This window comes from Delphinapterus leucas, chromosome 5 (assembly GCF_059928025.1).
Source record: "Delphinapterus leucas isolate spDelLeu-1000000601 "Yukka" chromosome 5, BTC_Dleu_Yukka2, whole genome shotgun sequence".
Classification (NCBI taxonomy): domain Eukaryota; kingdom Metazoa; phylum Chordata; class Mammalia; order Artiodactyla; family Monodontidae; genus Delphinapterus; species Delphinapterus leucas.
Genome location: NC_143133.1, coordinates 19,890,082 through 19,962,170, shown reverse-complemented (window position 1 = coordinate 19,962,170; position 72,089 = coordinate 19,890,082). Strand labels below are relative to the sequence as shown.

The window sequence follows — 72,089 nt, the reverse complement described above, 5'->3', positions numbered from 1 at the left end:
TATGGGAAAACGTGTAAAAGAAGAAGCAAGGCAAACGAATTTGTGCAGGCCACGAGGCTAAGACCCAGAGAGAAAGCAGATGAGACTAAAAATGAATCCTGCAGCAGGAAAAACAGTTTAGTATGAATGGCAGCCATGAACCACCACTGGCCCCTACTCTGGTTTCCGCATCACCACGTCCCTATGGGTTCTGACTACTCCTTATCTTCCATTCCCTTTATATTAGGAAGTACAGGAAACGTTCAGAGGAATTTCATCCACCCGGGAACATTTTAGAGTTGACAGATTTCTTTTTTACCCTACATGCAAGGTTGGAACTAAATATCTTCCTTATCCACTGCTTCTGGATAAAGTGGCTTTTGAAAGTTATTTATATTGTCATTTCCACTTGTGCTTTCACTCACACACACAATAAAAATGAAACTGATTGGGGCTTCCCTGGTGGCGCAGTGGTTGAGAGTCCGCCTGCCGATGCAGGGGACACGGGTTCGTGCCCCGGTCCGGGAAGATCCCACATGCCGCGGAGCGGCTGGGCCCGTGAGCCATGGCCGCTGGGCCTGCGCATCCGGAGCCTGTGCTCTGCAACGGGAAAGGCCACAACAGTGAGAGGCCCGCGTACCGCAAAACAATAAATAAATATAAAAATGAAACTGAGAATGATTGATGCTCCTCTTTTAATTGATGAATGTCACCAATTTTTGTGTCCTTTGGAGAAGTTTTTTCATATTCATTTTCTTTGCCTAACTTAGTTTTTCCCCTCTTCCATCCAATCTTTTATTTCTTTCCCTTGCATTATCTGAAACTTCTATAGAGCCCTAAAAGGACAAGGGCTGCTCCCTGGTCCTCACCGTTACCCATGAGCCAACGCAAGCGGCAGTTCCCAACATTATCAAAATGGAAGCACCTCATTCCATTTAACTAAACATCAGCACAACCATCAGGGATTCTTTTCCGAGGACAGTCCAAAGGCAAGCAAGTTGCAGTTGAACAAACAACTTCACCTAGAGAGGAAATGGCATCCATAACGACTGATGTTGAACCAAAAAATATGTTAGGAGAGATGGTGCTAGAGGGCTTGCTGAGTAATGCAGACATCACCACGTGGTCATTCAATAAGTAATTACAAAACACTGACTGTGTACCAGGCCCTGGGCTAGGAAATTAGAGCTCAAGGGAAATAACACACAGTCCCCAGACTGGAGGAGGTCAGAGTCTAGGTGGTGGGAGGCCAAAATCCAGGTGAAAAATAAATGGAAATGTAAAGTCTTCCTTTCCTCCCTCTGCTTCTTGAGTTTGCAGAGACAAATGTCCCTAGGATTGCCCTGGGAGCCTTCAAAAAGGGATCAAAACTCACTCAACAAAAAAAAGTTTCCTGGAGTCCAGTTTCCTGCATGTTTCATGTCAGGCTCAATCTAACCCAAGCAAATATCATGTTTGGGTAGGGCATATTGGCACAACAGAGAGCCATCTGGTAATGGTTTGTTCATCTAGAAAATATATATTATGCACCTACTATGTACTAGACACAGTGCTAGGTGCTGGGTGAAGGATACAAAGATGAATTAATCAGGGCTTCATTCCTCAAGCCACTTAACAACTGATCAAGAAGTAACAGATGGCCATCCAAGGCCCCGTGTTTGTTACTTTGCACATAAATTTATTCATTTGTGCCAAAACACCTATTTCACTCATACTGTGCACATCGTGTATGTGAAACTAAATGATGCCCAGGCTTCTCCTTGAAGAGCTCAAAGAAATATGATAAGCGGTCCGTGGGATGTATACAAAAGGCACTCAGACATGGGGAAGGAGGATAGACATTAGGGTTGAGGTTTGAAGGATGAGTAAAAATTAACCAGGAAGAGAATGCGAAAAGGACATTCAAGAGAGAAGAAGCAACATGTGTAAAGATATGGAGCTGTGAGAGAGTAGGGTGAATTCCATAAGGGGGAACATCTTCAGTTCTCTGAAGAAGAGGCAGGAAATGATGCTGCAAAGGTGTCTGGGACTACATAACCAACTCTGCCCTACACCAAAGAATGGGATCAAAGTCACCAAGGATCCTCTTTGGTACTCTTCTGTAAACGTTAATCTCACTAAAGTGAGACTAGAGCCCATGCCTTGATTGAAAGTGTTGGTATATGGAAGTATTGGTTAGGCATGGCATGTAAGCACAGCTGTAGGAATGGAAACACATCGTCATTTGCTGCAGACATTAAGGACTTCTATGAGGGTAAGAGAGTTTCTGGAAAGCGGGCAGTGATTAGTCAATAAGAGACGTGCTCCGGAGCCTCTGCCTGGTCTTTAGGCTGTGACCTGTCTTCGAGGACCGCGAATTCAGTCGTCTCAGTTCTTCCAACCATCTGACAGTGAAACAGCTGTTTAGATTAAGGAGCCTAGTGATAACCTGCCGAGTGCCTCATGGCTCACGACCTGGCCACGTGCCGCAGCACCTGTCATGACAGGTTTCGAGACAAGAAGGGCTAGAGTGTGTGGGAGGCAGGCAGTGAGGGGATGTGCCAGTGGACAAGTGAACGTCACAGACTTCATCAGGGAAGGAAGGAAGAGGTCTAGCTGCTGAAACCAGAGAGGTCTAGACAGATCCCCAGCAGCCTGCCTTAGGAACTGGGAGCATTTTTGTTGCTTGTGTGATGCAGAGGCTGGGGAGAACCGAGGTTGTACGGGGACTCGGGGACTCATAAGAAAGGAAAAGGGAGAGAAGTAGACCAAGGCTCAGTTTCTGAATAAGAGAGAGGAGATGGTTCACAGGCAACATAGTGAGACTCAGGTCACGGAAGGACTGGGCAGGACTTCAATGAGACTGGCTTATTGTCAAAAATAATAAAACCGAAAAGGACATGCAGAACTACAGAGCTGAGGGACAACAGTGATCCCAGGTTCCGGGGTCAAGGGACCTTGGCTTCAGGAGCCAGTGAGCTAAGGAGCTGGAGCTAAGGGACCCACAAGAGCTGTACCTCATAGAAGGCTAAAAAGTAAGAGGAACTGCACTGTCTGATTCAGACATAGCTTTAGGTTGTTTGCGTTTCCAGTTCCCCCATCAGTGCCACTTTCCGTAGAGCTGCTTTTTTCTTGGAGGTGAAAGTGTGAATACATTGTTGTTTCTTCCTCCCACCTTCAACTTTAGCCAAGTTTGCAAATAGCTAGATCTAAAAACATGCTCCATACTGGTGCACTGTGTGTGTGTGTATGTGTGTGTATGTGTGTGTGTGTGTGTGTGTGTGTGTGCGTGCGCATGCAAACTCATGTGCACGTGTGCCTATCTGGAACTAGGTCTAGGTCGCTACAATATCCCAAGGCAATGTGAGCATAAAAATTGCTACCATTTATCGAGCACTTACTATGGGCACAGTGAGGAACTCTTGAATCTCTAATCCCTATAATGCCAGAGGATAGGATTTCATTTATTCCTTTACAAGGCTAATGCTGAGCCTCTCCAGTGCTCCCCAGAACACAGCTTACAACAGAAAATAATATAACACATGAATATAATATCAACACCCCTTCCTGCAAAAGGCAAGGTCTAGAAAAGTAATGTCTACACTTAGACAACTAGCCGGACCATTCTACCTGAAATGGCTAAGTCAGCCAATCGACTGATCTGACTGATTTTGTCCAGTGAACTGACTGACTGACTGGCTTGGTGGAATAACACAGTTACTTCAGCATCATGTTGCCACAGCTTTGCAATGTGTCTCTGCTGATGAAATGAAGTGAAAGGCGATGAAATTACTACAGATATTTCCCATTTCAAAGATGCTAGCCTGGATTGTTAAAACCTCAAGAACTTTTGCCATAAGCCACACTGTATGACGTAGAATGAAAAAGGGACCCCATGGACAGATCCCTAGACTGGGTTTGCTTCTGTGCCTGGTGTTGCTTTTTTTTGGTTTTGGTTTTGCATGTTTTTGTCCCTGGGTTTGCTTTTGTCCACCTAAATCTCAACTCTGGCTACTCGTTAGAATCATCTACAAAACTTTTAGAACCATTCATGGAGGAAGGTCCCAAAGACACTGATTAAACTTGGTCTGGATGGGAACCTGGACAAGGGTATCTATTTTAAAAACTTCCCAGGTGATGATAGCAAATAGCCATGATTGAGAATCCTGGCTTTTAGTGATATGGTCCCTCTGGGCTTCAGTTTCCTGTTTATTTAACAAGAATTTTGGACCAGGTGATACCTAGAGCCCTGTACAATTCTAAGATTCCTTGCTAATTTTGATCCCATCCCCAGATGACAGGCAGCTCTGAAAAGACCACTTTCTCTTTGGATAATTCAATTCCCGAATGCTGCCAAGACGGTTGACCTACCACGGTGGGCTGGCATGTAGGTTAATGAGATCGTATTTGCAAAGTGTTTAGAGCTCTGGGGAAGGAATCTCTAATACATGCAGCTAAAGAATGATTACAGCAACATTAATGCATTTTTTTTTTTTTAGGAAGAGTAAACCATAGTTCATAAACTCGCATATGCCATAAGTAGACTATCTTGCCTGGATGGAGAGTGGCAGCATGGAAAGTAGATAAAAGAAGGTCTGCTCTTGTTAAGACTAGATGCCAGGTCAAGGCTTCATGAGACATGTCTATGCAATCACAATTGATACGGACTAGACTTTAATCTATGCAAAGTCCTCTGGTCCCCAAGCACACCTCCGGTAGACTTGTGACCCACGTCTTTGTGGATCTACTTCCATGTAATAGGGACAGATGATTAATCTCTGGGCCTTTTCCAAGAATAAATAATCATCAGTGGGACTCTATTTCTAAGATGTTACTTCCTGTGCTGTTTTTGACACATTAAAATTAGAAGAGATGAAATAACCTTCTTTAAGAACTGATTCATTTGACCTGCCCATGCATAGGCTATAGCAACAGAAACAGATTGCAAAGACTCTAGAGACCGAGAGAGGCAAATCTGTGTCTGGCTCTACCTCTTATAAACTCCATGACTTCTGGAAAGTCTCTTACTTTCTTCTACCTTATTTTCTTCTAGATAACAGATGAAAAGCACCTAGCAAAATGCCTAGCATAGTTCAATAAATATTTAGTTTCCAATCTCTGTATCATACATGGGGAACCACTGGTAGATAGTATCAGGGATTTACAAGTAACAGTCACTCTGCCCAGATGGCACTGAAGGCCTCTGGTAAGCCAGATCTTTTGTTTTTCATGGCCCATCTGCAATCTCATTCATTCATCCACTGACTTACATTCAACCAGTTTCTACGTTCTGTCTAATATAGACCCAGAGACAGACTTTGTCATTAATGATCAATTAATAACTGAAATTCTAGGGAACTTGAAACACTCCATTTTAGAGTTCTTTCCAAACAACTGGGATGCACCAAGTGATCTGAAAATTTATATTACTGTTTTATTTATGAATCAATAATTCTGATCATAACATGAACTGATGAAATAAAAATTAACTTGGAATCTTGAAGAAGCCTGGATTCATGTATAGGTTTAAGCATTTCAACAAAAACACCAATAGGTTTTCTTTGGAACTTGGAAAACTTATTCTAAAATTCCTCTGTTACAACAAATAGTTTAAAATGGTTTTCAGCTTTTTTGAAAAAGAAAATTACAAAGTGTGATGCTGAGAACAAAAAGAGACCAGCGGAACTGAATGGAGACTCAGGAACAGGCCCAGGTCTATGCAAGAATTTAATACATGATAAAAAGAGTATCTCAGTTTAGTTGGGAGGGCAGGATTAGTCAATAAATATTGCTGGGGCCATTGGTTAACTATTTGGGAAAAAGTTCATTTGGCATCTCAATCCAAATCATTCACCACATTAAAAGGTAGATAGAATGAAATATGTTAAAAAAAAATCCATAACACAACTCAATGGAAATACAAAGTAGTATCTCATGCATGTCTAGAAAAGACTTTCTAAGTTTAAAAGCGATTTAAAAATTAAAAGAAAAAGGAAGAAAATTTGACAACATGAAATTTTAAAACTGCATAAAAAGTATGTAAAAGGCTTTTGAACTGGGAAAATTTACAACAAACAATGGTTACTCCTGATATCATCCAAATAATTTAGAAAAACACTGAGACTATTAGGTTAAAAGTCTGTGGACATGAACAAAAAATACACACACACTTAGGGGCAGGACAGGACTAAAGATGCAGACATAGAGAATGGACTTGAGGACACAGGGAGGGGGAAGGATAAGCTGGGACAAGTGAGAGAATGGCATAGACTTACATATACGACCAAATGTAAAATAGATAGCTAGTGGGAAGCAGCCGCATAGCACAGGGAGATCAGCTCGGTGCTTTGTGACCGCCTAGAGGGGTGAGATAGGGAGGGTGGGAGGGAGACGCAAGAGGGAGGGGATATGGGGATATATGCATACATATAGCTGATTCACTTTGCTATACAGCAGAAACTAACACACCATTGTAAAGCAATTATACTCCAATAAAAATGTTTAAAAAAAATGTTAGCCAACCAGATTAGGTAATAGAATCAGCAGTAATAGCAGCTACAGCCATAAAAGTGTCAGATAATTTAAACTGAGGACAAGGCAGAATCTGGATATTCATTAACACAGGGGATTATTTTAAAGAGACCATTTGCCAGAAAATGACAAAATCCTTGGGAATATCAGAGGTTGGCAAAAGAGCCTTGCTACCATGTGAAGTTCTAGGACCGAGTCCATGGACTCTCCTGAACAGTGGTTTACAAGCCACTTAATATTGGTTTGTAGATTTCAAAAAGCCTAAAAATCCCTACTTACTGGGTATACAAAACCCTTGTCCTAACTTGACCAAATGTTCTCAGAGAACCTATCTGTATTACAATGAACTGGAAGCAGGAAGAGAAAGAGACATTGAGCCACAACTGAAACCTAAACCACAACTGAATAATGCTCCCTAAATAATAGAAATTGCACATGCTGGTGTTGCCTGATTTAACATGATACTGTAGGAGGACAAGTCGAGTTAACTGTAACTTATATGAAGCCCAGAAATAAGTCAGTACCCATATAGTCCAGTTCTTGCATGAAATCACATTCAGAGAAGCACAGTTCAGAAACCAAAAGCGTATTAAAAGGAATTCACATCTTTACATGCATCTCTCTAAGAACGTAGAGTGAGGTTGAATTTATAACTCACAATAATACTTCTCAAATGCCCATTCCCTCCCCTCCCCAAGTCTTTCTCATTCCACAAATGCTCCACAACCTCTCATAGCCAAACTCCATCACATTCTCTAATCTCTGCCCCTGTGCCTCTTTAAAAATCTCTGCTACTTTCCTTGGTCCTTTCAGATACTCCAATCCTTTTCCCCCCAATTTTCATGATTCTGTTTCACAAGTCCAGAGTCTGGATGGTACAGACTAAACTCTTCAGGAGAGATGGCAGGAAAAGGTAAGGAGGAATGCGGGCTAGAAGCACAAATTAATAAATCATCTACCTATCACGCATTCAACTTTCAGTTATAATTTTAAAGATGAGTCAGAAACTGACAGACCAAATTTGACGTTAATTGCTACCCATGTATTTAGGTACATTTTAGTGCAATTTTGATAGAAGTAGCATTCATGTCTCGTCTTTGTGCTCCAGCAGCCATAGCATCTAGAAGGCCTGACATACAGGAGCTATAAAATAGAGACACATTGGCTGATAAGACAATTAGAGCAGTTTGGAGGCTAGCAAAGAAATTTCCTCAAATAGCACAGCTTTGGGCTTGTGACCTTGTCTGTTAGTTAATTCCATGAAGAGTGTCAGCTCCTGCCTTTCCTAGACCCTTACAGATGATGTCTCTAAATGCTCCTACTCATAAACACAAGAAAAGAATGTCTAAATCCTCAGCCCATCAGTGACGGAAAGGCTCCCCTACCCGCCATCATGTTGGCTTGGTCTGTGCACTTAACATCATGCATGCTTTGGGTCTCTTGCTTTAATAATGCTGATTAAGATGAAGTAAATATAGGAAAACTTCGTTCTTGGGTTTCAAACAACATTATTCCATTAGCCTGACTTCTCAGAAGCAACTTTTATGTTGTGTTATTCTATTTGTTCTAAAAGATCAAAAACGAAGTTCAGCAATACATTAGATTAGCGTGTTTCTTGCCTGACCTAAGTCAGCATATGCCCAACTCTAATTCAGTTCATTTTGAATGATTACCCTTGGAAAATCTAAAAGATTTAAAAGAAAGACCTTAGAACAACGATATCAATTAAAATTCTCTTTTGCTTGGAAACCAGGTGATAATGAGTAGCATGTATCTCCAAGGGTACGACAATGGGAAGATGCATGTACAAAGAATAACACATGGTTTATGAGTAATGTAAATTCACAAGAACTGTTCAATTAAGGTTTCTGAATTTTTTAAGAATTCTACTCAGTGTTAAAATCAGTGAATACAGTATTGGTTTTTATATACTGATGGATCCTTGTTAGGAGACAAAAATCACATAAATTATTTTAGCAGAGAGAATTTAGTATAAAGAATTAAACTCTGGGCTTTCTACTGAGTTATTTGTAGTGAGGTGGATGGACCTAGAGTCTGTCATATAGAGTGAAGTAAGTCAGAAAGAGAAAAACAAATACAGTATGCTAACACATATATATGGAATCAAAAAAAAAAAAAAAGGTTCTGAAGAACCTAGGGGCAGGGCAGGAATAAAGACACAGATGTAGAGAATGGACTTGAGGACACGGGGAGGGGGAAGGGTAAGCTGGGACGAAGTGAGAGAGTAGCATTGACATATACACTACCAAACGTAAAATAGATAGCTAGTGGGGAGCAGCTGCATTGCACAAGGAGATCAGCTCAGTGCTTTGTGACCACCTAAAGGGGTGGGATAGGGAGGGTGGGAGGGAGACACAAGAGGGAGGAGATATGGGGATATATGTATATGTATAGCTGATACACTTTGTTATACAGCAGAAACTAACACAACATTGTAAAGCAGTTACACTCCAATAAAGATGTCTAAAAAAAGAGAATTAAACTAAGTAAAAGAATGAAAAACTAAGAATTCAAAAAAAATTAAAGAACAATAAAGTGTCATGAAACTAACAACCATAGGAAGCAGCTACCACCTCTAGGGTTAGGACAACAAAGGGAAGACACTGGAACTATTAAAATTAGAACTTTGAACAAGGAGCCCCATGGAGCTGATATTCAGATCTCTGAAGAAAAGATGTTCTTCAGCTGTGGCAGGTGTCTCTGAGTTTGGAGGAGGGACCCCACGGGGCAGCGATTCAGACTTCTCAGAGGGGATGCTTAATGACAGCTGCTGGTGTCCCAGAGGGACACAATGAAACTTAATTCTGCAAAGGTTAGAAAATCTGCAAACTGACTTCAATTGCTTCTATGCGAATTAAGTGCCACTGTCGGAGAGTGATACTGATGAGAAACCAAGCTGACCAGAAGAATGGGAAGAACCTCCTTTCTTCTTTCTCCTCCAGATTTGTAGTTCTCGCTGATGCCCCCTTTGTCAGAGTCTGACAGTAAGCTAACTGACAAGAAAATCTTACTTGCAGAATCCAGCCCTAACATCACAAAGCAGAGTATAAAGGGTGGCTTTGGACCTGAGACACAATCTCAGGCTCAATCTCACAAGCTGCAAAACTGATGCAATCTACCCCTTTGGTACTCAGCATCCATTCACACTTATTCTACATATATTTGAACTTTCATACAGCAACAAAAAGAACTCCGTATTTGCACCTAACATAATGGAACTATCCTTTAGACAAGTGAAGGCATTCTCATTCTCTCCCCAAAATGTGGAGATGCAAAGTCCCAACTATCATTGTATCCCTCTTTGAGCTATGTTAATTACACCTCAGATTCAGTCACAGCCATATGTAAATGTTCGGTTATCTAAAGGTGATGTTGTAAAGTTTACCTCCAACACAACTTGCATAAGTTTCTAAAGAAAAGGAAAATGTGTATGTACACACACACAGCGACAAGAAAGAAGATCTATAAATAGCTGCTGCAGGCCTCATTTCAGCCTTTGTTGATATTTATAACCCCTTTCTTCTTCATCCCATTCATGTTTTCTTTGTCCTCAGTCAGGGCCTCAGGTGGTCAGGCTTCTCTACCCTACATGCAGACCAAAACTTTATTTCTGAAGGCTCTAAATCTCTAGTTGTCCTATCTTTTTTTAGTTTCTGTAGTTTCCTATTAACTTTTGCTCTTGAACAGGAAGTACCAAGACATCTCCAAAAAATGTCCTGGGTTCCAAACATATTCCCCTGATGTAGTTTGAATGTTCATGTCCCTCCAAAATTCATACGTTGAAAACCTAATGCGCATGGTAATGGTATTGGGAAGTGGGGCCTTTGAAAGGTGATTAGGTCATGAGGATGGAGCCCTCACAAATGGGATTAGTGCCTTTATAAAAGAGACCCCAGAGAGATCTTTTGTCCTTCTACCATGTGAGACTACATACAACAAGAAGTCTGAAGCCCTGAAGAGGGCCCTCACCTGACCATGTCTGAGACCATCCTTGTCTGATCTCAGACTTTCAGCATCCAGAACTGTGAGAAATAAATTTCTGTTCTTTTTAAACTAACCAGTATATGGTATTTTGTTACCAAAAAGACTAAGACATCCTCATTGCCACTATTGTATAGCAGGAATCCAGTTCCCCACTGGAAATCAGAATCAAGCAGTAGAAAAACCTCCTTTTTGACCTGTTAGTTCAATGACATGAGGACTCAAGTGGCCAAGTGGCAGTCTCAACACTTAGTTCAATAGAACCACTGTGGTGTTCCCCTTGGGAACCAAGACCACCAAACCATCTGTAAACCAGGCCTACCCAAGGTTTGTTCCTTCTCAGTCATAAGTTCATAAGGAATTCTCCATGAAGCCATAGGTATGGAAGAAAGAAAAAGAAAATACACCAGCAGTTAGTGGTGAAGGAGCCTGAGGTACCTGCTCATGCAACTCCCTTGTTGTGTTGTTTAGCACAAGCTCAGCTGAATTTCTTATTTGCCATTTTCCATTTGATAATTGGTTGCTATTGCTCATACCTAAATTTAGGGCTCAGTGGCTCAGAGAACACCTGATTTATGACACAAATCTTAGGTCACCTAGTCACTTAATGTCTAATGATTAAACATTCAGTCTCTCCTGAGGCCTAGTGGCAAATCTGGAGCTATTTCTCAAAAGAAGAGCTATCTGTAAAAGAAAGCATGGGTTTGCTCAAAAGCTCTAGATTATCTGCCCTATAATTCTCCTATTAGTGCTTGTCAAAGCCCTCATAGTGCATCACTAGATTCCTCAGGCTTTTCAAGTACCATCAGATCATAAACCCTAAGTGAAAAAGAAGCTTTCGTTGCAACTTGGACTTGCTACACAGCCTTCTCTTGCTGTTCTCATTCAAAAGTGGCAGCCTACAGGTTACTCAGTAGGAGGTATCAAACACTCAGATATGATACACGTTGCCTCCAAAATCCAAAAAGGCCTACCTAGCATTGTGCCTCTTTTTGTTATTTGGTAGTGCAAGGTGCAGCAACTTGTCTTTCACACTTGTGGTGGTACCTCAGAAATTTCGCTGAGTTGGTTTGGCGGGTCTCTAAATTTCCATGGGTTTATAACCCATTCTTTGTTTCTCATATGTCTTACTAAGGCATCTAAATAACTTGCTATTTCCTGTTCATCAGAGACAATAAGCATATCATCATTGATGCATCACTTCTACCATCAGTGGGGAAATGTGATGTTGTTTAAAATGTCAAGGTATTCTCTGTGGGAGATACTATGACAGAAAACAAGAAAATTAATGTAGTGCTGAGGAAGAACCACAAAAGTTTATTATAGGTCCTACCATGCAAAACAAACTACTTTTGTGGTTCTTGCAAATTAATATGGAGGGGGAAAAAGCATTTTCCAGGTCAATAGCTGCACACCAGATGCCAGGTTGTGATTTGCTTTACTACCTGCTTCAGTAAAGGTGCTACATATTGAGCAGCAGCTGCAATTAAACTCAACACCTGATTAAATGTACACTATTCCACGGTCATTCTCCAAGATCCATCCTACTTCTACAGAGTCCAAACAAGCAAATTAAATAGAGATGCAACTCATATCATTATACCTGCATCTTCCAAGTCTTTGATAGTGGCAACAATCCCTGCAATTTCTCCAGAGATGCAGTATTGCTTTTGTTTACCATCCTGGCAGGAAGGGGAAGTTCTAGGGGCATCCACGTGGTCCTTCGTATCTAATGTCTTTATTTCATAAGTCAGGGAAGCTGTGTGATGATCCTTCCAACTGACAAGTATGTCTATTCAAATTAAGCAGTCAGTAACTTAGGAAATAACAGGAGTCTGCAGATCTATTGAGCCCACAGTGATTCAAATTTAGGCCAAAAACTCCCTATGTATCACTTGACCACCATACACGCTACTTTGACTAGTGGACAACAGTGGCATTTTGGTTCCCCTGGATTTAGCATCAATTCAGAGCCTTGTAGTAATCCTTCAAAAGTCTGGGTATTTCCTTTTTCCCAGTGTTTATTCACTCTAGTAAAATGCTACAGTTCCCTTTGGAGAAAGATTTTCAGTACATGAAAAATTTTCTGACATGATCTTATACTTCAGAAAAATAAGGGTTTTTCGTGAAAGCATTTATGGTAGAGCAAAAAGATGATGAAATATTTGTTTCCATCCATTCAGTCAAAAAATATTAAGTGGGGCTTCCTTGGTGGCGCAGTGGTTGAGAATCTGCCTGCTAATGCAGGGGACACGGGTTCAAGCCCTGGTCTGGGAAGATCCCACATGCCTCAGAGCAGCTAGGCCCGTGAGCTACAACTACTGAGCCTGCGCGTCTGGAGCCTGTGCTCCGCAACAACAGAGGCCGCCATAGTGAGAGGCCCACGCACCGCGATGAAGAGTGGCCCCCACTCGCCGCAACTAGAGAAAGCCCTCGCACAGAAACGAAGACCCAGCAGAGCCAAAAATAAATAAATAAACAAATGTGGGGTTTAAAAAAAAAAAAAATTAAGTGTACCAGAACTTGTTAAAGCTGACAGATATAAAGAAGTAACCTTAAGGATCTTACAATTTAGTAAACAGAAAAAGGAAATAATCTTATATTTCATATAACTTCAGATTGTGACAAATTCAACAAAAGGAATAAACAAGGTGATACGATAGAGATATCGGATGGAGATTTGGGGGGTAACACATCAGAAAAAGTGGTTGACAAAGGCTACTCTAAAAATGTGAAACTGAGGTTACAACCTGAAGAAAACAATGAAACCAGCCATGACAAGCTGGTAGGATAACTTCCCAGGCAGAAAGAACAAGTCTGGAGGAGAGCCTGAGGCGGTATGAGCCAAAGGAAGAGTGGTACGAGACGAGCTTGGAGAGACAAGTTGAGGCCAACACGCAGGTCTTTATAAGTAAGGAATTTGTACAGTAAGTTCTGCTATACTACAACATACACATTTCTGAAAACTACAGAGCTATGCAAAATCCTACAGTAAAAACACAGGGCTCATGGGAAAACAAAGGGCTAAAGGTAAAAGACTCAAAAAATTTGCGACACTTTAAAAAATGACAGAAACCTAACATAGCAGCATATTTTTTAACAATTAAGTACATAGATACTACAAAAACCATGGCACTTTACCTTTGAAAAGACCTGAAGTTTGCTGGTGGAAGCGGGAGTCTGAAGGGTTGCAGCTCCGAGTTCTTCTGGAGTGGTGGAAAGAGGGTTATCTGAAACCCAGGAAGAGCTGTAACACCTGCTGTGCACAGGTGTGGCTCACAACCCTCAGAGAACTGCGGTAGCTGCTGGGTGTTTGAGGTGCGGGCACGTGTGCCTCATTCACCAGGGGCAGTTCCTGCATTTACCTGGTGTTTTTCACACATAAGCAAATGTGAAACTCGCATTATGCTTAAAATTGTTCCTTACACATAGCAGTAACTTCTTCAAAAAAGCATTACAGTAGAACTGACTGTATTTTATTTTAATGGTAGGGGAAGCCACTGGGAGGTTTTTAAATAGCGAAGTGGCATGATGGGATTGTGTTTTAAAAGCTTACCCTGGCTGATCTGTTGCAAATGGATACAGATGGGGTAGGAATGTTGTTTACTGGGTTGGGTAAGAGAGAGGGGTAGGTTGGAGGGAAGTGGTCTAGTGGGAATGACAAGTAGGCAGGTGGATCTATGCTTTCAATCTCAGTGGGAAGGTCAGAGCTAGCAATACAACCAGCACCTGGAGAGTATTTATGTAATGAGACTACATGAGATAAGCTAGGAGGGTGGAGGCCTGGGGCCTTTCTCATCACTGCAAGGATGAATTAGAGACCCTATGCATGTCCACTTTTCTTGTTCTGATTGGGTGTCTAAAGGTTTCTATATATGGTCACAGCACCATGACAAAAAAAAAAAGAGAAAGAAAAGAAAGAAAGAGAGATGGAGGGAGGAAAGGGGAGAGGAGAGGGGAGGGGAGAGAAGGGAAGGGGAAGAGGGAAGAGGGGAGGGGAGGGGAGGAGAGGGGAGGGGAGGGGAGGGGAGGGGAGGGGAGGAGACACCATAAGATCCAGGACTCTGATCTATAATGCACTTATGGAAACCAAGCTGCTGCAAAGGCATAACTACATTACAGTTGGCCCTTGAACAACACAAGTTTAAACTGTGCAGGTCCACTTCCATGCAGATTTTTTTAAGAGTAAATACTACAGTACTTCATGACTGGTTGGTTGAAGCTGCCCACAAGGCTCCTGAGGAGCCAATTATAAAGTATCTGCAGATTTTCGATTTTGCAGAGGGTCGGCGCCCCATCCGGTGCTGTTCAAGGGTCGACTGTATTTGGCAAGAATCCATGCATCTACTACACCTTCCGTCCTTTATACATAATTCTTTAACCCATTATTCACTCTGGGATATTTTGTGGGGTTTTTGGTAGCAAGAGAAGTAAGCACTATTGTAGACTAAATAGGTATATATTTTGCATGTGTGTGTGAACACAGGTGAATTCTTTTTGCTTGAAACTTTTGCTCATACATTTATCTACTCCTAAAGTGATAACTTTTAAGTGTTTAAAGCTTCTAAAAGAATGAAGAGCCAGTCCCCTCAAGGAATAAGTTGTTAAAATGGACCACTGTCCTCCTCTAGATAAGAGCTTAAAATATAAATATAGTAATTTCATAAATGGCATCAGAAAATCTACTTTGTCACTGATGCTGTTGCATTCAATTGGCCACTGTTTTTGACAACAATTACAACCACCAGCCAGATAGGCCTCCTAACCAGGTCATGTGCTAGTACAACCTCTGCTCTATCTCTAATCCTCTACCTATTACTAGTTTCATCTCAACCAAACTTGCTCTTCTTCCATTCCTGACTCTGGTACTTAAAAATTTTTTTTAATCTGTTTATTATATTTAATAACTCTTTATCTTAGAATAATTCTAGAGTTACCAAAAAACTGCTAAGATAGTACAGTGTTCTCATATATCCTGCACACAGTTTCCCCTTTAATTAATATCTTCTATTGGTTTGGTACATGGCACAATTAATGAACCAATATCGATATATTATTATTATTTTTGTGTGTGTGTGTGGTACGCGGGCCTCTCACTGTTGTGGCCTCTCCCGTTGCGGAGCACAGGCTTCGGATGCACAGGCCCAGCGGCCATGGCTCACGGGCCCAGCCACTCCGCGGCATGTGGGATCTTCCCGGACCGGGGCACGAACCCGTGTCCCCTGCATCAGCAGGCGGACTCTCAACCACTGTGCCACCAGGGAAGCCCCTCGATATATTATTAAACAGTGTCAATTGTTTATTCAGATCTCCTTAGTATTTACCTACTAACTTGTATCTGTTCCAGGATTCCACCAGGATACTACAGCACCTTTAGTTGCCTTGTCTCCCCAGGGTCCTCTTGACTGTGATAGTTTCTCAAACTTTCTTGACAAATGTGAGGAGTGTTGGTCAGGTATTTTATAGGATACCCATCCACTGCAATCTATCTGATGTTCTTTCTCATGACTGGAGTTACAGATTTTGAGGAGTAAGACCATAGATATAAAATGTCATTTTCATCACATAAAGTTCCTAGAAGAAAACAGAAAAAAAGCTCCTTGACATGGGTCTTGGCAATGATCTTTTTGGACACAACACCTAAAGCACAAGCCACAAAATCGAAAATAAACAAGTGGGACTACATCAAACTAAAAGTCTCCTGCATAAGGAAATAATCAACAAAATGAAAAGACAACCTGCAGAATGGGAAAAAAGATTTGCAAACCATATATCTGAAAAGGGGTTAATAACCAAAACATATAGAGAACTCATACAACTCAACAGCACGAAATAATCATCATCACCATCCAGTTAAAACGGGGCAAAGGACCCGAATAGACATTTCTCCAAAGAAGATATACAAAAGGCCAACAGGTACATGGGAATGTGCTCAACATCACTAATCATTAAGGAAATGCAAATCAAAACCACAATAAGATATCACTTCATGCCTGTTAGAATGGTTATCATCAAAAAGACAAGCGATAGCGAATGCTGGCAAGGATGTGGAAAAAAGGGAACACTTGTGCAGTGTTGGTAGGAATGTAAATTGGTATAGCCACTATGGAAAACTTCCAGTATGGAAGTTCCTCAAAAAATTAAAAATAGAGCTACTATATGATCCAGCAATTCAACTTCTGGGAATATCTTTAAAGGAAACAATAGCACTAACTCAAAAAGATATCTGCACAACCATGTACATAGCAACATTATTTACAATAGCCAAGACATGGAAACAACCTAAGTTTCCATCAATGGATGGGTGGATATAGAAATTGTGGTATATATGATATTATTCAGCAATAAAAAAGAAGGAAATCCTGCCATTTGCAACAGCATGGATGGACTCTGAGTGCATAATGCTAAGTGAAATAAGTCAGACAAGGAAAGACCAATACTGTATGATCTCACTTATATGTGGAATCTTAAAAAAAATAAGAAAACTCATGGAAGAAAAACAGATTTGTGGTTACCAGAGCAGAGGTGGAGGTGGGGAAGGAAAAATTGGATGAAGGTGGCCAATAGGTACAAACTTTTAGTTAAAGGAAAATGACTGCTAGGGATGTAATGTACAACATCATGGCCACAGCTAACCCTGCTGTACGGTATATATGAAAGCTGTTAAGAAAATAAATCCTAAGAGTTCTCATCACAAGGGAAAAAACATTTTTTTCATTTTCTCTTTTTTTGTATCTATATGAGATAGTGGATGTTAACTAAACTTATCGTGGTAGTCATTTCACAATATACCTAAGTCAAATCATTATGCTATACACCTTAAACTTACACAGTGCTGTATGTCCATTATATCTCAATAAAACTTGGGGGAAAAATAATACAGTCTCTCTGTTGTACTACCTGTTTGTCTCTTACCAAACGCTTTGTAAACATGCTCATCCTCCTGGGGTGAACTTAGTCCCAGCTCCTATGTCAGAGTCCGTGTACTGCACAGCTGCACACTGTAGCCCACCTCCAGCATTGGAGGTCTGGATCCAGGTTCTGGGTCCTTGAGTCAGCTCACTTCTGCATCATTTACTGGATCTTGTCTGGTAAAATTCTAAGATGTAATACTGTTCACTACTGTTTTTATAGTCTTAACTTACTGCCTCAAAAACATAATGTTCTATTATGTTCATCAGATATGTATCCCCAACTGTAGCTGTTTCTTCCCGTCTTGAACAAGATTTATATCCATACACTTAGTTCAGTCAGTACAGCCCTCTATTCAGTTTCTGTGCTTCCTTTTCTTTCTTTCTTATATGACTTATATGCTGAAATCTGGTAGCTGGTCTAAATATTGCAAACCCTATAACCTTTGACCAAACAAACTCTAACAACTAAGGAGTAACCAGACTCAAAACCAAGGTCGGAGATTCAGTTAACTGATGTTATGTAAGAAAAGATTATATAGTTGTCTGGGAGAAGTCCTTCCACATTGTCTCACTTCCCAAGTTATGTATCAGCCTTGTGTATAGATGATTATTCTGTCATTTTTTCTTACACCACTTGATAAATAGCTTTCAATCTTCAGTACATAGTGAGTGATGACATCTTGACATAAAATCATCAATCAGATTTTTTCTGTATTCTGACAAATATATTCCATCACCTTAAAAGCCTATGTTATTATCAAGGAAATAAAAATGAGAGGCAAATGTATGTAGAGAATATGTCTTTCAGCATTCTTAATGAAATATTGGAAACAATTTAATTGTCCTATATAGTTAAATTATGATATAGTCATATGATGGAATTACCATGCAGTTGTTGAAGAAAACATATAGTCAAAGTATATGTATTGACTGCAAGGAACTTGAAAGGTGAAAAAAAAATAGTTATGAAACATTTTGGTAAAACTACGATTCCCATTTTGGTAAAAAAATGCTTCTGCACTCATAAAAAATTCAAGAAAGACATTCTCTTTGAACACAACACAAAATATTAATTGCAGTTACCACTGAGATTACTAATGACTTTTATATCTTCTGTCATATCCATATTTTCTAATATCTCTACTATGAACATGTTTAATCATGTAACAATATTTTTAACTCTTCTCTGAACTGGTGAACCATCAAATGATAGTGTTTTCACATCATCTGTGGACTGTAATAGTTTGTATTTTTAATTCTAGTCCCATCCTTACTTATAATTTAGTTGCATTGACTTCAAAATTAAGGACTCACATATTTAGGGAAAAAAGAGACAGGTTAAATATATACCATATTTTGTAAAACTATTCACATTGGAAAATATGGTAAATGGCTATTTCAGAAGGAGAGTGTTGTACACTAAAATGTTAAGAGTGGTTTGTTCTGGTTGTTATTATTTTGAGGGACTTTTTTCTTTGCTTCCTTTCTTTCCTTATTTTTCAAAATATGCTACCCTTAAAAGGTTTTTAAAAGCAGAAGACAAATGAAATGTTATTGGTATTATAATGTGCCATTATTCCATGGAATTCTAAAATTGCTAGCATAAACAGAGTAGCCTGGGACAAGGAGCTTCCCAGCCTGCCCTTTTCCTGCAGGGTTCTCAGTTACACGCCATTAACTGACTCACAGTAAAAGACTTGATAGTAAAGGCAACTCAACTGTAAACCACTTGGTGGCTGTGGGGACCACATCTTAGACAATTGGGGACCACTGAGGGCTCTGCATAGAGTAAGGGCACAGTATTTTTGTTGAAAGAAATAATAAAGACCTCAATGGCCTTACTCAGAAGTTTCAGGAGATTGACATTCACCTGGACCCACCCTTATCAAAAATCACTTATGTATTCATTCTTTCCCCCCTAGTCTTCAACCCACCTCAATTAACTAGGACAGGCATCCAGTCCCCTGTAAGTTGCCCAGTTCCTACCCCTACCTCCACTCTGCCAATGTCTCGTATATCCAAAGCTTCTCTATTCCGCCCAAGACTGACTATCAGAGAAGGCTCAGCCCTCTATCTCCAATAGATGATTGGAGGGGCCTGTCTCACTCACAGGGACTCCTCAAGCTTTTCCAAACGATAAACCTCTTCTCAAGTTCCAGAGTGTAACCTCAACAACCTATAGATATAAATAATTGCATAAGTACCGTGATGTCCTGTTCTGCTTCCTACCACACATAATTTTAGGATCAGGCTATTGTAAAACATACGCATCTTCTAGAGAGACTAATAACATGGCACCCCTATAAAACTATATTTCACAAATACTTATTCAGCACGTTTTAGTGGTAGCAGGATTAATGCCAGCAAGGAATAATTTTTGTGAAGCTGCCATTTGATTTCTTAATTTCTTCTTGAGGCAACTGCCTATGTCAATAGGAATAAGACTTAGCAGTATTCTGAAAATAATACCCATATTTTTTTTTTATAAAGTGATGAACATTTTGGCATCTTCTATAAGAAGTCAGACTTCAGGACCTCCATGAGAAAGGTACAGCTGGCATAAAGAAATAAGATCCTGAAATAAAATGGCAAGACAGGAAAGAAACCAGATAAGAGGGTTGCAGAGAAAGTAAATATTCAGTAACACTTATAATTAACTTCGGGAGAAGAAAAGATCAGAATTCACATTATAAAAACTTGAGACCATGAGGGAAAGGACAAATTTGAGACATGGTCTCAAAGCATAGAGAAAAATGATAAAGAAATGAAAACCAAGGAAAGGAGAGAAGAGAGATCTAACCGGAGAATTATATTTTTCTCTCAGGAAGCAACTAAAACAATTGGAAAAAATCAAACCTATAATTAAGCGATCCTCTAAATTTTAAAAAGAGTCTTGGGGTCTCAGATTAAAACAGTTCACCTCATTCCAGGGAAAGCCAACTAAAAGAAATTCATCATTAGACACAGCCTGGTAAAATTTTAAAATTAAAACAAGAAAGAAAAAAAAATCTTATAAACTTCTGGTCTGATGGAGGTAAAGGGAGAAGGAAAAGTAACACAGATTGGTCTCATTTTTAAAAATTTCTTCTACAGTGCTAAATGAAAAAAAGAAACATCTATAGCTTTTGAACAAGAACAAATTTTACAACCAACCAAGTTGCTTTTCATGCAGAAGACAACAAAATGACATTCACAGATATGCACAGATATTAAAAATATTTCACAAACATCCTTGCTCAAAAAACTCATAGAATATATACTGGCCAAGAATAAGTCAAAATAATAAACACTAATATCAAGAAATCATATATAGTAAGATTGATAAGTCCTCTCTGGAATTAAATTCCAAATTCAGGAATTTAGTTGGATTATCTGTACTCAGAAGGGTTCTGCCCTCTAGGGGTAAAGCTTGATGAGTCTCTCTCTGAGTTCATTCATTTATTAAACAAATAATCTGTAAGCACATCCTTTGTGCCAGACACTGTGCTGGGCTCTAAGAATATAGCAGTAAATCAGATAGTTGTAATCACTTCCTTCAAAAAACCTGCAGTCTAGTGCTTCACTTCTGTTCCATTCTCAGTAGAAAAGATCATTCTTGGGTCACATTCTTCCTACTACATTAAGCAAGAATCTCTTCTCATGTCTGCTGTCCACTTAAAATAAAAGTAGGTGTTATCATGTTCCAGCAATGTTAGGATAGTTAAGTTATTTTATACTTGGGACACTGCCAGAAGAATTCTTCTACGAAAGATCTTTGGTTTCCCCTCCGCAGAAGCAGAACTGCGCAGAGCAAAATAACAGTCATTTTCATTGCCAGGAAACGCAAATAATGATTTCTCCCTCTTTGAGGATCATATTTAATGAACAGAGTCATTTGAACTTTTTAACTGGAAAAAAATGCAGATACTGTTTGTCACAAAACACATTTTCATATTGCTTTACATCCAAGAGTCAGGCTGGTTTTTGTGTTGACTATACCTTAAAATTAACTCTTATAGCAAGTAAGTACATGAAAATGTTCATGGAGTTTATAGAGGGCCTTAACTGACCTGGGTTTCATTACCCTCTCCTTTAGCAACCTTTCCCCCTATCAAACAAGAACTTAGTCCCAAAGCCTGGAATATTTTAATTCAGTGTTCTTTTTCTCTCCCGAGGTTACATTGCAGGTGGTACAGATCTAAACAAATGAAAAACAAACACCAGAAGAGTACACAGCAGAGCATTCCAATACTTACACAAAATTAATAATGCAGAAAGACAAAGGTTATTTTCAAAAATCTAATTCAATTTCACAAATCCCTCTTCTTTTTAGAATAATTAGACTGCTCAAATATTTTTGTGCCAAAAATTCAGGTCTATAAATGATGTCTAACATACCCAATGTGAAATATTCTGCTACCATTAAATAATATTTAATTAAATACTGATATTAATATTAAATATTATATTTACACAGAACCTGAAACAATATGAAACTTCAGGAAACTGATTGTGAGGAGAACTGTAATAATCAGGTTTTGATCAGAGAAGCAGATCCACTGAGGAACATACGTAATAGGTATTTATTTGGGGGATTTATTCCTACACAATTGTGGGATCTGATTAAATAGTCTATGTGAGTCTGTGTTTCTGTGTCTTGTGCCTGAAGTCCACAGAGCCGACAGTTAGGAAGGGAGGATGGAAACAGAGTGGAAGAAGCAAGGACAAACCAGAACCTGCTGTCAGAGTCTAGGAGTTTAACCTACTAACAAGCTCCTAAGTTAGCCTTTTACTATTTACTCACAGTACAACAAGCAGCATGACCATGAGGTTTCTCTGGGTTCCCCTTGTCCCCCAAGTCCCGTGGGGGCCATGCAGAGGGTCCCAGATGAATGCTGCACATATAGTGAATTGGCATCCCAGCTGAGACACTCTGAGTTTGGAAAATTCACCAAAATAAGTAAGTAGTAAGCAAACATGTTCTTATCTGTAAGTAAGATATTATCTCACCCTCAAGGTGGGCTTGCTGTAAACACAGCCCTGAGAAATGTCCAAGTAGGAGGAGACTTGCTCTCTTGACTCTCCCAACAAGAACGTCAGTGGACACTCCTAGCCCACGGTGGATTGCCTCCCTCGCTCCTGGGAGGCTGAGCTTGAACCCATATGGATGAGCTGGAGCCTGCCTCTGTCTCTCACCACCTCCAAGTCTCCAACTTTGATGATGGGTGTGTCCTGCAAGAGACCCGGTGCCCTTCACCTTAAAGCTAAACACACACCTAAGCCCAGGAGTTGGGGGTAGGGGGCGCCTGAAGGAGGATGAGGCAGGAGCTGCAGTCGATACAAGCCCAGCTGCTGTCCCATGCCAACCAGACGAGCCAGTGGATAAACGACAGCACTCACGATCTGTAACAGCGCCTCACTAAGCTTTAGAGAATAAAAAGCAAGCTGACTGCTGTTCCACTTCTGCCTTCTGAATCCTGTGCAAAATCTCTCTCATGACCTAGGCTAACCCAGAACCATACCAGAAAGGGAATTCTGGAAAACACAATTTCAGCTTAGCTAAGTTAACCTAACACAATCCACCCCAGGCCATGGACGTATGTCCTGCCCGTTACTTTCCTTCCAAAGCTATTAAGCCTCATTGTACATCTTTGGGCAACAAGACTCCTATCACTCTCGTTTCATGAAGGATTGGCTGAGAACCAAAGGGACAATGGAAACCACTAGTCATGTTATTGCAGGGGTTCCCAAGACCACCCCCAGGCTCAATCTTTCTCTAGGAGAACTCACAGGTCTCAGCATATAGTCATACTCACAGCTAAGATGTATTACAATGAAAAGATACAAAGCAAAATCAGCACAGGAAAAGCTGTATGCAGAGAAGTCTGGAAAAAACCAGGCACAAGCTTCCAAGAGCCCACTCCCAGTGGAGTCCCACAGGATGCACTTAATTATCCCAGCGGTAAGCTGTAACAACACATGTGAAAAGTTGTGTACCAGGGAAGCTCATCAGAGACTCACTGTCCGAAGTTTTCCTTGGGGGCTGGTCACGTAGGCATTCTCTGCCTAGCACATACCCAAATTCCAGACTCCCAGAAGGAAAGCAGGGGTTCAGCACAAGCCAAATCCAGTGAGCTGCTCTTTTCAGTTGTAGCCATGATGAGAACCTTCTCAGAACCCAAGCTCCCAGATGCCAGCCAAAGGCCAACAATGCAAGCTGATAAGAGCAAAGAAGGAGAGCAGAGGCTGTGATTAGGAGGCTATGAACGGCAATCTAACTGGAGTGGATGATCTATGTAAGGAGAACATGGGATCCAGGACTGGAAAGATGGTTGGGGGCCGAATAGGAAGAGCTCTGAACTACAGAACATGATTCAGGCTTTATAGAGTTGGCCACGGGAAACTACTGAAGACTTCTGGGCAAGTGGAGACATGATGAAAATGAGACCTAAAAAGTAAACTGGCAAAGATTATAGCAGCGTTCCTTAACTTTTGTTTTATTATTGTCCCCTAACACACAAACAAGCAGCTTTCACAGGCATTTTTTCCCCTAATCACCACTCCCTGTGATTTTTTTTTTTTTTTTTTTTTTTTTTTTTGGCTGTGTTGGGTCATCGCTGCTGTGCATGGGCTTTCTCTAGTTGTGGTGAGCGGGGGCTACTCTTTGTTGTGGTGGGCAGGGTTCTCATTGCGGTGGCTTCTCTTGTTGCGGAGCATGGGCTCTAGGCGTACAGGCTTCAGTAGTTGTGGCATGTGAGCTCAGTAGTTGTGGCACGCGGGCTCTAGAGCTCAGGCTCAGTAGTTGTGGCACACGGGCTTAGTTGCTCTGCAGCATGTGGGATCTTCCCTGGCCAGGGCTCAAACCCATGTCCCTTGCATTGGCAGGCAGATTCTTAACCACCGCGCCACCAGGGAAGCCCTCATGAATTTTTAATACCACAGATATATTGCTTATCTGTTTATGTACTGTATGTATATCTATGCTTTACACACAAAAAGAGTAAATTTTTTTCAGCCCCCAAGAACCAACTTTCACCCTCTTAGGGGTGATATTTCCCCATTGAGAATATATAGACTGTAAGATGTGTAGGACTGGAGGGTGATATATCAACAGATGGGAGTACAAAGTATTTTTGTATTCCTTGTAGCAACCTAAGCAAGGAAAGGGAGAAGGTGGCGCCTAATGAGAGAAAACGTGTTAGGTCCGAGCGCTATCTGGCGGCAGACGGAGCTAACAGCAGGAAGCGCAACCAGGAGGACAAGGAAAGGTTCAAAGAGGTGACACTTCAGGGGAGATGAGGCAGCAGCTTGCGGCTGGATTTCCAGAAGGCAAGAGGCCCAACGAGGCAGACGGAACATAGTACCAGGGCACCCGAAATGGTGACTGGAGCCTGCCAGCCACGATCGCCCTGGAGATGCGCTACACCGTGGCCAACTCACAAGACTGCCAACAGGCGAGAGAAGAGGCTGACACGAGACAAGGTTGCTAGAAAGAGGAATGAAGCAGAAGTGAAGTCCTGGGAGCCTGGGGCAGAAGGGGCAGAAGAAGTGGTGTCTTCAGACAAATCTGGGACCCAGAGATCAGCGGTAGGAATCCCGCCCAGCAGGGCAACTGGCGACCATCCTCTGTGAGAGAGGTAGGGAAGTAGTTTAGATACCGTCTTCTTTACATCAACCTGATTGGCGCATTAGGAACGGGGTCAAGGCTTCTGGAAAGGAGACGCACTCGTGGTGCAAAGGGAAGTAGGAGAGCAAGGGCACGGGAAATTGGCAGGACTGGCAGAAGAGGCTCTAACCAGCACGGGCACTTACAAAGTCATTTCAGGACATGCAGTTCTAGGTGGCAGTCTGAGTGGTTATGAACCTTGGACTCTAAGAATGAGCATCAAGGCGTTAAAAATCTCACAAAAGAAAGAATGGGGGGGGGAAGCCATCAGCGCAAGAGAAGTGTCATCAAATTTCTGGGAAATGAAAGAAGGGAAGGACAAGTGTTGTCTGATGAAGCCCTAACCAAAAATACACAGAAAAGAGGCTGCACACAATGAGAAAGACAGACTGCCCCACGGCACCCCAGAAAAGATTGTGACTCACAAATATCAAGTAGCATGGAGGTGAGAAAGGCATGCAGGGCCTAAAACAGAAGAATTAATTGAAAATCTGTATATGAAACAAGGCACATACACACACAATACCCTGGAGCTCAGAACCCCTCTCACCAACTACTTACCCCTACCCCCAGCCACAAAACAAGAAAGGAAGGAAAGAAGGAAAGGACGGAGGGAGGGAGGAAGGAAGCAGAGAGGAGAGGAGAGGGGAGAGGAGGGGGGAAGGGAAGGGAGGCAGGGAGGGGAGGGGAGGGAAGGTCTTTTAGAAAGATTGCAGGGCATGTCTAAGGAGAACCAGGTCAGATAGTGAGTATGACCACCCTCAGAGCCAAGCCACGCACGTGCTGAGATTTGGAGGTGCCCAGCATGCAGGTCTAGAGAGAAATCAGTCCAACCAAAGGATGGGGGCTCCAGGAAAGAAATCCCAGGAGGAAAAATGTGGGGAAGGTGCCGTAGAGTTCCCACAATGCTTGGATATTATAGACACTTAAGAAACAATAAAGGCAGATGTCATGAGGTTGGAAGATACAAGTATACCAGGAGGTGTCAGTTTATTTATCTCTTGTAAAAATAAAATACAGTGTGTGTGTGTGTGTGTGTGAAAAAAAGGTATGCCAGGAGGGAAATAAAATCGTAGAACACAGCTAGGTTAGAGATTAGTCAATAATCTGAACTTCTGCATTGCAAATTGTAGAATCAATATACTGACAAAAGACTTAACTGGGATCATAGACCAGAGTGTTTATAGGATTACTCCTGACCATTTACAAAGCAAAATTACAGTTGACAAGAGTTGGAAGATGAAAAGGGGAGAGGAGAGGTGAAGTGTCTCTAGTACCCTTACCTTCCAAATGAGGGTTCTAGAGATTCTTTGACAGTCGTGGGAACAAAAAATGAAAATGTAAATATATTGTTTAAAGGTACATAGGTAACCTGGCAGGAACAAAAAAGAGCAACGTAAGAGCACTGAGAGGAGGGAGAAGAGAAGATGAAAGGAAAGTGGGGTAGATGAGCTTGATCACCACCTACTATGGCACAGAACCAACAGAAAACCTTGAACTAAATAAATGAGGAAAGAGTAGTATATATACATAGTAGTATTACAAGTATTACATACAAATATATATTTGATGGATGAAACTTCCTGGAAAAATTTAAACGGAAAATGATAAAAACGTTTAAGGCTTTAAGGCTACTTAAGGCTTTTGACACCCACCCCAGTGGGGAATGGCATAGGCTGGGAAGTGAGAGGATAAGGACTTCTTCTTTTCCTTATACTTCCACGTTTTTTGACTTTTTTACCTGGTGCATTTATTGCTTTGATAAAAAATAAAGAAATGTTTCTTTAATAAAAGGAAGTCATTTGTGTAGTAATAAGTTAGTTCTAGAAATAGGGGAGTAGCAGGGATGGAAAGGAGGGGGCAGATGTGATAGACATAATGAAGGAAGAATTATTTGGACTTGATTGATAATTAGTTTAACATAAAAGACATAGAAAAGGAGGATATAAAATTAGTCCCAAAGTTTTGAGACTGAATAATTAGAAGAATTTTAGAGCTACTACCAAAAACAGGGAATTTGGGAGGGCAAACTTGTCTGTGGGATGTGTAATGAATACAGCTTTAGACATTTGTGTATGAAAGGACAACGGTTTAAAAAAGTGAATTTAAATTTTTAAAATATTCCTTCATTTCAAGTATCAAAACCCAGAAGACAAATTCATTCTGCAGAAGGGGATTTTTTTTCTCTATGTGCACCTCTGGCTGTATCTTTAAATGCTGTCAGGTTGAAAAATGAAGAGAAATATACATCATCCATAGAAAATATCCAAAGACTTTACAGGGGAAGGCGACGTGCTCCGTGCTCCACTGCAGGGCTGGGAGCAGGAGAGAAGGTGGGACTTAACTACCAAACATCTCAGGGGCAAAAGACAAACCAGTGCTTCAGAAAACACTGAACATCCTAAACCAGGGAAAACAAGATGATTCTAAGCCACCAAGTGACAGATGAGTAACCAAGTAGGGAATTAAATTTTAAATTCACTTTTTGTCTGAGTGTTGGGGTGAGGAAGATTGTGTAGGAATACCCTCTGCTGCTGAAAAATCAACAACTTCAGTTAAGTAGAAGTGCAGTTTTATGTGATGCAAGTAAATTTATGCCAACAGCACCACCCACTGTCACAAGATAGACTACCACAGACTTGGTGGGAGATTCTTCAAAGCGCATGTGTACATACATATGTTCAAGGTGGGAAAAACATCCTCAGAGGTTTTTGATCATTAAAATTAAGTATACATTCAAAACCCAGTAATAAAATGTGTTTCCCCATTTATGTCAGCTAAATTAACTAAGGGTATATATTATTTGGAAGTTTCACTTATACCTAGGATGTAGAGCATCATTGTTACCCTAATAAAGGAAAAATGCTGTGTATACCACAAAAACATTTTTTGGAAACCATCTGTGGTTGGCAGAAAAATGTCCCCACTCCCACTCAAAAAAAAAAAAAAATCCATGTCTTAATCCCGGGAGTCTGTGAGTACATGACTTCATATGGCAAAAAGGTATTTGCAGATGTGACTTTGAAATGGAAAGAGCATCTGGACTACCCAGGTAAGACCAGTGTAAACAACAAAGGCCCTTAAAAAAGGGAAAAAGTTGGAGACAGAGAAGATGTGAGGTCAGAAAGTAGAAATTGCAGTGAATTAATTGTTGGCTTTGAAGATGCAGGAAGGGCCCAAGAGCTAAGGAATCCAGGCATTCTCTAGAAGCTGGAGTAGACAAGGAGATGGATTCTCCTCTAGAGCCTCCAGAATGGAGCACAGTCCTGCCAACGCCTTTATTTTAGCCCAGTGAGAATGCTTTTGAATTTCCAGCCTCTAGAACTGTTAGATAATAATTTGTGTTATTTTAAGCCACTGAGTTTGTGATAAATATGTGATGTCTATATATTAAAAATCAGATAGTGGCACTTCCCTGGCGGTCCAGTGGTTAAGACTCCACGATTCCAATGCAGGGGACACAGGTTCAATCTCCCTGGTTGGGGAACTAAGATCCCGCATGCCACACGGCATGGCTAAAAAATAAAAATCAGATAGATAGATATTTGAATTTGTAGTTTAAAAGTTTCCAAAAAAAAGCTCATGACAGGTACCAAACATAAAAGGAAATTTTTCATACCAGTTCTACACAAACTTGCACAAGATAGAATAGAAATACTTCCCAACTCATTTTATGACAGTAGCGTTACTCTGATACCAAAACTAGACAAAAAAATATTTCAATAAAAGAAAACTGCAGACCAGTATCTCTCATGAACATAGAAACAAAAATTCTCAAAAATATACTAGCAAAACAAATCCAGCAACATAGAAAAGTGATAAAGCATTATGACAAAGTGCAATTCATCCTGGGAATGCAAGACTGTTCAAGATTTGAAAATCAGTTGATGTAATTCACCTTATCAATAGAAAAAGAAGAAAAACCAAGAGTCTGGTTCAAGATGGCAACATAGGAGGATCTTGAATTCACCCTAACAGACACACCAAATCTACAGCTACATAGGGAACAATTTCCTCTGTAGGGTTAAAAAAAAAAAACAAACACCTAGCTGAGTGACTCCTACACATCAAACAAATGAGGAAAAAACCCCACAGTGAAACAGGTGGGAGAGGCTGAGACACAGTCTCACCATAAACCCCACCCCAGAGCGACACCCCACAATGGGGACAGAACTCAAAACCCCAAGCTTCTCCCTGAGGAGCTAAGGGTTTGAACCATACACCAGGCACCCCGATTTTTAACACCTACCCCTGACAAACCCTCAAAATATCTGGCTTTTGAAAACCAATAGGGCTCATACCCATGAGACCTACAAGACTACAGCAAAGTGAGAAACAGTTCTTCAAAGGCTGGCACACATCACCCACCCAGGGCCCAGCACAGAGGCAGCTAACTGAAAAGTGCCCACACTTTCTGTGAAAGAGACTTGTGTGAATATCTTAAGGTGTCAGCCTGAGGGGCAGGCATCTAACTGAACACACCTCTAAAGGCCTCCTGAAATATTCTCCAAAGATAGAGGCCAGCAGGCACCGTATCTCACTCTCCCTGTGCCTCGCTCCAGGCCACTGGTATCTCCAGAAAAGAGCTTACACGCTCATCTGGTGCTCCAGGTGTTGCGGCTGCTGCCCAGATGTCCAAATCTAAATCGCCTGCTCTGGCGGCCAGCGCAGCTCACATGCACAGGTCCCGTGGAACTGTAACAAATGGTGAAAGAGCTCCTAACTGGCTACCCCCAGCGCACAGCAGAGATGCAAAAGACTGAGGCACCCAGTCTGTCTGTGAAAGAGGCCTGTTTTATCTTCCTGGCTGCATCCTGAGGGGCAGGTTTCTAACTGAACACAACAGCTTAGGGCTAACTGTAATTCTCTCCAGAGACCCTGGAGGGCAGGCACTATCTTCGTGCTCTCCCTCTGCAACGGTCCAGGTTACCGGTATCTCCCATAGGGGAGCTTGGGCACATATCTGGTGCCCCAGTTTTTAGTCTGGTGCCCTGGTTTTTGTGGATGCCGCCCAGGGGACACCCCTTGATCCCTTGGCTCTGGTGGTCAGCGCTGCTTGCCTTCTTGAGGCTGTAACAAATGTGGGGATAGTTCTTGGCAGACTGCCACTCTCAGGGCACTTCACAGAGAGCAGACAAAAACACACCCCCAGTCTTTCTGTGTAAGAGGCCTATTTGCTTATCTTGGAGCTTTGATAAGAGGGCAGGCTTCTGGTTTGGCACAATTATAGAGACCTGTAGAGGTGTTCTCTGGGGAAGGATGCCCGTGGGTGACATCTTTGCACACTCACTCTGCCTCACTCCAGACTGCCAGTCTCTCCCAGGAAGGAGCTTGTGCACTTGTATTGATGCAACAATTTTTGCAGCTACTGATCAGGAGACACCTCGTGGTTACCTGGCTCTGGTGGCCAGCGGGGCTTGCACTCATATGTCCCACAGGACTCTTACAAACAAATAATCCTTGACTGGTTACCCCTACTCAGGGCACAGCACACAGACAGCAGACTGAAAGGAAGAAGTAAAACTGTCATTTTTTGCAGATGACATGATAATAAAGAGAAAACCCTAAAGACTCCACTAAAAAACTGCTAGAATAAATGAATTCAGTAAAGTTACAGGATAAAAAAAATATACATAAACTTGTTACATTTCTATACACCTATAACAAACTATCAGGAACAGAAATTAAGAAAACAATTCAATTTACTATTGCATCAAGAAGAATAAAATACTTAGGAATAAATTTAACCAAGGAGGTGAAAAACACTGAGAGCTACAAGACATTGATGAAAGAAATTCAGGACACAATAAATGGAAAGATATTCCATGTTCATAGATTAGAATAATTAATATTGTTAAAATGTCCATATTACCCAAAGCAATCCACAGATTCAATGCAATCCCTATCAAAATTTCAATGGTATTTTTCACAGAAATACAACAAACAATCCTAAAATTTGTATGTAACCACAAAAGACGCCGAATGGCCCAAGCAATCTGGAGAAAGAAAAACAAAGTTGGAGGCAACATGCTTTCTGATTTCAAACTATATTACACAGTTACAGTAACCAAACAGTCTGGTATTGGCATAAAAACAGACACACAGATCAACACAACAGAATCGAGACCAGAAATAAACCTAGGGATATATGGTCAATTAATGTTTGACAAAGGAGCCAAGAATATACAATGGGAAAAGAACAGTCTCTCCAATAAATAGTGCTGGGAAATTTACAGCCACATGTAAAAAAATCAAACTGGACCACTAAACTACACCATACACAAAAATTAACTCAGAATGGATTAAAGATTTGAATGTAAGACCTGAAACCACAAAAACTCCTAGAAGAAAACATAGGTGGTCAGCTCCTTGACATCAGTCTTGGTGATGATTTTTTGGACACCAAAAGCAAAAGCAACAATAGCAAATATAAACATGTGGGATTACATCAATCTAAAAGCTTCTGCAAAGCAAAGGAAACCATCAACAAATTAAAAGGCAACTTACAGAATGGGAGAAAATATTTGCAAATCATATGTCTGATAAAGGGTTAATATCCGAAATATATAAAGAATTCAAATAAGAATAACAACAAAAAATAATCCAATGAAAAAATGGGCAGAGGATCTGAATAGACTTTTCTCTATAAAAGACATACGGATGGCCAAAACAGGTACATGATAAGGTGCTCAACGTCACTAATCAGGAAAACATAAATCAAAACCACAATGAGATATCATATTGCCCGTTAGAACGGCTATTATGAAAAAGACAAGAAATAACAAACATTGACGAGAATGTGGAGAAAAGGGAACCCTTGTGTACTGTTGGTGGGAATGTAAATTTATACAGCCCCCATGGAAAAGAGCATGGAGGGTCCTCAAAAAATTAAACTACCATATGATCCAGCAGTTCCACTTCTAGGTACTTATCCAAAGAAAATGAGAACACTAACTCAGAAAGATATATGCACCCCCATGTTCATTATTTACAGTAGTCAAGACATAGAGGCAACCTAAGTATCCATCAATGAATGGACAAAGAAAAAGTGATTGCTACACACACACACTCACACACACACACACACACACACACGCACGCACACAGAGCAGAATATTATTCATCCGTAAAAATGAACCTCTTGCCATTTGGGACGACGTGGATGGATCTTGAGGGAATTATGCTCAGTGAAATAAGTCAGAGAGAGACAAATACTGCACGATCTCATTTATATGTACAATCTAAAAAGCAAACAAACACTAACAGAAAAAGAGGTCAGATTTGTGGCTCTCAGAAGCAGGGGTGGGGAGTGGGGAATTGGAAGAAAGTGGACAAAATGTACAAACTTCCAGTTATGAGATAAGTAAGTCCTGGGGATGTAACGTTCAACGTAACTATACTTAACACTGCTGTCTGGCCTTTTGGAACTTGTTAGGAGAGAACCCTAAGAGCTCTCATCACCAGGAGAAACGTTTTCTTCTTTCTTTTTTTTAATCTACATGAGATGATAGATATTAGCTAAACTTACTGTGACAATCATTTTTCAACATACCTAAGTCACGCCATTATGCTGTACGCCTTAAACCTGTCAGTGCTGTATGTCAATTATATCTCAGTACGCGGGGCTGGGGGCAGTAGAGGCAGTTGATTCTCAACTTGGCTCTGCATTAGAATTGCCTACGGAGAGCTTTTGAAAAAAAAATAGCATGTCATATATACACACACATAATTTTCAAAGCTCTCACGGTTATTCTGATGACCAGCCAAGCTTGTGAAAAGAACAATATCACTAATTAAGAGTTTTCAGTAGGAGAGTAGTCCATTTATTAAAATGTCTTATTAATAGCAATCACTTGCTTTTAAAAATATACATTTATAAGGGAGTAAATGAAAAAAGGAAATTGACACCAATTCAAGAAGCAGTTTGAAAGCAGAAAACTGAAAGGTAAATATTAGAAGAAAGAAGCCGCTTCTCTCTTTTTGCCTCTATATTGCCTGCTTTTTTATCTCAAAGAAGGTAGTAGATAAAAACAGGAAAAACAAGTTGTAACAGGAAAGTGAAAAGTAACACTCTGAAATTTTAGGTTAAGTTTTAAAATCAGCTTTTCTACTATGCAACTAACGTAAGCATTGCTTTAATTGATGCCCACATTAAACACGCCACCAATAAATCAGAGACCCCCTTCAACTCTTCCCTCATTCCACACTGCACAGACAATTCATTTTGCATGTTGTATTTCAAGCTTTTCACCCAAAAGCCAACTATAAATTCAGTTGTCAACTGACAACACTGTCAACCGACTAGCTTGAAAAAACATATCATTGTTAAGTAGGTAAATTAAATAAGTTTTCTTTAGACATACACCCACACGTAACTCAGGAGGAAGGAAACGTTTATTATTCATTAACCCTTTGAATGCAACCTCCATAATGTTTCAGGTTTAATTTAGTAGCAAACTTGATTAATAACATTTCCAGGAGTTCACAATTTCAAGGCTAAGGTTCTGGTTAAGGTAATGCGGTTATCAATTTAATATAAATGAAGTTTTTTAAAAAGGCTGAAAGCAGTCTGACCTCTTAAAGGAAAATATAAATGACCCAGACTTTAGTCTTAGTAACATAAGTACACTTCAGGACTATGACAGTCAAAGAGAAGGATTTTAAGTGAAGATCAGAAAGGAGCACTACTATTTTCTTCTACAACATATATGTTTTGGTCATAGCATGCTGGCATGAATAAGGCAACGTGCCACGCACTGGCGTGCAGGAAGTGCAGTGAGATGCACTGCAGGAAGGCAGTGGTGACGGTGGCAGGCACGGTGCAGGGTCTCTCCCCAGGCGCACATCAGTCATCTTCTCCACAGAGCAGCAGGAGGGCTTTCTTATAGTCCCCAGATGTGTCCCCCTGAAACCCAAATGTACTCCGTTAACCCCCATGACTCACAGAAAATAAAAAACTAAGACATATCTGGCAACAGGTTTTATTCACATGACGTTTCCCCCATGTGGGTAATCTCTCTGTGAGTGCCTTTCACAACAGGAATGCTTTACAGAGAATTTCCTACTGATGCAACTGATGTTTAACTTTCTAATTTTACCCCTTAAAAGCACAGTTCTACCTAAGACAGTGAAGTATGTTCTTCCCTCTAGTAACACAGAGAACAGGGAAGCTTTTACAACCATGTTCAAGTCAAGGTTTCTAAACGAACTCTGAGTCTCTCATCACAGCAGTCCCTAACTTTTTGGGCACCAGGCACTGTTTTCATGGAAGACAATTTTTCCAAGGACCAGGGGGCAGGGGATGGTTTCGGGATGATTCGAGGGCATTACATTTACTGTGCACTTTATTTCTATTATTATTACAGCAGCTCCAACTCAGATCATCAGGCATTACATCCCGGGAGTTGGGGACCCCTGTCTTATCACATAGCATATGGCTGGCTATGGGGGGCAATGCTGGGACCGCCTGGCTGTTATGGCTTTACCTCAAAGACAGAAGGGTAAGGTACATTTTGCCTCTGCTCGTGTCATGCACAGATGTGTGGGATAAGTTAACGTTTCAAGCTATGAGTCACTGGGAGAACTCTCTAGTACCCTTCAGCCCAGCACACGACGCACACACAAAGTTCAACGCTTTCTCAACTGAGATGCTGCTTTGCACACAGCCCACATTCCCCTTTAGCAAAGAGAAAGACCAAGACAGAGAGACAAAAAAGGACAGAAAGGCAGACAGAGGGAGGGAGGGAGGGAGGGAGAGAGGAAAAGAAAGAATGAGGAAGTCAAAAGGCCTTAAGCCAAATTTAATTATAGGCCACAGTGTCCCTTGCTTTTAAAAGGATGAAAATGACAGTAATACTTAAGCTCTTTACTTACTCCTGATATGACCTGGTTGGTTCTTTCCTGAACTCTGAACCAATACCAGAGATAAGATGATAACAGACAATAAAGAAAGAAAACACTGATATGAAAGAAAGGAGAAACTAATAAAGACAGCTGGAACTGATAAAAGGCAGAAAGAACCAACATATTATTACCGTGGACAAGACTGGGTTTAGTGAGTCATCTGTCACCACTACTAAATAATGCTTCTAAGCTCACCAGGAGCCTCGGCCTTCACCAAGAGCCAGTCTTTCACTCAGGAGCCATCACCCGTACTTCAGGGGACATTACGCCAAACTTTGTAACTCACAGCTCTAATCACATCTCTAAAACTCTAAACTTAACACAGGAATTAGGTTCTCCCACCCATGTCTTGCAAGCTATGCACTGGTCTGCTGTGGATTTCTAAACATTTAAAGAAAGGTTCTACTACCTTAATCATGGAATAAAGAGAGGTGGCAAAATTCTTCCTAAACTCCTTCCTAATGTTAAACAGATCGATCTCACTTCTGGAAACCACAACTCTGATGAGGGTATGATCATCTGTCCCAGCTCCCTTTAAAAAAGAACAAAAGAGAGGCACGTGTTTAAAAATGTCAATTATAGCATCAAACTCCCCTGAGTTGGGGTGAGTCAATAAAGTAAAACAATTTAGTAGAATTGAACTACCTGTTTTAAGGAGGAAAAAAGCCTCAAAGTCTATCATCTAAAACATACGAGAGATAAATTAATTAGATAGAAGATTCAAGGCATGCACTTACCTTCATAGCATAGTAGAGGGTTTCTGCAAGGTAGGCAGGTATACTGCGAATGGATTTCACTACAAAAATAAGTAATATAATGGTCACATGCTATTCTGATGTGAAAAGGATAAAGTAATTAAAATCAAAGCTGCCTGACGCTTATAGCTCTACTTAAATACAGTATGAAAGTAACACAGGCTCAAGAGCTGCTCATTTGCAAGCTGCTCTGATCTCCTGACTACAGAGAATCTCCATAGATACTGGCTTGAGTTTTCCGTAGAGTTCTGAGTTCTACACAGAAAGGCACGTAGGATGGGGGCTGCAAGTTTTTCAGTGCCCCTTTCTTCTATGAGCACCTTTTCGCTGTAACAGTTTTGGCAGCCTGGGCTGTTACGCCACAACCTTCTTCATCCCCAGTAAATTATACAAACCTCCTGGGAGTTTTCATTCCAATATATTCAAGCAAATAATGTAAGATTACTACCCCATCTAATCTGACAAACCTTAGACTATCTGTCTGAAATCTTAATATAGGTATTCCCTCCGTATTCTATTGATATAACGTCCATGATTCACACAGAGCAGCACAAGACTCACCCATTTTGGTAGAAACATCCAGATAAACTGGTAACAGAAAAGAGTATCTTCCCCGAACACGTACATATCTATTGTATGTTAGGGCTCCTCAGAACTCAGTCTGCTTAGCTTCAGAAACTATCATAAAAATTCCCTAATATATAAAAATAACAAATCCTTGATTGGGGGTGGTGTGTTCTTCTCCAATGCTTAAGAAAACAGCCACCAGTAACTAAATCTGTCATAACTTTTATGTGTATTCTATTATGAAGGGGTCATCTAAAAGATTTCTGTTAAAATTCATTAACTGTGGACTCAAATGAAAGGTTACTGTTAGTGCTGGTATATACACACATTTAGCTTATTCTCCAGAAGACAGAGAGCACAGAAGCTTCAGCTCAACACCAAATACTCAGAACAAATAGCAGACAGAGGTTAACTCCAAACCCATATGAAAGCTGGGACCACAGGGAACTCACAAACTACATTCTCCCTGGAATTTGGTGAGTACGTAATACGACAATAAACTGCACAAACTCGTTTCTCCAATTTTTCCAGGTTATTCTGAATATTTAGCTAAAATAAAATTCTAAACTATTTACTCAGAAAAATAACCACTATCACACATCTTCCATTATATCAAAGATACTTATTCTAAATCAGATTCCAATTTCTCAGTCTGCTTCAAAACTGTGAGGATGGTATTCTAAAGAAAATAAAATTTCACAGATATCAGAAGTAACATTTACAAGCCTCTGAGATTACAATGCCCACATTTCAGATTCACAATGAAACAGTAATACTTTTAATGCAGCTTCAAAATGATTTTTAAACAATTCTCTTAATGTTTCCATAAGATTAAATGAAATAACCAGATATTTCACGTATTTCCAACATCAAGACAGATTTTGAATTGGAAATTTAGGAGTCTGCTTCACCCAAATATCATGATAAGCTCTTTTTTAATAAAGAAATAGATGGTTATTTTCAGATATAGCTTCAACTGAATAAAATACTTTTAACACCATGAATATTATATACATTATAAAATTACCTACCGACAGCAAGGAGCAGTTGTTCCAAATTACCAGAAGTCTCTCGGTCAATGGTTTCTTCAATTTGAAATCCTGATATAGTCATGTATTTGTCAAACACTAGAAAACAGGAAAACAATTTATGAATCACTCTTTCCAGAAAGATACTTCCTCTCACCAGGCACTGTCCTACCAAACACAAATCTCCCCTTTCTCCTTGCTGACAGACCTTGATTTTGTTCAGAGCCTCAACGTGCCAAGCCCGAAACAATGGATTCTAAGTGTTCTTTGTTCACTCATTTCCCAGCCCCTCCTTACTGGTTATAACCAATGAGAGCTAAAGGGAAATCTGTGGGAGAGGATTCTGAAAAATCTTTCTCTTTCCCAATTAAAAGTAACAGACAGATATGGTGAGTTTACCCCTTTCTTTTCTTCTTGCTGTGAAAATGGTTGGTATGTTTGGAGCAACAGTAGTCATCGTGTGACAACGAAGTACCGAAGATGAAAAAGAGAACCAAAGCACTAAGGACAGCGGAGAAGGAAAACAGAAAGGGCCTATGTCCTGCCAAATCAGCCAAGGAATCTTACCTACAGAAAGCCCAATATTAAAGCCACTATTAGTAGGGTTTTCTGTCACTTGCCCGTGAACTTATTCCCACTTGATACCACAAGTACTGATGAATACCCAGAAGTGAGCTCTTAGGTAACACTATCTAAGAGGAAATACTTGTAGTGAGCTACAGCTCAGTGATTTGTCACTATGAGCAACAATCTAGAGGCCTATCTCCCTCATCACCCTGATAGCAAAGAGTGGACTAAGGATCTCTAAGTTTTGTAAAAGCTACAAGAGAAGCAGAGAACTATGAGATTTCTCAAGGTCACCAAAAGGAAGAAATTTAAAAACTGATCCATTCCGCAAGAGCCTGTTATGCAGCAGGTATTTTGGCATACTGACTTGTACTTTCAAAATTAATCAAAGTACCATACGTATCATACACATTTTTATCACTCACCCCTTCTCAAATGAGACACACTTCGTGTTCCAAAGATAGTAATAAACTTTTCTTCATCTGTTCCCCATTTAAGTTCTCCAGCCTGAAACAAAGCCTGTGAAAATTTCAACCTCAATTAATAAATTGTTCTCCCATCTCATGTCCAGGTTCTTAATCACACTTGGGTTTTACTCCCTGAATATGAATTTGCCTGATTCATCATCTTATGTTTTTCAGTTCTGATGTTTCCTACTCTGAAACTCAGCTCACTAAGTCTGGGGCTACTTGGGAGCTTGCCACTAAACTGTGGCAAAGCAATAAAGCAGAGCAATAGTGCCAGGTTAAATGTCCCCAAAGTGTCTACCATGACTTCCAATCATTCAGGAGCAATGATGTGGTTGGTGGAAAGTTCTGATTACCTCACTGCTGATACATCCATTTACAGACTGGGAAAGTTTAACTAGGAGCTAAGGGGTCTGCGTTTTCTGTTTTGCTTGCTCTTGTAGCTGTTCAGTAATACATGATAAAACTCCATATTCTCTCTTTACAACTGAAATTTAACCAATGCTAGCTACAAAAAGTTTTCCCATTTGTAAAAGATCACAAAGAATTTTTAAAACATTGTTAATACAGCACAGTGCCTGACATACAGCAGGCACTTAACATATACTTGTTGAATAGTTTGAGTGTCTACATTTACCTTTTTACATGGAAAAGAATATATGCTTTCCAATGTCCATATCATTGCTGAAAAAATTATATACAAACATCATCATTAAATCTGAGTCCACTTATTGGGTTGTAGATTATTTATTAAAACCCAAAGCATCAATCTTTAAAATGTCTACACTACCCTTCTAATCATTTCAAGGTAAGTATACCTATTAAAGCAAGCCAAATGCAATTTGCTGAGACTACTACGCCGAGCTGCCTTTACGGCCACAAGTGGCAAAACAAATGATACGAGGTGATCAAAGCACGTGTTTGGATGTAGGAATTTTGATCACAGTATGTTTAAGAATATAGACTACGCTACTACAGATCTATTTTGTATTACACTTCCAGAGAATCATCTCTATGCTCAATATTGAAATTAATTTATTTTAATGATAAAAATACACAACATCAATCCTGGTCATGTGAGCATGCTCTTCAAAACTAAAAAGAGTGTTACTACGAAAGTCATGCAAGTATCTAAACCTTAGAACTATATCAGGGTGCTGTACACCTCTCTTAAGATAACTTTTTTAATCTAATTACAAAAATTACACATGTTCATTGATAAATTTTATAAAACAGAGAAAAAACATAAATAAGGAAATTTAAATTACCAAGAATATCAACATCCCAAAGATACTGGCTACTACCTCTAGTATGTTTTCCACACACAGATGAGATATACGTATACATTAATGCCTAAAAGTGGTGAAGGGCTCATCCTGTACAATACTGCAAGCGCTGCTGAAGCCTCCTTTCTTACCAATTGTTCTATATTTCTAGGGATGTTCTCTAGTAGCTGTAGCAGTTGTATGGAAAAACCTGGTGAGATGGCTACTTTTAACTATAATCTCTTAATTTTCTTGGAAGAATTACGTTTGGGATCATTACCTAGTCTAAAACTACTACTAACTGAATCATATGCAATAATAATGACGGTATCATCATATACAGCAATATTTAAAAGTCTTTTGTTTTGCCTTGTCTTAATGTAAGGGTTAAATGAGGCTGCCCAATATCCACGGAGCTCTTCTGGATGAGGGACCCTCACACCTCCTCACCCTCCCCCTTCCCTCAGAGGGGGCTTTACAGTTTAGCCCAAGCAGTTTGATAACCTCTGGTTCAGTGCAAAGTACAGAGGTTTTGGAATCAAAACAGAACTGGTCCTGTCCTATCTGTGAGTCTTAGATGAGTTACTTAATCTCTTCTTGAGCCTCAGTGTCTTCACCTACACAGTAGGAATAATATTTCTATAGAGTTATTAATGGAGATTATATAACTCACATAATGAATGCACTGAACAGTGTCAGGCAATCAATAGCAGGTACTCAATAAGCATTGATTCCCTTCTCCCTCCTTCCTTTAAGAGTTCAACTTTCTCTCCAGAGAAAGCATAAAACAAGGATTTGGTAGGGGAGGAAGTAAAATCAGTTCAATGCATTAAAAATGTTAAAAAGTTAAGTGAATTAACTACAAAATGTTCAATTCCCAGGTGAATGACTCATTGAGGCTTATCAAATCCCTGAAATAACAGGAATCCTCTTAGTGCCAGGTATCAGTAGGGAAAAAAATTCAAATGCTTATAAAAGGGCCCCTTAGTTGGATGACTCTCAATTAAGAAATCTGAAATTCCCATCAGTGATAACAGCCCAGGTACCCTTGCTACAAGGTATAAATGGGTGTGTTCCTTTTTTATAATGCTGAAAGGGTAATTGTTTTCAACAGGCTGAATTAATTAATAAGATTTTTATGAATCAAAGATCAACAGCCAGTCTGTATTCTGTGTTGTCCCTGGTCACTGAAAAGGTAAAGAAAGCCTGGATACTGTTTCAGGGGTATGTTAAAGTAACTTCGTAAGTCAGTTTTCAGATGTACAAAGTTTCCCCTTCAGGGTTCTGAATGGTCATATCCCCTGCAGCAGAGGTTAAGTGATGCCTATACAGCCTCAGTACTCAAAGTGCGGCCCCAGTACCAGCACGGGCATCACCTGAGGGCTTGTTAGAAATGCAGATCCCAGGCCCCACCCAGACCTACTGAGTCAGAATCTGCAGTTTAAGGAGATCCCCAAAGGATTTATAGGCACATTAAAGTCTGAGAAGCACTGGTCTACAGTGAGTGCTCCAAGCAGAGAAATCAATGAAAACGAGGTACAAATGTACTGTTCCCGTTCAGTAGCCTCACGCTGCAGCAGTGCTCTCGTCACACCACCAGCTGTGCTGGGAAACCTGCCCACCCACCGCCCGCTAATGCAGGCCTCACTGCAGTCGTCTGAGACTATTAAGCTGCTCCTTTCACCGTGACCACGACCCCTGAAAAGCATGCAGAAGTCCCAGTCCTGAGAGCAGGAGTGTGAGAGCCAGCACATCTCCTACAGACCCACAGACAGTGCAAGCCTGGAAAGCAACAAGCTCGTCTCAGCAATGAGCAAAGCCCCTAACAGCTTGGGAGGATGGGTTTGTAAGTAGGCCGGGTTAAGCGAGATCTTTCCTTCCAATCTATACTTACTAAGCGTGTTTTATGGTAGCGGAAAGGAGAGAAAGGAGCTAACGGGTAAGAACGCCAAGACTGTTGTCTAGTGAAAGAGGAAGGGCTTTGGGGTCAGATGGGCCCAGGTGGAAATTCCAGCTCCATTCCCACTCAGTGGGGGCCATGGGCTTGTTTCTCGAACCCCTGAGCTTCAGTTTCCTTATCTAGAAAACAGAAATGATCCCCTCTATGTTAGAGTTATGCACTGGGTCACTCGTCAGCAACTCATAGTTACTAAGTGCTAACCATATGCTAGGGGCAAAGGATACAGATTGAACTGACAGCTCAGAGTGCCCTGGGTGGTCAGTCAGGTAAATAGGCAGCTTCCATATTAGGTGGCAAGAACTGTGGCAGGAAGCTTGAGATGCTATAGTCTCCCCTGTAAGGAGCACCTGACACACACCTGGGGGTCAGGCCGGGAGACCTGAAAAGCAGCTAATTTGAGGACTGGCCCCTGAAGAGGAATTATTTAAGGGACGTACACTGTGTTTTAGATATAATGCTATTGCACAGTTACTGAAGTATAGTGTAAACATAACTTCTATATGCACTGGGAAACCAAAGTAATTATGTAACTTGCTTTACTGTGATAGTCACTTTAGTGTAGTGGTCTAGAACCAAACCCACAACATCTCCAAGGTATGCCTATGAGAGACAGGACTACGATATGTGATTCTAGGAACCCAAGTAATTCCTTTATTACCATTTTCCAGTTTTCAGGTCTCATGTTTCAAATTTCCTAACACTTATTTCCTACATTTGACTACTTTATAAACCATACTGAGACGATAATGGAATTTAAAAGCCACTTAAGTACAAAATTTCATTAGGGAGTGACTAAAGAGCAACTGACAAAAGAACAATCCTGTTTAGAAGTCTATCAAAGGAAAGGTGGAGGAATTTTCAAATTCTACAATAACGTGTCATCTATTATGTAATAAAACACCATTTACCACTAAGGTATTTTTTCTTCTTTATCCTTTTCTACGAAGAGACTGCCACATTGGCAGTAGAATCCATAACACCTGGTTTTCTTGTAAAATTCTCTATTTTGAGAATGTCCCATAATCTAAAGGAAAATAACATATCCAGGTGGAACTCATTATTTACATGTAATTTATTTTATTTCATTTCAGCCTTGGGATAAAACATTTTGTTGGCCATCTACTTACATGGGTCTTATGATTTGTAAACGACCCGTTAGACTATTTTTAGATGCTATTACACATATTATGATTTGACATTAGCATGGATTCTTTTTTCATTTATGTCATAATAAAGTCATCACAGATTAAGTCTCACTCACCTGAGCATCTTGTTCAACCTGTGCTTCATCAATTCCAGCATCAGGGTCTCTATTAGCCTAGAAGAGATAATATGTTATGTTATTGCATTACATGAGTATTTCTGTTCTAAAGAAAAAACGGTTCCACCTAATGGTTTTGCACATAAAGCTTTTTCTCTTAGGAATAATATGCATTAATTAAGATCTTATCAATCCTACAATATCTTTACATTATCACACAAACACTGTCCAAAACCAACCTGACCCTCTTGATTTTAAAATCTATGAATAAAAGAGGACAGTGATATACAAAAAAACCCCCAAAAAACTATGAGTTAGCTATTACGAGTTCAGGTCAGATATTCTGAAACACAAACACACACTGGCACCTCACAGCCAGAATCAAGCAAGTACCAGAAATAAATAAAAGAATTTTAAGTGACTTGACTTAACTAGATTCAGACCAGTCCAGCTTCAGGTTTTTTAAACCACAAAGAGCCTCCACCCAATACCTGAAGGAGGACCACCAACATCCTCTGGTAGTACCCTGAAGTGTCCCCCACCACATCATCTTCCAGGCTCGAGCCATATTCTGCAACAGAATAATTTCACACTTATTTACAGCTTCTTTCAACTAGAAAAGGATATCTTGCCCCATTAATCAAATGGAAGAGACATAAAGGAAGAAATATTTGATCAGCATAATAGTTCATGCTTCTCTGAGCACTCTGAAGACTGAAGGCAAATGTTTTAAGTGGTGAGTGGCTGGAAGAAAAGAAATTAAAGTCTCCCAAAAGCACACAGTTCAAACCTAAATCATGACTCGGCCATTTAGAAATGCTCTCAACCAACGTAGTTATTAATCTGTTATTAATCAGATACATGATGGTACTGGAAAGTCTCTAAAATACAATCAATCTTAATTTTAAACTTTGTTTCCCTTTCTTTCAAATGTTTTACATGATTCATCTCGAAAGGTCTTCCACTCTCAAATATTCTGAGTTTTTTTTTCCTTTGGGGCATGGCCATTCCTTCTCCTAATAAGATATTTTTCCTCTGCAACAAATAAAGTTAACTCTGAGAGACAGCAGTGATATTTTAAAATACGCCCTTCTCCCCTCCATTTCCAGCTATTCGACAGACATAAAGCCACAGCAAAGGGGAAAACCAGGATCTACAAGAGTCTACAGGCACTTTTCACCATCTCACAACCAGCTGCCATTGAAGGAAAGGAGGTATTACTCTAAGGCATTTAAACATTTCATCATTATTTGAAAGGAGACAAAGTTTAAAAGTTTGACACTTCTAAAGGTACAAAAGAGATACATATCTAATTCAATCAGTTGCTCAAATACAAAACCTTGAAGGAATTTTTTATTCCTTCCTCTACTCCAACACCTATATATAATCAACCACCAAATCCATTTATATTTCTCCTCTGATTCGCCTCATACCTCCCACCAGCCTAGGCTGAGCCATAACTACCCAGCTTACCTCTCCCAACACAGCTACCTAATCAGCCTCTTAATTCAAACCTTCTTCCTGACCTCAATTGCCCCTTTAATACTCTACTATCCATTCAGGAGCTTACAGTGCTTTTGAACCAAGTCCAAACTTCTAATCCAGTCATACAAAACCATCTGTAACAGAGCCTAACTGCACTTATTCAGTCTATCTCCACAATGGACATGCGCATTCCCTCCACTACAGTCACATTCTCTTTGTTCCCTCAGTATACTTTTGTCAAACTGGTCTCCATGCCGTGGCAGACAGTGGGTGGACCTTGACCAAAAATGCCTTCTTCACCCACTCGAAACCTATCTAGTCTTGAAACCCTGGCTCAGTGTCTGACTGCCCTGTGAAGAAGCCTCTCCTTACATCCAAAGCCAAAATGACCTCTCTTCTCTGAATGAATTCTTTCATTAAACATGTTCGATGTTTGAATTTTACTATCCTGTAACTCTTGCAGCTTTTTCTAAGTCATGTCATCCCTAAATAGATTGCAAACTCCTTGAGGACAGGAGCTTTGTTATGTGCATCTTCTGCATCATTCATGACAGCCAGTACGCTGCTGGACACATAGCAAGTGCACAATAGCACGGCTGACTGGATGGACCACACACAGTTACTATACCTCTTGTGGCACCCCATCTGTCACCCGGCAGCACAAAGGCTCATTCATCAATGTCAACAACCCCAGAAGGAGATATGTGAATGTTATATCAGGTAAAAACTCAAGCGTGATCACCTGCAGCTGAGATACATGTATCACCTCTGCCTTAGTGGTTGGGTCCTATCCAACTTCAAAAAGAGGAGCAGGAAAGAAAGATTCCAGCGCTTCAAAAGGTAATTGTTGGGCTTCCCTGATGGCGCAGTGGTTGAGAGTCCGCCTGCTGATGCAGGGGACACGGGTTCGTGCCCCGGTCCAGAAAGATCCCACATGCCACGGAGCAGGCTGGGCCTGTGAGCCATGGCCGCTGGGCCTGCGTGTCCGGAGCCTGTGCTCCGCAACGTGAGAGGCCACAACAGTGAGAGGCCCGGGTACCGCAAAAAAAAAAAAAAAAAAAAGGTAATTGTTTAGTGGCCATAAATTTCACACCATTCTAACTTGCTGGGTTACACGGTCATTTCTAAGATTAACCAGCTAATGCCAAGATAGGGACCCATTTTCCTAGCTGCAGGCACTAGGCTTGGAGGTCTGTTGACTGAGCTGACAATCTGGACAGTCTGATCCTCCTAAGTCACGCAGAGAGCAGAGTCTTTTACAGAAAATCTGATGAGAAAAGAATTCCCTACTTTTACTTTTTATTACATTTTCTTGGTTCCATTAACAGGATATGCTTCAGATTGAAATATAGGGTTTTTTTCACACAAAAAAATTTTAAAAATCCAAAAGAAAAGACACCAAAAAGAAAGTCAAAATGCAGAGTAGTCAAGCACTCCCCTTAGCTAGAATGACATACATTTACTCAGACATTATCGACTCTGATTTGGACAAGGTTTCTTTTCCTTTTTAGTAATTCTTAACTTCTACCAACATAAAACTGAAATTTTTAAGGAAGAAAAACCACTTACATCTTAAATTTAATGTGAAAGAGACAACCTGTATATCCCAACACTGACTGTAAATCCTATATGAAAATAAGTCCTATCCTCAACAGAAGTTTCTTACAAATACTAAAGTAGTTATAGGTATAGAAAAAGGCAGTCTCTTCCCTACTGAAAGAGAAACTAGCTTGAATCGTCGCTTATTTGTTTACTCATTCCTTCAGTCATCCAGAAATCACGTATGGCCTGCCCTCCTATAACTCCAAAGAACTCCATTCACTTTAGAGAAATGACAAAGTGACAGCGGAAGTGAAGGGAGATGTAATTCGAAACAGTTACCTTCTTCATAAACTTGCTTTATGGCTCTCAGTTCTTCAGGTGTCCTTGAAGCAATAATTTCTGTCAGGACTTTTTCATTTGTCCCAGCTCCCTGTTTGGAGATTTATTTTTAATAGAAAAAAACATGTTAATAAGATTAAAAAGAAAGTGATTTTCCCAGAACAGATGTTACCCCAACTGCATAAATATATATATATTATCCAACATAGCGTTCACTTTCTATATGAGTTCTATTAGTTATAGAAATACGAAATTTCAAATTAGTTTTCTTTCCAAAGACAATTTTATCCTTTTTTGCCTAATGAAAAAAATGTTTATTGTATGAATGTGTCTACATATATGACATATAACAGATTACATAAATTTGTAATTTTATCAGTTTAATTCTAAATAGTTTTAAAGGGAAACATTTTAATGAAACAGGAAATAATAAAAAGGCTGAAATAGTAAAAATGAAAACTTCACATAAATTTACATGGAAGAACTCTGATACTTAAACAATATGTACCTCAAAACATAAACAACCCTGCCCTCAAATTAAGTTCTCTATGGATCACAGGGAAATTCTGCAACACAGGTAAAAATAAATATAGCATGGCTTGATTATTAGGAATCAGTTATTGGATCAGCATAAAGGAATTGGGACTTGCTTTCTGGATTTTTAAAGAATAATTGTAGTTGCTTTTCCTTTTTCTGATTATAAGTCATATCTACACTACTAAATGAGAAGATACAAGCAATGACATAGCTGAACTTAAATTTAAAAGATAGCATATTTAAGCCTTAATTTCCTTATATTTCTGTTGCTTTACCAAAAAATCAAACACTGAAAGAACTAGGTTTATGCTTGGGCAGAATTTTAGCTACTGCTGATATTTCAGAAGGCTGCAAAAATGCCCATTTCCAATAACCTAAGATTTTATTTATTCCAAAGAATCATTGTAGGAAAATGAAGAAGCACAGAAAGGTTCCTAACTTGATAAACCCTCTCCTCCCTCCACCTGAGCTACATCATCTCCTTGTTGTTAATTTCAGTTTGTCCATCCAAAACCTAACTACTAGTGACTGAGTTATTCCCTGTCCCATAAGTCTAAACAAATGATTCAATGTAATCACATTTATACAACGTTGCAAACACCAGGCAAGGGAATATACATTTAGTTACTTGCTACAATGAAATTATATCAAGTTTACCAGCTGCTTCATTTTAGTATTTAGAAGTACAGGAAAGAAGGAAAGGGTATTAGAAAATCTTTCTTATCTCAAAATTCTCTCCAAAGCTTCATCTTCTATGCTAAAACGATTAACAATATTATTGTTCCCTAATCAGGCAACTTTCTAAACTAAAAGATAAAATACCTAATCTGTAACATTTTAAAAACATATCTCAGGGCTTCCCTGGTGGCGCAGTGGTTGAGAGTCTGCCTGCCGATGCAGGGGACATGGGTTCGTGCCCCGGTCCAGGAAGATCCCACATGCCACAGAGCGGCTGGGCCCGTGAGCCATGGCCGCTGAGCCTGTGCATCCGGAGCCTGTGCTCCGCAACACGAGAGGCCACAACAGTGAGAGGCCCGCGTACCGCCAAAAAAAAAAAAACAAAAAAAAAAAAACACAAACATATCTCAAAATTAGAAAACAAGCATGAAAATAAAGTACAAAAGGCTGTAAAATACACTAAAATTTTAAAAACCCACTACTACTGAGTTAACTATACAAAAAGACTAAATGACACACTTGTCATTTTCTCTCTCCTTTTCTTATTGCCTCCTACGCAGTTTTGTCCTTCAAGAAACCCTCAGTGAAATAATTCAATTTGTTTTAATATAAAAATACCATAACCTGCTGTATAAAAAAAAATTAAATAAAATTTAAAAAAAAGAAATAGCTGTTAGAACAGCTAATTGTCATGTATAATGACTGTAATAGACTGATGTGATGATTTATATGTTCCAAAAAAAATAAAAAATAAAATAAATAAAATAAATAAATAAAAATAAAAATGCCATAAAGTAATTACCAACACAAAATAATATTATACACATGACAGGAATATTCCTCGCACTCATCCTTTCACCTTAAGAGCATGCTTCAGTTCATAGGCATCGTAAAGCCGAGAGGGTTTCATCAGAGCCACAATTAATTTTTCAAATTTTCCAGTCAGTTCTGATTTCAGGTCATCCAGAAGGTCCTAACTCACAGAAAATATAAATTGGTTAACCATGCAGAAATTTTAAGGAGGTTCTTCTTAAATATGAACAATAGCCCTTTGCTCTAATGAATTCTTTACATTGCTATCTCCAAGTAGAAGACACATGAGCTAAACAACACCCTGTGGCTTTTAATAATGTACTTTTGACATCTGACCTTAACCTAAAGCAAAGCCACTCATGTGTCAAGGTACTTGTTTTTAAGATGTTTTTCTTAATCTCAGAGATTTTAAAAAATGAACGCTTTTTATAAAAAATATTTATTTTAAAATAAGCCTAAAATATTTTAAAAATACTCTTCTGAGAAACATGTCTATCTCAAAAAAATAATTTCCCCAAAATATCATAATGCATTTTTACAAAGGACAAAATTTGGCCTATCATACCTAAACAAAACAATGTTTTCTTTTCTCTCCATATCTAGTGATATTCTAATACATACATAATAGATTATGTTCATTACTATGCCCCTGACTACTGCAGGACAGCTGCTATTATGGGGAACTTGCATAATTATAAAGATAAAAGCAGTATTTCTCATCCATTTCAGTTTCAGCACACAGGCAACTAGAATTTGTGTTTAAAATACATGCTTTTTTTTTTTCTTTGCATTTGTTTCTCGAAATAATGAACAAAAATTTTCAGAATAAAGCTACGTTTTTCATGTCTGTACTAATTCATTTAGTGACAAATTTAATTTTTACTTTGAATTGTTAATCAAATAAGAACATTTAAATCAATGAATTAAAAACTCATTTATTAAAATATCACTCCAAAAGGAACCAAGTGTGACTGTGTCAGAGCAAAACATATTTCAATACAGGTTTACACCTGGAAAATAATACAACAATCCTGAGTGGGAAATACAGAAGGAAAGAAGGGCAGTTATCCCCATTGGGATCTTTCAGCACCTATACAGTGTCAAGTGAGGAAAAACAATCATATGAGGATAAGTTGAGTGAGCATTTTAACCAACAGCTGATAACTAAGAAACAAACTAGAAAAGAAAAAAGGAGGAATAGGAAAGTCAGAATCGTAAGATTCATGATATTTACAAAAGAATATTAGTAGATTTCAAACTAGTCTTAAAAGAGAAAGCTGCTCTCACATTCCACCTTGGGGTGAAGTACAGTCTTACCCTGCCAAATAGAGTTTTAAAAGCCATAGCGATCTCCTGGCGCTGAGCATTACTGCGGGATGTCAGCAGAGTCAGGATGCTCTCCTCATCGGTGCCTGCAATTATGTTCCAACCATTACATCCCGGCTCCCACATGCCCACTCTCTCAATAACCTTTGTAACCAGCTCCCTAGTCACTTTAATTCCTTGCCTCATAAAATATATTTTATTAAGTAATTTATTAAACTATAAAATTTACAATATCAAAATGTTATTGTTTCCAACAATACATACTACCCCTACACATTGTGAAGGAGACACAAAAATTCTCCTGACTTTTTAAAAACTGAGTGCACCTAGTTTTTCTTGCAACAAGTAATTACTCAAATAACAGCTCTTCACAAGGCATGATGTGTTGGGTGTTCCAAGGGGTTGAGAAAGGAGAAAAGATATAGACCCTGGTTTCAAGTTATGAACAATTTAGGGTAAAAAATACAAATATTTTTTTTGTGAGGTAAGGCAAAATGTGACAAGGGCCTCAGGAGAGGTCCAGGTGTTAAATGGGGTTCAGAGGAGGTTCTCGTAGCTGAAAGGCAGCGGAAGACAGTTTTGGGAAAAGCTTCATGGAGAAGGTGACACCCACCCAAAACAGTCTTGAAGGATGAAAAGATTTTGACAGGCAGTGATGTAAGGAAGAAAGACAGGCTTTTAGAATCCAGGAAAAGCTTAACAGTAGGAAAATACAGAGCTTTCCTGAGTAGCAGATCACCTGGCATGGATGGATCAGAGGACACATCAGGCAGTAATGTGCGCTGAGACCGACAAGGTGGGCTGGAATACCAGGGAAGGCCTTACAAGGCCAGAAAGCCTGCACCTGATCCTGCTACAACAGGAAATCTCACAAGATGTTCAGAATGGAGAGTGATGGGGTCAGAGCCAAGTTTGAGGAAGATGAATCCCTTCACATGGACACTGGTACAGAAGGAGCCTGAGGACAGGAGGATTAATTATATGTGGAAGTCCTCAAGAAGAGAGGTTTTTAAACTGCAAAAAAGGAAAGCTGAGAAAGTGAAGACAGTCGGATGTAAGAAACTTATAGAACTGGATATCTGATTGGACACTGAGAGCAAAAGGCTGCACAGCTGATCACCCTCAGGAATGTCTGTTTATCTACTCAGTCAGCTACCATATGGGTAAAGCTGAAAAGCTAAAAAAACAAAGAGGCTGAATTTAACTGCTGTTTGGTTCTAGAGACTAAATACTACGGGTGGTCAGTCATTTTTTTTGTTCCTTTAATGTTTCTCTCTATATATGTTCAGCTCAAAATATTCTAAAGTTAATCTTACTGTAAAACAATGACTTTTTTGTTCAGAAAAACAAATGTCACATTTTTTTTTTAGAACAAAAAGAAGGCTGAATTTACCCAGGCCTTTCATGGCCTTCCGAAGAGTTTCTGCATCGGCCCGCTCATCAAATCCAGGGAAGTCAGTCACAGTGCCTCTGAGCGCCTGACACAGGAAAAACAGCAATATTATTCACAGCATGACTAATACAATAAACATAAACAGTAAGCTGCTTGCTCTGCTTCATGTTCAGACTTTACATAAACTTATCATTTGATAAGATATATCAATATAACCCCATTTGAAATGGGAAACAGACCATTACAATGTGGATTAGCAGCGCACCAATTCAGTGCACGAGCTCTCCTGGCCTACCTGCGATACCATTAGCAGGAAGGCTGGCTTCCAAGGCCCTCTTCCTTCAGGCATCGCCCCCCAGTGATCAAGCTCCACCAGCACCTCCTGGTTCAAGGAGGGCACTTCCTTGCAGGCTTCATTCCCGTTAAGCCTCTCGCCACTTTGATCTGGGAGCATGCTGAGCCTGCATTAAAACTTGAGGCCTTCTGTGGCACATATATACAATGGAACATTACTCAGCCATAAAAAGAAACAAAACTGAGTTATTTGTAGTGAGGTGGATGGACCTAGAGTCTGTCATACAGAGTGAAGTAAGTCAGAAAGAGAAAAACAAATACTGTATGCTAACACATATATATGGAATCTAAAAAAAAAAAAAAGAAGTGGTCATGAAGAACCAAGGGGCAAGACGGGAATAAAGACACAGACCTACTAGAGAATGGGCTTCAGGATACAGAGAGGGGGAAGGGTAAGCTGGGACGAAGTGAGAGAGTGGCATGGACATATATACACTACCAAATGTAAAACAGCTATCTAGTGGGAAGCAGCCGCATAGCACAGGGAGATCAGCTCGGTGCTTTGTGACCACCTAGAGGGGTGGGATAGGGAGGGTGGGAGGGAGGGAGACGCAAGAGGGAGGAGATATGGGGATATATGTATATGTATAGCTGACTCACTTTGTTATAAAACAGAAACTAACACACCATTGTAAAGCAATTATACTCCAATACAGATGTTAAAAAAAAAATAAAAACAAACTTGAGGCCTTACCCTAGGCACTGAACTCTAAGCAATGCTCTTAATAAATCTAGTCCTGTTTCCTTATACTTATTTAGGGATTTTAAGATAACCTGGCAAAACCTGAAAAGATTTTCAGTAGTTCATGTGCCAGAAGAATACAAATTTCTGAATTTAGAACTTTTAAAGATATATTAGAAGATACTGTTTGTAAGAGTTCCTACTTTATGTTATCATATATAGTACTTTTAATCATCCAAATATTTTAATACCTCCAAAAACTGTTTGTAATATCAATAGATCTTTAGAATCAGAAAGCTTTATTAATACTGAGCCATAAATTTTTATCTTATGATAAAGGGAGGCTCCCAGGATTTATTTTTACCAATAAATGTTCCTGAAGTACCTCACAACTCCTGTCAAGGTTCCATCCAAAACTGAGAAATAAACAGCTATAAGGGTTGGGGACTGAGAAGACTTGTCTGGTTTATGATCACTTCTGTTTTACTATGAATGCATGGAAGCACGATCACCTACAAGGAAAAAAATTTCTCTTCCACCTTAACATCCAACTGCTGCATTTGCCTACAGTATCTTAACACCAATCACATTAAAAAAAAAAAAAAAAAGACAACAGAGAGACATATCCATGGGGAAGAACTTGCATGGGACAATGCACCAGAGGTCAGCTCTGAGACCTCTCTTCAGTGGCACTGCATTCTGCCTCCTGAAAAAGTAGCACTCAGGGCTCCAGAAGACAGACTCTCTCCTTGACCAAACTTCAGACAGGCTCCTCAGAGCACACTTTTTGACTAGGACTGGTCTCTAGCCTGCCAAGCCCAGTTGTAGCACGAATCCTGCTGAAGTCAGTTTACAGAGAATCCCGCAAACCTTAATATCTGTTCAAGTTCCTCATCCTCCATCTTTGACGTATAAATCCATGGGCCGCCTTAAGCAAGAATCCTATTAGGCCAGTTCAGCAAGAATCCCTCTACCCTTAATGTCTCCTCTAAGTAACTTTCCATCCACTGACCCCCTTCATCCTGCTCACTGGTTGTAAGTTCCCAGCTGCCTTTGCTATACTTGGACTTGAACCCAATCTCTTCTCTTCCATTGCAATAGGCATGGCCTTTACTGCAGTAGTTTTGAAAGTCTTCTTTACCATTTAACAAGTACGAGAATAATTTTTTCTTTAACAATAGTCTCCTCTTGTTCAAGGAAAGAAGAAAGACTCTTCTTTCCTCTGAACAGAGTCAGCCTTGAGAGAACCTACAGGAAAACCTTAGTGTTGTAATTATGTGGCCAAAAGCATACAATCCAAGAGAAGAGGTGTTTTTTCCCAGTTCCATCTCCCAGCCCCAGAGTGTTGACTGGTAGCAGCTTTCATCCCCCCAAGCCACCCCCCCCCACCCACAGCCAAACAAAAGATTGTGGCCAAGTAGGAAAAGGAGGGGCAGGGAAGCCTCACTTATCTCATGGGGAGGTCATGAAACTAAGCCAGAGCTCTTCATTCTACTAAGTGGGAAAATGCGATACTGTGATTTATAATAAGAAACATATATATTTGGTCTTTGTCCCCATTTCCTGCACAGACCTCCTAAAACCCTTGGAATTCCCGGATGATAAGAGTGATAAATTTCATAATGATAAGAGCTTGATATTCATAGCAAACCCCCTTCAATCACACCTGACTTTGTTAATGAGGTGACTTTTGGGAAGCATCTAAGGATGGGGGTTTCGGGGCTGCTTGCCCGGGGAAGCAACCATGCGATTAGAGGGTTGGAACTTTCAGTCCCACACCCACAACCCCACCTCAGGGAAGAGAGAGGGGCTGGAGATCGAGTTCTATCACCAATGGCCAATGATTGAGTCAATCATGCCTAAGTAATGAAGCCTCCATAAAATCCAAAAGGACACAGTTTGGAGAGCTTCCAGGCTGGTGAACACATGGAGTTGTAGGGACAGTGGCTCACTCGGAGTGGGCCCTGAAGCTCCCTGCCCCTTCCCACACACCTTGCCCTACACATCTCTTCCATCTGGCTAATCCTGAGTTGTGTCCTTTTATAATAAACCAGTGATCTAGTAAGTAAAATGTTTCTCTGAGATCTGTGAGCCAATGATGGGGTCATTGGAAACTCCGATCTATAGCCAGTCAGTCAGAATCAGATGTGGCAATCTGGCCTTGCAACTGGCGTCTGAAATGGGGGTGGGAGTATGAAGAGGGGTGGTCTTGCAGAACTGAGCCCTCAACCTGTGGGAGCTGATGCTATCTCCAGCAGACAATGGCAGAACTGAGTTGAATAGCAAGACACCCATCTGGTACAGGAGAACTGCCTGTTGGTGTGTGGAAACCACACCCCACATTAGAAGTGGGTTCAGAACCCTTTGAGAAATCCACCCAAAGCCAGGCTAGTCTCCATTTCCACCCTATCTAAAAAGCACAGATGCAATAAGGGCCAATAAACTCCCTGCCATTTGTTCCATAGCTTGACCATATGAAAGTGAATGGTTGAATACCGGCAGCTTCAAATGGTTCAACATCATTAAAAGGAGCAATAGGTTGGGAGAGAAACTGGTAAGATTTGAGGAGATGGCCCTTCAAAATTGGTATGGGTTAGGAAAGTTATTTCTCTCAAGGCAAACTGCAGTTCCTCTCTGTTTAGTAAGACCACTTCAAATTGATGAGGAAGACACCATCAGTATCACCATAAACATGAGCAAATACCATGGGTTCTCTCGCTGTGAGAGCTTGAATGACTTAGCTCACCTGTCTGCTTATCTATTCACTCAACAGCCATTTTCTGAATGCCTTCCACTGCCAGGTATTGTACTAATCAGTAGGAGAAAGTTAAGATCTCTTAAGTCAAGAGAAAATGATAGGCATGTAAGTAAGCAAGTGCAGCAGAGTATATACACACAGAGGTTTCCTCAGGGTAATATGAGCACATAAAGGAGGGACTGAGACGGGAGGAGTGGAAAGAAAAGAAATCAGAAAAACTTCCCCAAAACGTCTTGAAAGTTGCCTGTAATTTTGCCAGGCTGGCTCAGCAAAGCAGAAAAGGGCAGGGAGCTATTTCAGTACATAATTAAAAGCATGGAAGAAGGAAACAATGTGGTGCTTTGGACAAAGGGTTAAGTATTTCAACAGACTGGAACAAGCAGTAAGATTGGATCAAAAAACAAGGGAAAGGTCACAGTGGGGAGCGAGGACGGCTGGAAGCCAGGCTGAGAAGAGCAGCCTTCACCCCGCTGGCAAAGGAAGCCCTTGGAGGGCGTTTAAGCAAGCAGACAAGGAACAAGGTCGACTCTGCACAGTAACATCACTAGGGCAGCAGTGGAGACAAAAGGACAGAACTGTGCATGTGTGGAGACAGAAAGACTGTTTTAAAAACTACTAAACATAAGAAGGATAAAAAGGACCTGATCTAAGTCAGGAGCAGTGGAAATGGAAAGGAAAAGGCAGACAGGAACAGGGCCAAGGCAGAAGGAAACCACTGAGGATGATTCATCTTTTGGATAAGGAACAGGGTGGCTGGTTTTGCACTTCTCCACATACTGAAAGAGAAGCAGGCTTGTCAGTTACTGGGGCACATAAGTGGTAACTAGAGCTGTGGGAGGAGGCTTCACGAAAGGCAATATTAATGGAATGGAAAGAAGAGCTGGAGGAGGGAAGGTCACCTACAATCGGAATGGCAGCTAATATCAGCTAAGGGTGGCAATGAGCTCAGAGCTTCACATGGACCATCTCAGTGAAACCCCATTTTCCAGATAAAGAAACACACGGGCTTAGAAAGGTTTGGCGAATCACCCAGGTGACCAGCAAGCAAGCAAGTAGCAGAGCCGGCACTTGAACACAGGCCATGGGACTGTGGGCTCTTAACTGTGGGCTCTACACAGCCTCCCAAAGGCAAAAAGAAAATCCAAAGAAGGTGATGGAATGGAAGACAAAGGAGAAAAATGTTCCAAGGAAAGGAAGAACAGGCAGTGCCCAAACCATAGGGCAATCAAGTAAGCGGGAAGATGGAAAAGGGTCCACTGGATTTGGCAAGTAGGAGGTCTTTGGTGGCGGTAAAAGCCTGATTGGAGGACACTAAAGAGTGAGAGGCAGAGCATCTCTGTGAACTCCCATTTTACAAACAGGCTTTTCTTTTTTAATACGTTAAAAAAAACACACACTTTAAAAATACTTTTTCCAGCTTATAGGCTCTGAAGAAGTTTCTAGTAGACAGAGAAACAGCAAAAAGCTTAAGAAGAGAGGAGACAGGAGGAATTTGCCTTAAAGAGAAGAGACATCTGACCCCTGAGCCTGAAGGAAATGAGGTGAACAATGGAAAGAAGAGAAGTATCCTTGAGTCTCAGTTACTGTGAAGACGACACAACTGCTGGTTGTATTTTTGAGAGCTTTCTAAAGATTGGGAAACATTCTTGCTACATTTCCATTTGATCAGTCATTGTGAAAGCTAGCAAAGCCATGTAGCGGTAGTAAGAGAGCAGATGTGAATCACAGGACATGACTCACACAGAGAGAACCCTTGTTTGGACATCCTGTCCAAGCTCCATCCCCACCCACACAAAACCATCTACACTGGGCAAATGGGACTCTACATGGCTCACAGAGAGGGCTTCCCCTGCGTCCCATCTTTGCCACCGGCCTCAAGGTGTTCAACAAGTACACCTTCCCCAGATGAATTCCAACCGTAAGTAGCTACTGTTCCCTTCACCCATCCTCAGTTCACCCTCATTTACCTCAATCCTCTGCCACCAGAGCCGTACCAAGGGAATTATTATATATGCTCAGACAGTACGTGGCCAAAACATATAATTCGGTCTGTTAACTCTCAACTTCAAAATTATCCATTCTTTTAGCTCTATAATTTTGTTGGCTTTTTTCACTTGTTTGCTTTAAATGAAAAAGTTCTTTGCCTGCAAAGACTAGTTATGCCAAAATAAAACAAATAAAATTAAACCAAAACACAAGTGAAGAGCTGCTTTTCTAGACACAGAATTTAAATGCACAGGAAAATAATATAGAAATAACACTTCAAATTTAAAGATGAGAAAACATCACCTGGTCTGGAACATTTTAAGAGGAGAACTAAACCCTCTTTAAATTTGTCATCCAGTTCAATAAAATCAACACCTAAACAGCTACCCACCATTCCACATACTACTAACTAAGAGCCAGAAATCATTAAGCAAAACACTACAGCTGAGCAGCTGTACAATGGTTTGTTTTATTTTTTAATATTAACATATAAAGCGTTTATTATTGTTATTTTTTTTACATCTTTATTGGAGTATAATTGCTTCACAATGGTGTGTTAGTCTCTGCTTTATAACAAAGTGAATCAGTTATACATATACATATATCTCCGTACCTCTTCCCTCTTGCATCTCCCTCCCTCCCACCCTCCCTATCCCACCCCTGTAGGTGGTCACAAAGCACCGAGCTTATCTCCCTGGGCTATGCGGCTGCTTCCCACTAGCTATCTATTTTATGTTTGGTAGTGTATATATATGTCCATGCCACTCTCTCACTTTTTCCCAGCTTACCCTTCCCCCTCACCATATCCTCAAGTCCATTCTCTAGTAGGTCTGTGTCTTTATTCCCGTCTTACCCCTAAGTACTTCATGACATTTTTTTTTCTTAGATTCCATATATATGTGTTAGCATACGGTATTTGTCTTTCTCTTTCTGACTTACTTCACTCTGTATGACAGACTCTAGGTCCATCCACCTCACTACAAATAACTCAATTTCGTTTCTTTTTATGGCTGAGTAATATTCCATTGTATATATGTGCCACATCTTCTTTATCCATTCATCTGATGATGGACACTTAGGTTGCTTCCATCTCCTGGCTATTGTAAATAGAGCTGCAATGAACATTGTGGTACATGACTCTTTTTGAATTATGGTTTTCTCAGGGTATATGCCCAGTAGTGGGACTGCTGGGTCATATGGTAGTTCTATTTGTAATTTTTTAAGGAACCTCCATACTGTTCTCCATAGTGGCTGTACCAATTCACATTCCCACCAGCAGTGCAAGAGCGTTCCCTTTTCTCCACACCCTCTCCAGCATTTATTGTTTCTAGATTTTTTGATGATGGCCATTGTACAATGGTTTTTACCTACGGTTCTTCTGAGGCTCAGGTTTCGCAAAAAGCCTTTCCCCCCCTCCCCCAAGAAAGGGCTGGGTGGGGAGGCCAAGGGCAGAGTTCTGCCTTCCCTCTCCAGTCAGAGCAGTTCAAGTCTTATCTGACGGACACAATACAGAACAGGCCCATTAATATTTCCTTTGATGATGGGTCCCACTGATCAGCAAAGAAAAAACAATATTGAAAATCACTGTACTAGGAAAGAAATGAGATGAGCAAGAAAGGAGGAAAAAGCCAGGGAAACACGATTGTGATTTGAGATGCAAAGTAAATTAAATATCAGAAAAAACTAGAACCTCCAAGAGGACCGAGGGGCACAAACACATACCATGAGGCGTCAGAAATAAGATCTCAAGTCCTAATCTTCACTGTTGCTCAATCCCATCAAAAGAGGTGAAAATTATAGTTCAAAGCCTCAAATTCAAACTGGTCTATAACTTTTGCTAACTTTCACATAACTTCCTTTCCCTTTCATCCTCCTTATTTTTGCTTCTTTCCATTTTGTCTAATCATCCAACTACCTTTGACCTCTCAAAGTCAGATGTAAGGGAAAAAAGCATCACTATAAAATAGTTTACATTATGTGCACAGTGGTAGAAAAGTTTTTAGTAACTTAATAAAGGTTTTGTCAACATTATTTAGATTTTTGTTGTGTTTCTTTAATGCTCCTATGGCTACCTCCCTGCTAGTATAAGAATGCCTTCCCTTGGCAAATACTAATAAAGTGGAAAGTTTAACTGTCCGTGAATAATGGTGATACCTTTGAGTCGGTAAAGCGGGCAAATGTATTAACCTCCGAAGAAGGGGCTATTTTACCTAGTTGTTGAATTGGCCATTTTGCACACAGCACGTGAAAAGCTATTTCACTAACCAATTCATTCACATCGATGCTTCAGAAAACAATCAAGTTTACAGATTTCTCATATTAGAGAAGAGTGTGCATCGATTCACAACTTTACTTCCTTTTGCATCTAAACGAGAGACAGAAATCTAATGAACTTGGCTGGTCCTAGACAAAGGGAGGAAATAAGTTAGCTTCAAATCTTTAGTTGTAGGAGGAGATAAATAATACATAATCAAATGGATGACCTATAGAGACGAAAATAGATTTAAAGACCACATACACCCTGCTGTGTACTAGATAGCACCACCTAAATGTTTTATAAAGAACTCAAATTCAACAAATCTACTAACTCTGCTTTTCTCCCACCTCCAACCTGCATTCCTTTCTCAAAGAAAAAAATCAACCACTCCATCAAGGAAGCCGCTCATCTTTACCTTAACCTGGCCCTTCCCCAACTCCCACTCACTCATGCATCCAATTTGCCCACTCTCTCCTACAGTCCCCTCCTATCTAAAGTCCCAGCTACTGCCTAGTTTAAGCCCTTAAGATTCACCGGGATTACAGCAACAGATGCCCAAGTAGTCTTCCAAGGTCCCGCTCCCCTCTCCCCTCCTCAACTCCCACACCACCATCCCGCCTCTGCAGCCCCCAGAAGCACAGTATCACATTGGCCCCGGGGCTATCTTTGTTACACACAAATCTGACCATGGCATACCCCAACTAATGACTCTCTGGTAGCTCTCCATTACCTACAAAATGGCTCATATTTCTTTAGCTCCAGCTCCCCTTTCCAAGGCAGGGCTCCATCTCCCCAACAGCCTGCAGTTTCACGCCAGCAAGACCAGACTGCCTGCAGCTCCTGGCCCTGCCAAACTCCTTTACACCCCCAAGCCTGTAGTTTTGCTCCTGTTGCCTCTACATATCATGCCTTTCCTCCTTTGTCCCATATGACTAACATCGGCTAAGTTACCTCAATTTCCTCATCTGTGAAACTGAACTAGTAATATTTATTTCCAAAACTGTATTATGAGCACTAAATAATGCATAAAAAGGACTTGGCAATGCACCCGTTGTATCAATAAATCTTAGCTCCATTTCCCTTTTTATTTCCCATGTCTAATAATACCTGACACATAGTAGGAGCTCAAAAGCTTCAAACATTCATGAATGTATGCATGAATGACAAAGTAAAGAGAACAGTTAGGAACTGGAGTCCAAAGAAAATGATACCAACCGGAATATGTATTCCTTTCAATTAATCAGTTGCTTACAGATGTACATATTATACAAACCGATAAACTGAAAGACGGGTCCATAAAACACAAAGAAACGGTCTTAGGAGCGCTAATTTGGTAAACAAACAAACAAACAAAATCAACTGATATATTTGTGAAGTTTTAGAATAGTATACAGGTTATACGAATAAAATTTATTTCAGAACTGGACCTCAGACTAACTTGCCAACTGTGTCCGAGGGGCACTAGCTCAAGATAGGAGAATTAAGGTTTACTAAACACCAATGAATTGCTCAGCGGCTTGCAAAGCAGCCAAGCAGCTTGTGATGTAGTTCTCTCTCAGCATCCAAAATGAAGACCACAGTCAAGGAATCAGGAACTGAGAAGGACTAACCCAAAGCAGCACAGGCCATGGGTAAACAGGTAACCTGATCTAAGAACCCCCAAGGGAATCACTACAGAGAGATTTGGCCTGAAAGTGAATGGCATGAAAAGATGCACTCAACCTCCAGTCAACTCCTCTGGAATGAACCTCATCTCAAATTTCCTTATTTATATTGATCCTGCTTGCTCAGGGCCCTTGTAAATTATCATAGTGCAATGATTTCAAGCCAACCAAAAAAATTTCTCTTCAAATTTTGTACAGTTTAAATATGTACCAGGCTGATAGCTATGATGTTCATGAAGTTTCTAGTCAAAAATTATGTACCCTGCTTTTGCTTCATGACATTCCTGATGCCCTGAATACATTAACTCTTTGTAAACAACACTATAAATTAAACAAAGTTCAGACTGCCCAAAATGTAATTTTTTAAAGTTTCATTATCCTAAAGAAAATTAAAGACATAAAAGCCTTAAATTGAATTAAAATGTATTAAATGGATCATTTGTCTACGAAATATAGCCAACTCTTGATTTTTCCAAACCAAAGAACACAGAACTACACAATGTACTTTCAAATACTTAAATAAATTAGAATATCTATGAAATAATTTGGCTGTAGCTAAATACTTAGATTTAAAAAAAAACAAACCTGTGTAAGCAAGTAAAGCTATAGGAGAGAAATAGGTCAGAAGCCTATTTAAGAAATCCAACCCAAAATACTGTAAGTCAGATTAAAGAAATGACCCTAATACCTAATGAAAAATTCACACTTACATAAACAGAAGTTAATTGTTGAGAGAAAAAAGATGAAGGGATTCAAAAATATTTACTATATATAGATAACTCAGGCAATTTTAACAGCTCTTTGGCTATTCCTTAGTAAATATATTCAACTAGCTTGTACCCAAATTTAACATAGTAGATTTTGTTACTGATCCAATAATCATAATAATTTATTACTCATTTAGCCTTTTATGCTAAAATAACATGGATGCTGTGGTTTCAAACCAGATAAATATAAAACCATTCAAATGAATAGTTTCAAACCTATAAAAAAAAGTACTGTCCAGGGACTGTTTACATGCAGGTATATCTGTAATTTATATTCTTGTATGTCATGGAGAAGATAGAGTTAACCAGTGTGCTCTCTTTGAGAAAAACTGGGAAGCCTCAGGTTAGACTATTTCTCTCCAAATAACCGTTAACTGGTTGAATCCCACATATTTCAATACTAATGGATAAGAATTAGGACCAGAAGAAGGGCAGAGCTCAAGTAGTGGTACCCAACAAATGCCTCCAACTCTGAATGTATTTACCTAACATGATAAGTCACTTTTTATGTTGTTCCCAATATTTGCCCAGTATTGCCAGGCAGGTTAAGAATCTGCCTGCCAATGCAGAGGACACAGTTCAATCCCTGGTCCGGGAAGATCCCACATGCCGCAGAGCAACTAAGTCCGTGCGCCACAACTACTGAGCCTGTGCTCTAGAGCCCGCGAGCCACAACTACTGAGCCCACATGCCACAACTACTGAAGCCCGCGTGCCTAGAGCCCACGCACCGCAATGAAGAGTAGCCCCCGCTTGCTGCAACTAAAGAAAGTGCGGTGCGCAGCAACGAAGACCCAACGCAGCCAAAAAATAAATTTAAAAAAATTTTTAAAAAGAGCAACATTGACATGAAGTACATTCATTACAATATAATGTATAATTTACTTATAAATATATTAATATAAATATTCTTAAGAGTGTAAAATATACCTAATAATATTTGTTTACATAAAAAAAGAAACTCCAATGTATCTGTCAAAGTTCCATCAAATTTGTAATAATACAGTCGTGCCTGTGATCTACATATGCGATAATTGATTCCTGGATATCTGCAAACTGTTATCTGCAGGGTGGTCCCAATGTTAAGTAAGAAGAGAAAACCACTGGTATGGAAGATGTAGCTCATAAACATGAAGAATCACTGTTGTGGGAGGCTATATTTTCACTTTTCATTAAATAAAAGACATTAATATTTAACAACATATTTTAAATTGCCAGAATGTGCACCTCTAAGACTCAGCCATGATGCCATTACTCTACAGATGGCCAGAGAGTGGAAGCCCATACCGCACGTCAACAAAAGGTACTACCATGGAAACTGTTTGAAACCCAACACTGAAGTACTTCAGCTTACACTGGGGTCCAAAGGAAATTTTAGACAGTAAAAGTGCAATTCCATAATGTAGGCATTCTGCACACCATCAAATGTAAGTATAAAGCCAACAAAACTTCACCTTAATATTAAATATTTAACAAAATGTTTTACTTCCATGGTTTCCAAGGATAACTAATAACAAAGCTAGTGGAAAATTCAACACTATCTTTCTTAATATTACTTGTAACTTTTATGATAACTAAAAACTGTGGCTTGGATAGAAAACAGTCCTGGTTATATTGTAATAGAGGTCATGTACAAAATTCTATAATACAAGCCACCATTCTCCCAGGTTTTGTATATATAAGGGCTTTTACACTATTTTCATCCTTTGAAATTATCAATGTCCACATTTGGGGAAATGTGTTCACTTACGCTATCTTGGGTAGAGTCTACATAATTAAAGGAACTGACTGAAAAACTTCAGAAATCACTGGGTAAATTTACAAAAGAGAAACAGCCAAAAGAGCTAAGATAAAGAGAATTATTCTTTAATGCTTGCGAAATCATCATTTACATCACCACACCAGCATATCAATATTGGAAAAATAATGCTCAGCAAAGTTAATTCCATATAAAAGTATCCTTTATATGTTGAAGAATCTAAACCGAAGTTTCCACTTGAAGTAATATGAGACTTGGTTTTCTGTAACACTTCTTAAGTGCAAAAGAGGAAGTAAGAATGGAAGTACTGTATAAATTTAATAAAATTACCAACTCCTCTTAATCCTCCCATCTTGTCTTGGAAAGGATCATGAAACCTTATTCAATTTTGATAAGTCAATCTGATTTTTTTTTTAAGTGAACTATACATGAAAGAGGGCATTGTTTGAGTTGAACCACTTGTTTAAAAAAAGTTTCTGGACTCTGACAAGCCAGTTAGATCGATGAGATCTTGTAAAATTAGTTTCGGGGTGGAGCTGTCGTAAGCACCGATATTTTATTCACAAAAGATTGTACAACACGGTCAATTTTTAAAGAGTGCTATACAAATTAAATGATTTTCTCTTCCCTACATTTTTGATAAATGTTAAGAACAGCAAAGAAAGCCGTTATTAGGTAATCAAATTCTGAAACAGTCCCAAGGCAAATTCAATTCATAACCTCGTTCCGCGAGTTCGTTACTTAGGAAAAGCAGCTCTTCGGTTTAACCTTCTTGCTTGGGGGGGGAAAAAAATCTGTGCCAACGACGAAAAGTTCCTTTTAGTTAAATTGGGTTGAGCGACTGGAGAAAGCTCCACTACAACTCTACTGGAAAAAGCCAACGCCCACTCATAGTATTCAAATACAGGAAACTTGGCGAAATAAATAAATAAAGCCAAGAAAAGAAAAAAAGAAATGCGTTCGCTTCACAAGACCACAAGGAGTTGTACTTGCTCTGGTTCTAATTTCAGCCACTCTCTGGAATTTTAGGAAGGCTCCCTTTCACACATTCACTCACGAAGAGGAAGCGCCCCCCAAATCCGGCCACGTCACCAGCGGCTGCGCCCGCTGCGCTGCAGCGCCAGGTGGGAGCAGGTTCGGGCGGGCGCTCCCTAGGAAGGGGAACAAAGGGGAAACAGAAAGTGTAAGAAATTCCCGAAGGCAGATTCAGTTTACTCCTAAACTCTTCTGGCTTTCCAACAAATTCTAGAACTCCTGAACAGTTTACAAAGTTGGTAAATCCGAGCGCTGCGCGGGGGCGCACGGCGTTACCTGTGCCATGGCGACTGCCCAGGTCAGGAGAAGGTGACTGATGCAGAACTGCAAGAGAAGAGAGAGATGGCGGGTTCAGCGAGCGGGACTTCTCCGCCGCGGCGTCCAGACAGCCCCCCGGGCGCCGCCGCAGACCAGCCCTCTCCGCAGCTCCCGGGACAGCCCTCCGCCGAGCGTCCGCGCCACCCCGGCGCCCCCGCTGCCCTCGGCGGGCTAGGCGAGCTCTCACTCACCCAGACCTGAACCTCCGGGAGAGCGGCGGCGCAGAGGGCGGGCAGAGACGCGGGCAGAGAACGCTCCAGGCAGCTGCTTTCTGCGGGTTCCAGGCAACGGAAAAGGCATCGGCCCCGCCCCGCCCCGCCCCCGCCGGCCCATCCCTGCGCGCCTCCGACACGCCCCTGCCCGGGCTTCAGTGCGCCTGCGTGCAGCCCGGCCGGTCCGAGTCCTCGCAGCCTGGGAGGGGCGCGGATCCCTGAGGGCCCGGGGGACAGCCTGGCCTTCGCGCAGCGGGAGGGCGTGGGGAGTTGTCCAGGACTCCTTGTTTGGGATCGCTGGGGCCTCCCTCCCCTCTGTGGCCGCAGGAACGCGGGCCTCACCCGGTGCTCGGCCTTCACGGTGTAGGGGCGTGAAGACCAGACAGTCTCTGCGGGCAAGGACAGCGCGTCTTTGACCACGGTTTAGAATTACCAAGTTTATTTTTAAGTTTGTTTTTAAAAAAAAGTGTCAATCGTTGCTTCCTAGATGGCCTTCTCTTAAATGTATATATCTCGATGGTGACTTACTTGGGAAATTTAAAAACCTCCGCCTGGGGTCGGTTCCTATTTTCAGAACCAGCCTAGAACTTTCAAATAACTTAAATTTGAGCCATTCCCTATTATTAGTTAAACGTAAAATACATGAGTATGAGAGAGAAAGACAGACGGAGACAGGCACTACAGGAGATTGTACTAGGCTGGTGCAGAGAACGCAAAGACAGAAAGACAGTGCCCTCCTCAGACTTACTAGCGTGGCGAGAGGGGCGGCACCGGGGCGGGCGCCGGGAGGCAAGAGGACAGAAGCCGGCAACCCTAGACGCAGTAAGATATTCTAGGATGAGAAGCGCAAAGTGCTGTGGAGATTCAAGGTAAGAGATGAGAATCTAGTCCGCTTTGGGGAATAAAGAAGAGCTTTTGTCATAAATTAAATGTAGAACGAATGTGTTCTTTGTATAGATAGAACTTCTCATTTGCTTTCACATATGAGCCACACGCTTAATCAGGCCTTGACAAAGTCACAGCAGAGTGATTGCTTGCTGCAGAGAGAGGCAAAATTGCAAAGCATGTGGAGCTCGCCATACACACACACACGCGCGCGCGCGCGCGCGCGCACACACGCACGCACGCGCATGCACACACACACACACGCACACACTCCCCTTTCAGCTTGCCTTTCCTCTTCCCTGGAAGCCTCTTCCCAAGCAGCCGGCATCTCTACGTGGCCTCAGCCTCCCTAGTTTGAGCACATCTCCTCTCTACTTTGAGCACCTCTCCCAGAGCACTGTTGACAGGCAAAGGAGTCTGAAGGCAGCCCTTTCCTCTGCATCTTTTTCTCCTCACTTCTGCTTATCATTTTCTCTCTGACCTTCACCAAGAGTAGCTCCTTCAGTGTGGCCTGGAGCATTCTTTTCCCCTCACACATCCACTTACTTGAAGTCCTTTACTTCATCATCTCTCTCAGTTTCTACTCTCAGAGTAATGGAATGACACCAGAGCTCAGCAATCCTATGTATAACGATGTTGTTGATTTTATAGGAAAATGATGCCCATCACAGGTTAACGACTTGCTGTGTCCTGCAGCTAAATAGTGATAGAATTAATGAATTATTAGACTCAGTGTTTTGATATACATACCCCAGTTGGTATTTCTTTCACTTCCAGTTACATGGATTTATTCAGTTCCTACTGTGGACTGGGCGCAGTTCTAGGCACTGGGGATAGGGTAATGCAGTAAATGAAACAAAGTCCCTGCCCTCATAAGTCATACATTCTGGGGGAGGGGACAGACAATAAAAAATACCTATTATGTCCAGTATGAAGTCTGCTATAAAAAAAATTAAATGGAGCTGGGGAATCAGGCTGAGGGGAACGCTGTTTTGCAAAGGTGGTCTGAAGCTGTGGAGAAGGCCTACACAAGAGTCTAGTGCCATTAACATTACAGATAGAGCAGGAATACAGATAATACAATGGGAGACAAACTGTAAATCATAAACGAGATGCATAAAATGTAATCAAAATGCAACTGGTTTCAGAAGAGAGACAGCTAATACTTTGTCAAGGGATTTAAAAAATTGATGGATGTGTCGTTTGAATTAGGCTTCGAGGGAGGATATTTTGTCAGGAAATGAAGAGGAGAAAGGGTGATCTGGTTAAGTGAACAGCAAAACCAAAAGAAGGAAAGTGCCTTTGTGTGTGTGTGAATTGAATTTCTAAAATGGCTGGAGTGCAAAGTGCATAAAAACTACCACCTAAAGACTCTGCTTTGAATGGTATATTTAATTGATGGATTTTGAATGAGTGGTGTTTTTTAACTACTGGGTGTTATAAATGATGGGCACTCAGAAAATCTCCCTTATTATGTCTTAAAAACAGTATCTGTCATCTATCCCAAAAGTCCCTACTCAGTGTCCAAAGGGCATCCTCAGACTCTCCACCAGATTCTTCAGGTAACTCTTTCAACCTCCTAATTAAACTTTCTCTTTCTTGAATTTAAAATTAAAGTCTTCTTAGTGTGTTGTCTTTATGTTGCATTAATTTTAAGTATTTTGTGATTATTTTGGTTTGTTTGCTGTACAGTTCTTGTGTACAAATAATGGATTTCAGCTATTTTCTGATGAGATAATCAGGTATCAGGTTACAGCCATACCTAAAATTTTCTTTTCATTGGGGAAATGTACCAAATCTCAGATAACTAATTTACAAACCCATTTTTGTTTTTGTTTTTTTTTGGCCAAGCCACGCAGCTTGTGGGATCTTAGTCCCCCGACCAGGAATAGAACCCACGTACCCTGCAGTGCAAGCACAGAGTCCTAACCCCTGAACCACCAGGGGAAGTCCCCAAACACATTTTTGAACCTCAATTTATTTGTAAACTGGAGACTTTCCTGATTTCCCTCTTTACCTCAATTATTTGGATCATTCAGGAACTAGCCAATTTATTCTAAACAGGTCTAGCTTCCTTGTGTTGTAATTTCTACATGTCTCAAATCTAATATTTTCATCGTATATTCATTGACCTACTGCTTCCCTTAATTATACTGATGCATAAAGAGAAAAAAAATGAGTATTAGGCTTTGTATAAGTAAAACAGTTTTCCCTAATTCTAGAAGAGTTAGTCTTGTTTTTTAGAATATAAAATTCTCAGTTAGTCTTCTTTTTAAATTAATTTCATTGAATAAATATAGTTGTTACAAATTATGATTACCTGAAGAAGAAGAAAAGAAGACAAGATAGTGAATTGCAAGAAATTAAGGATTAAATGAGCTAATTTGTAAAAATGCCTAGCAATTATAAGAGGATTGGTTTCATTCCTCCACAGTTCTTCCTCCTTTGAAAAACCCTCACTACCATTCTCGGCCCCTAACCTGATGATTCAGCCCCTACTCTCACATTTAAAACAAATTACTCTCTGATGGTCCCACTGCCCTGTGCAACAGGACCTGTCCTATCACCAGCCAATCCCTCAGGCCTAGCAGGCCCCAACTCTCCAGGGCCAAGCTGATGCTTCCTGGTTCTCTCCTATCCTTCCTCTACTAGAGTCTCCCATCAGTGGCCCCTATCAATTACAGCAAAATGAGACTCCCACCCTCTATACTCCTCTCCATATGCAGGCTCCCACGGCCCCCATCTGATGTGGCCAAAGACTCCAGAAGCACCATTTGGAATTTAATTCAAGCCGTCTATGTGGCCTCATCTCATCCATCCCTGAACCTCCCAGGGTGAGAAGGTGAGGCCTCATTCTTCTTCAGATTCTGCCCTGTCCATTTTCACCATCACTTCTACCTCCCAGAAGTAATACTGGAATGTAGCCAGCATTCTAGTGCCCCCCCCCAAACCTTGCCCTTTAGACTTAAAGTGGTTGTAATGTCCTTTGGAGAAATAGGTCCAGATTTACTTTCAGAAACTCATCCTGAGCCAACAGTGTGAAATTATGAGGAAACTCTTTAATAATCTCCCCTTATTGAGATCCACGTGCTCACCAGAAATTAAAAGCAGAGACTCCTCAGGAGATTTTTATCTTTAGAAGGCCTTCCACTGCTTTTATTCAAAACAATATTTGTGTTTATCCAGTAACACGTAAGTCAGCTTCCCTAGCAGGAGACTGGAATATAGGTCTTGGGTAAATAATTAGGTAAAAGAAAGTTTCTCATAGGAATCTTTCAGGAAGGATTTTTAAGCTTGATTAAGATCTTCAGAGCAATTAGTAAAAAGAAACCCCAAACTACTCAGCCTGTTTATAAAAGGACAAGCATCCTGTCTCTCTTGTTCATTGCTGAGTCCCCAACACCTAGCACAGTGCCCTTAGGAACACTTAGTACCTGCTCATAGCAGCGCAGTGAATGTTTTGAATGGATGCGTGAATGGCTGAATGAATCCATTGTGGTGTGGGTTGTTAACTGCAAACGGTTGATATTCAAAATGACTAGGAAGATATAAAAAAAGTTAAAAGGAAACCTTGTAAGAGAGAATTTTGCCAGTGGAATAGATGTAGTCCCAGACAGGGATTCTGAATTCTGGGGAGGACTCATCCCTGGGTGGTAAAGTTTTGCTTTATGGTCTTAGTAGTGTGTGACCTTGGACAATGATTTGATTTTTCCTAATTTGGGGTGGTGGCTAGGATTAGATGAGCTCACTTGTTTAATGCCTAAAAATAACAGGAAGACTGGTTTCAATTTCTCATCCCTCTTTCTCCTTCCAAAAAACTCTCACCACGAAACCCCACCCTCATCTCTTCCATGCTGATGATTCAGTCCCCACCCATCCCACTTAAAAACCCAAATTAAGTCCCTCTGCATCCACTGCTCCACTGCAGCAGGCTTTACCCATCAACAGCCAGCTTCTCAGCACTGGTCCCCTACCCCCAACCCACCCCCATTTCTGGGGCCAGTTTATGGTACTCTCAGCGTTGGTTTCTTTATCTGAAGTTTATCTTCATTCATTCAACAACTTTATTGTGTGTCACACCCTGTCATAGGCACTCAGGATACAGTGATTTTAAAAAAAAAAAGAAAAGATAGAATCTGTCTAATTACAGTGCTTGGTCTAGCAGATTAAATGAGATGACACAGCAGAATTCTGTTAACCTTAGGGTAGGAGGCAAGAGTAGGAAGTAGGCTTAAACAAGGAAAGCCTTTGCCGCCGGGTGGGTGTGTATGTGCAGCGTGGAGGGCTGGGAGAAGGAGGGCGGGAGGGTGGTGTCCTTCCCAGAAGTCAGCCTAACGGGGATATCAAGGCACGTGATGGATGGAAGTAGTGTTATTTTTTTCCCCTTTATGCAACCTTATTATTTGGATGAGAGGGAATGAGGGTTCGCTCTCTCACACCCTGAACACTGCCATTCTCTACACGGTTCCTCCTCTAAAACCTTACTAATTCCCACCCCCAGAAGCTCCCTCCTTTCCTCCATGTTCTCCTGGCATTCCAGCCACATCTGCTAGTACTCTCAGACTTCACCCACCCCTAGCCTCTCTTCCCACCCAGACTACCATCCATCCTTTGTAAGTCATTTCCCCACCGTCTTGTCACTTCCCTCCAGTCTACTCTCTTCACACGTCCCAGTAACCGCTACCCCACCGTCATCTACCTGCCCCTACATGCAGGCTGCTGAGGACAGTTGGACACAACAAAATCATACCGCAGAGTGGCCGTGAAACAGATTTGGAGTCATCCGTCTCAGCTGGGCCCTCGGTGTTTCTTAGTGACCCTTTAATATGTCCCTGCTCAACTCTTTTTCCATCCCTCATCACATTTATTTTAATCTTCACTGCTCTCCTTAAGATTCTAGCCCTCATCCTTTCTCCCAGCAGATGACGTTAATTCCTACTCAGCCAGTCTCCTTGCCCTGAATTCTCACCCTACACCTACAAACTCATCTTCATCCACGCCCATTCTTACCTCCTTCTTTCTTACTCAGAAGGTGAAAGGACCCTCTTCCTACCCAAGGTTTAAGGTTCATCCTCCAGGATAATGATCTTATTCTCATCTGTATTTAAATCTTTTCCTTTCACTAGCTTCTTCTCAGGCTAAATTAACAAAGCTGTTTAAGTCAGGACTTTCTTAGTTTCAAGTGACAGAAACGCAGCTCAAGCTAGTTTTGGTAAAAAGAGAGAGAGCTAAGAGCATGTCATCAGTCATACTTCAAGGTCTTGGGAAGTGAGTGCTAACTTCAACTTTATGGAAGCAGGATCCTTCCTTCCCACATTAATTTCATAGAAGTTAAAAAAGAAAAACAGAAACAGAAATGCCAATAAAGGGAAAGTATGACTGATCACACACTCTTAGCTCTCTCTGTCTCATTTTCCTCTCTCAGAGACCAGCTTTCTTCTTGTGGCAAAAACATGGCTACAAGAAATAATAGTTCAGCATGAAATAGAGTCCTAGGTCCTCCTCCAGGGATACATATAAAATCTGATATATATCTTTGAGTTCTGCAGGAAATAAAGCACCCACCCAGGCGGAGGATGGAATGATGACGTTGACGTTTTCTGACTTCAGTCAAGTAAAGCTTGGACTCTGTCAACCTTTGCCCCAATTCTACACTGAATTCTCCTCTGCTCAAGCCCCTTCATTAGTTTGCATGTACCCTTAGCTTAAAACTTCCCCATTTTGCTATCCTGGGAGATATCCCAGGATATCCCAGGACCTTTGGGAAAGATCCCCGGTGTTCTCCTTACTTGCTGCAAGTAATAATAAATCTTTCTTTCTCCTGCTCTTTGGCTGATTGTGTCTTTTGGCTCAATACCCACCAAGAGGCAAACCCAGTTTTCTGGTAACAGCCTCTCCACCCTCTACGCACTGTCAGTAGTACCCACCCCCCCGCCCCTGTTGTGAGAAATCAAAATGTCTCCCAACATTGGCAAAAGTCCCCTGCAGGGCAAAATTGTCCCCAGTTGAGAACCACTAACCTATATAAGGGGTTCCTTGCTGAGCCACAGCTCCATGTTCATTCGTTACTGCGTCACCCAGCCTGCAGCAGGCCCGGCCACAACAAAGGACACTTCCAAATCCTCATCTTCAGCTCAGACCTCTCTCCTGTGCTCTAGGCTCACATAGCTCCCTGCCTGCTTCTCATGTCTCAGCCAGGATGGGCCACAGGTAACTCACAAGCAACATGCCCAAACCGAACTTACCATTTTTCCTTCAAGACCAGCTTCTTCCACATTCCCTGTCCTGGTTCAAGACATCACTGTTAAGCAGTCACTGATGCAGAATCCCGGCAATACTTCTGGATCCTTCACTTTCCCTCGCCATCCGCTCGCACCACCACATTTAAGGCGGTAGATTCTAATAACACCCCTCCTTGTCTTGTTCCGGCTCCCTTCTACCCATTTGCTTTGCAATCATTTTCTACTGGCCTCTTAA

At 40.7% G+C, this 72,089-nt stretch overlaps 1 protein-coding gene and 1 long non-coding RNA gene across 2 annotated transcripts; one reads left to right on the top strand and one right to left on the bottom strand.

The window, feature by feature from the left end:
• Positions 1-33,426: 33,426 nt before the first annotated feature.
• On the bottom strand, positions 33,427-64,788 carry ANXA5 (annexin A5). The gene is made up of 13 exons (XM_022596262.2): positions 64,707-64,788; positions 64,474-64,521; positions 50,937-51,021; positions 49,535-49,629; positions 48,264-48,377; positions 46,190-46,280; positions 43,315-43,394; positions 42,824-42,880; positions 38,296-38,389; positions 37,307-37,402; positions 35,691-35,749; positions 35,363-35,485; positions 33,427-33,955 (listed from the first exon to the last, which is right to left on the bottom strand). The coding sequence occupies exons 2-13, from the start codon at positions 64,480-64,482 to the stop codon at positions 33,896-33,898; spliced, it is 963 nt and encodes a 320-aa protein (XP_022451970.1). The 5' UTR covers positions 64,483-64,521; positions 64,707-64,788; the 3' UTR covers positions 33,427-33,895.
• LOC149749094 (uncharacterized) lies at positions 63,577-71,511 on the top strand. Its single transcript, XR_016393206.1, has 4 exons — positions 63,577-65,596; positions 67,101-67,174; positions 68,339-68,454; positions 71,162-71,511. It is a non-coding gene; the product is annotated as an uncharacterized LOC149749094 (long non-coding RNA).
• The last annotated feature ends 578 nt before the right edge of the window (positions 71,512-72,089 follow it).

Coding starts and splice junctions, on each gene's coding strand:
- ANXA5 (XM_022596262.2), bottom strand. Junction 49,630..50,936: donor GAAGGCCATGAAAGGCCTGG/GTAAATTCAGCC, acceptor ACATAATTGCAG/GCACCGATGAGGAGAGCATC. Junction 33,956..35,362: donor CTCTTTATTCCATGATTAAG/GTAGTAGAACCT, acceptor TTTGGGTTTCAG/GGGGACACATCTGGGGACTA.